The following is a 72,089-nucleotide window of genomic DNA, read 5'->3' as shown; positions in this document are numbered from 1 at the left end:
TGAAAAGATTTCATAAGTATAAAATAACAACAATAAATTATTTCATTTTATCATATAAATAACACTGGATCATTTTTTTAAGTATGATTTTTTTACATGCTCCACCAAACACATTTAATGAAATAATCTAATGCTAAAAACAGTATGTGCTGTTGCACCACCACACAGAGATGAGCAGGTCTGATGTATTTCTTTAACAAGTTGACTTTTTTCTATTGTATTGTATTAATTCATTTATTTTTGGTATTCTGAAATGTATTTTGATACTTTACCAAATGGTTGAGAGTCACTTCATGGTTAGAGGCCAGTATTAAAAAAAACTGGGGTCTGTTAAAAGGGACAAAAAAGGAAAATAACATTTCTTCCATTATCTTTTTTTCAGCGTGAGGGCATTAAATGGTTAAGAAAGTTTACACTCGGTAAAATAAAGATCACTTGTAATAGGCTGACTTACTGTATTGAGATCATCCATGAAAATGCGCTTTAACAAACAAACAAACAAACTCTGTCACTTTCACCGACTGCAGCATCTCTCCAAGGTCTCCAATCCTCCATCACACATAATGGCACATATATTTTTGATTACTGACCCCTTCATACCTTGTGAGTTCATATAATCAGAATCAACAATTTCCCTGCGACCATTTCCAAAGCCTTTATCCTGATTGTTTTGAAAAAAAAAAAAACAAACAAAACAAAACTGAGTTTACTACCACAGCTCATCCCTCGGGGGGGCATCATTGTCCAGAGTGGACCTCTGAAGAGCAGAGCAGATACAACATAATTGCTTGCAGTGCACAAGCTAATAATGTGCACTTTAACCAAATAAAAAAGCCAGGTAGTTTATTGAGCATGGAAAACAATTACAGCACCGCTTGCTGCTAGGTTGCCATATGCAGCGAATATGCTCTTTATTCACAGAAAGTGTATCTATTTTTCATTAAGTGCAGGCTTTCACTAGTTTATATAGTCATTACTCAGCATAAGCTCTTCTCGCTTGGAGTACACTAATGGAACATTTTAATGGTGTTAGTAAATCACAATGAAATTCTTCTAAATGTACTGTTTGTTTGCTACTGTATTTTCAGTGGATACAGAGTAAATAAGCCCGCTGCCAGGAACAGAACAAGAAAAACATCAACAGAGATGTAATATGAAAAACTATCAGACAGCCTGCATGATTTAGATGTGGAATAAACAATCATAAATATTATTTGATTCCTCTCTGGACACACAACAGACTGAGAAAACTCTGTTATGCCTTTGCATCAATTATTCATCAGTGCATGGAAGTAAATAATCCTATGTGACTTCTTTCAAGTGGGATTTGAAGAACATTACATTCAATAAGCCTATTATTTACAAACCCCAGTTCCAAAAAAAAGTTGTGATGTTGTGTAAAACATAAAAAAAGCAGAATTATTAGCAAATCCTCTTTGACCTCTCTTCAACTGGATACAGTACAAAGACAATTTATTTAATGTTCAAACACATAAATTTGATTTATTTTTCGTAAAAAGACACTTCTGATTTTGATGTCTGCAATGCTTTCCAAAAAAGTTGGCAACAAAAGACCAGAGAAGTTGTTGTATCTTCAAAAACGTGTTCGGAACATTCCACAGGTAAACAAGTCACCTGGTAACAGATGACAGCAGCATTATGCTGAAATGTTTATACAGGGTTTGGAGCAACATATGCTGCCCTGCAGACTAGGGATGTTCCTGCCAACTAATTTCCTTGTCAATTAAATGCAGAATTTAATCCAGGCTAGTCGACTCGTCTAACAGTAAATAAACATTCAGAATGCAGTTAAAATTGAGCACAATTTATTAATTGATAATCTCAAAGACTGAAAAAATACTGTGTGCACTAAGAGCCATTTGAAGCCGTCAATCACAGTCAACAATCGCCAGATCATATTTTCAGTGCTGCTGAAGTGTGTGTCACTGTGCAATACAAACATTACATATTAACCTACGAAACATGACAACAACTCACTAAATGCTTCACCTTTTCAGACCGAAGAGGGTCACAGTGTCAGCGGGTAAACAACCAGGGGCTGATGTTAGCCAGCCTGCTACACAGTGTGGCTAACATTAGCAGTGCTAGCAGCGGCAGCTGCTCTCCTTACAGGTTAATGTCCGTGTCTGTGCTGAATGTGGTCACATGTTGCTCCAGTTGAGTGCTTATATACCAGTGTATTCTGTCACAGTCTACATTCAATGTTATTTACAACTTCTAGATTAAACCACTGGCAAACCACTCTAATTTTATGAACTCTCATCTGTATAACTTTGCAGATAAAAACATCCTGGGTTATATGGGTCATCAGGGAATATGAGCTTACGGTGTACGGCGAGATGGTCCTGCCATCTGATGGGGCCGCAGCCCCAACTAGTGGCATGTGGCTGCATAAGACCTTAAAGGCAACAGTTAACTGGCATTGTGCATGAATAAAATATTGATAAAGTTTAATTGACTAATATTTCCAGTTCTGACTAGCGAGGGTGACAACGTTTGATCGTGTAGTCGACTAATCGCTCACATCCCTAATGCAGATATCTTTTTTTCAAGATGTCCCTGTTTATTTAAGCAAGACAAGGCTGTCTCCTGTCTCTTACCGAAAATGTATGGTGCATTTTGATGACAAAATCCAACAATGGACACCTCAGTCTGCTGAGTGTCTGAAGTCATATATCATTTCAAACTCAAAATTTGTGTTCCCAAACACTTGAATAATGCTAAAAGGTGATGTATCCCAGTGATAAACATGCTCCTGTCCCATAGGTTTTGGAAAGTCCTGCAGGCGCTGAATTCAGAATAAATAAATAAAGTTAATCAGTGTGAACATTAAATATCTTGTCTTTGTACTGTATTGAACTGAATGCAAATCATTGGCAGTATCTGTGATGGTATGAGGTGTGTTAGTGCCCATGGTAGCATGGTTAATTTACACACCTGAAGGCACTATTGATGCTTAAAGGTGCATGTGTTGGTTATATTTTGAGAGGAGGAGACAGGAAACAGCATTGTCCTTGAAAAATACACCAAAGTGCAACAAGTATTCATGTTGCAGTAAAATGTTCCCTGTCAGTGTTTTTATGTCTGTTGTTTCTGGATTAATATTATTGCATTAATGTCACTGCTGTTCACTGCTGTAGATGTTTAAGGTTGAGCTCATTTTAACGACCTCTATAGGCCTCTGTTGGCTGGTTTAATCTACAGCAATGCATCATGGTCTGTAAGACCATCAAATGTCTGTAGCATCAATGTCCTGTGAGAACCATGTATCTCTATAAAGTCAGAAAACAGCCTTTTTTCAGTTTTGAGGATTAGAAAGTACAGTGTTTGCCTCTGGGATGTAGTGTAGAAACATAAAGTTGAACTCTGAACTAATGCAAGCCTGACTTTCACCGATGATTGATTAAATATTGAATTTAAAATAAATTAACTGACTAATTACCAAGCATCAGACTCAAGCTAAGTGTTATGTTTTAATGTTTTCTATATTTTCTGTATTCTGAAATTTCTTTTCCATGTTAATGTCAACATTCTGTTCAATAAATATTGCTTTTGTTGTACCTCATTCTGTTCTGTATAGATCTTATTCTTTGACCGACAAATGGAGCAAACTGGGGAGTGAGGACTGTAGTGGAAGCACTGGGGTGTGGAAAATGGTTTACGTGGCTCTCTGGTCAGTTCAGAGGGCCCCTTAGCAGAGTTCTGCTTGGGGCCCCATGGAGATCTGGACCGGCTCTGTGTCTTGCAGGCATCAAAATCAGAATGAGTGTATATTTACGAAAGTACAGTACAGTTTTAACATTAATTCCTGTCTTTGTACTGTAATCAGGTGAACATAGGTTAAAAATAATTTGCACTTCTGTTTTTATTTATGTTTTACAGAGTATCCCAACATTTTTGGAATTGGAGTTTATATTTTTCAGGGATGCCTTTAACTTTATCTGGGTAATGCAGAGGACATAGGCTGATAAATGAGCGCTGTGCAGCTGGCTGAAGATCACGCCATGCATGCTTCCATACGCCGCCTTCTCCTCATATTGGCTTCACAACACTGTTGCAATGAGTAAATCATGGTTTCTGCTGGTATGTCTGTTTTTATAACATTTATCTTTCATCTGCTGGCCCATATGTCACCGAGGCCCCATTTTAAAATTGAGTAACAAAATCAATACTTCAATAAATCAAGAGATATTGCTTGGCGTACCTGGTGATTATTTCTTTCATGCAGCAGGGCTGGTCTCAGGTCAGCGTTTTATGGTCTGTCAAAGGCTCAGAGGACGGGCTGCACAGAATCATCTGTTATCGCGGTTGCATCTCAAAAATGCATTAAGGTCAGCATTCTTTCCTCATTAACTATGTTGACACTTTCCATTAGTCATCTTCAGATAAATTGATTTGGGAAACTGTCATAACTTGTCAAACTTGGGAAACATTTTATGTGCTGCAAGGCTCCAAAACCTGAAGTGTACAGAGCTACAAGCAACACATTTTTCTTCCCCAGCATACAGCTTATTACAACCCAAAGAAATTAAGAGTCTGCTGTGTCCAATCACTTGTAGAGCAATCGTGGCATGAGAGCAAAAAAAAAAAAAAAACTCAAACTCAGACAGAAATTGTGCGGAGCACAGACAATGCAGGAGAGTCAAAGTTGATCAAAGCGTGAGAGACATTACTTTGAAGTCACCCTTGAACTTTTTAAGGACCTTACTTCTCCGCACAGACTGGTTCTATGATGTTCTCTGGCAAATGTTCCTGTCAAATCCAATAGGAGTGCAAAGGACAAAAAAAAGCGATTGGTCAGGCAGGGTTTTCAGTTTGCAAGGATTAAAATTATCTCCCTGAGTCTCCCCATAGAATCTTTCTTACTGTTGTAGGGAAGGCGGTGCAACTATCTTGTTATTTTTGTGCAGGACTTGTTGGTGTGGTGACGAATCCTGCTGCCAGGGTTTTGACAAATGTCAATGGATCATACAGCCTTATTTTAGATATTTGATTCATTTTTGAAAACAACATATATGCAGCTGTAGGAGAGTACCAGTGACAGGCTGACCTTCATCATTGTGTGGTTAATGCTGTGAAACAGTTGCACTTTGGTTTGCTTTAATCAACAGGATCAGAGCTGTTTCTGATGCTGCTGGTGGAATCACAAACATTGTGTAGAATGGCTGTGCTCTGGCTAATCTGGTACAGACGTAATGCAATTTTAGCCATAATGGTTTAGTTGACTATTAGGAAGCAGCCCTGGTTACATTATATACACAACTTAAGTATGTACAAATTGACACAATGACACAGATTAAGTACCACAAGTCAGTCCAAGTTGTTGTTTTGCAAGTCACAAGTAAGTCTCAAGACTTTGCTTTCAAGTCCCAAGTAAAGACAGGCAAGTCCATATTCAAGTCCCAAGTTGAATCAAGTCCCTAATCTTTGAGTTCCAAGTCCGAAACAAGTCATAATGTAACAGCTTCATTGATTTCAAAATCACTTAGCTGTTAAGCTAACATTAGTTAGGCATTAGTTAACCGTTAAAATTACCCTTGACTTAGGGTTCTTTGTGACACTTCAAATGTTAAAAGAAGTTGGAAGTTTCTGGGTCTACATCTGTAGATTTTCAACCTGCATGTTTTTGTGTAGTTTTTGTATGAAAAAGAATTATCGTTGGTCATTTCATCCCAACTGGAACTCAGTAATGTTATGTTAGCTCGTGATGATTCACTGCTGTAACTTGTATGTAAGTATTTTCAAGTCAACGGGCTCAAGTCCGAGTGAAGTCGAGTTTTAAAGTCATCAAATTTTAGACTTGAGTGTGACTGAAGTCCAAGTCACGTAACTTGAGTCAACATGTATGTCATGTATGTTTTGCAAGTCAACTTGTGTATGTACGTTAAAATAACTGAATATTAATGAACAGCGGTCTCCTGGGTGAACATATGAGTGTGTTTCTCCTTCTGCCTTTGCGCCTATCATTACTACAGCCATTACAGTTCACCAACTAACAATAAACATAACATCTACAGCCTCAAATGAAAACCAGATGTCATTAGGCCGAATGAAATGGAATGAAACTAGAGCAGCAGAATGTCTCCCTTTAATGATTTGTCTTTCGATCTGCATGTACCTTGTTTTATGTGCCTCAAGTGTTTACTCTCATCTGACATCTGTAACATTTTGACATTATACTAATATACGATACATTTTAACATTTAGCCTATATCCCCAAACTGCATGGAGGAGCACCTCTGACCTGACACTTCTCTCTGACTCTCACATGCCCCCAGCATCCCTCGCTCCTCTTTTGGAACACTGTGTGTTAGCTTACATACAGATTAGCAGCAGTTTATTTGCCTCTTTGGTGCATAACACTTCAGTTATCACAGCCTCCGGTCTTCTGAACCTCACACTGACCTGTATCATTTATAGATGACCTGAGCTGTTTTCCAACGCAGGAAGCAGAACAACTTAATACTAATAGAATTAGTGCCAGTACTTGACAGAATTATTACCTAAAATGCCAAACCCTTACTTCTGAGTACCAGAGCATGAGATTTGCAGCTCCAGCATTTCAGACTAGATCCATCAATCGAAGGAATCGACAAAAGGAAGGCATGGAAGTGAAGAACTGCAGCCACCATCTACTGATCCTTACAGCATAATAATAAATAATAATGTCACTGTGAAAGTATAATTTTTACAGCAAATTCACATCTTAGCCTCTGTCAGGAATTTGACCTGTAATTGCCTAAATGACTGCCTAAGCTGTGCAGAGGAGGTGCCATGGATCTGTCATCCATGTTGAACCAGCAAGTTTGTGGAGCTTCCTTTATTTCCGGTTGATTCCACCAAGGCACCACGGCATGTCTGCGCCATGGTTCTGATCGGTCCTCTGCACAGCTGCAAGCCCCACCAGCAGCGTTTCAGAGGCATTTCAGCAGCGGAGCATTTTGCCTGCCTGATGGTGTTTACTTGTTCAGATTTTGTTGATTAAGTCTTTCCTTGCTCTTTGTGCATCTACTATGGATAAACAGGCTATGTGGTTTAATAATTTCTTTTCTTTTGTCTTTATGATTTTGAGTCTGCACAGGGTCTTTTATTTTGATTTGGATTCTCCCTGCCTTTTCTGTGTCTGGCTTCCTGACCGTTCAATCTGCTCTGTGCTAATTGACACAGCATCCGTCAAAAATAGACTTGGTGTGTATTTGAAGTGGAGCGGAATGGAAAGCCACTTCTGGGACATGCCGAGGGGTTGCTGGTGGAATCACAAGCATTGTGTAGAATGGCTGTGATCAGCTCCAGCTGATGTAGCAGAGCCATAACGTGACACGCCTGGTGGAATTACCCATTTTGGTCCCAGGCTACAGGAATTTTGGGAGGAGAAATCCTGGCTTGACCTCTGTCGGGTACTGATTTTTAGCCCAGATTATCCAGTAATGTGATAGGTCAAATCTGCACAGTTGTCTAAGGTGCTTATAAAGTTTAGCCACTACGACCTGAAAATGACCTGAAACACAGATGCTTCATCTAAACGCGTTATTGGACATGAGCCATGTTTTTTCTTCTGTGTCAGGTTGTTGGAATTGAAGTGAGCTGAACTGAATTTTGAGCTGATTTGGACTGAGAGTCGCTGAAGGTACGTTCCTAAAATGACTGTTAGGGAAGGTGAGGGATTGAGTGTTCATGAAGCTTATGTAGTGTTGGGGGACCATGGCTCTGAGATGTTGCCAAGCCATATTTCAGTTCCACCCAAAAAAATCCTGAATAGAAAACTGTTTTCAATCTTTCACGTTTTCAGCATCTATTCTCAAACATGTACAAAAAACTTCCCTTCTCCTTTAAACAGACTTTTTAAGTTTCAGCCATGGCTCATTCATCCTCAAACATGGTCACTTAAGAACTTCAGAACTTCAGAGCGGTGATAAGTTCTCTCTGAGCTCTGGAATGAGTGAATCCTCCATGCTTTCTTGACAGCCCATTTGCTTTCATGTGGCATCTGTGATTTTTTCTGACCAGCTAACCTGTCAGATGTCCCCATCTGGGAATCACATGACCTCACCTGAGGCAGGGAAATCAGAGCAAACAGTCATGTCTGGTAGGGATACCTGCTCCTCAGATGGACTCACTTCATCTTAATCAGAGAAAATACTCTACTTTCCTCCCTTTGTTCAGTCTTTTGGCCCCTGCCATGCTGTGTGCGTCCTGTCAGTTAAATTCCTCATTTAATATTTGATCTACTTTTATGATTGCACACAGTTCCTGTTGAGAATTTTGATCTTAGGTTAATCATTTATTCTCTCTTTGCACATATGAATCCACATATAAAAAAAATCTACAAAGAAATGAAAATAAAATAAATTTGCTCTGCTTCCAAACTCTTCGGTTTCTGAAGTGATTGAGTGAATGAACACAGTTAAGTGTATATTTTATGTTCCATTTTGGAAATCTTAGAGGGTTTTCACCTTCAGACATTCAAATAAAATGCCTGGAAAAATATCATACTATATAATAATAAGTAGGGGTGCTATAGATCACAACACTCACAGTTCTAATAGTATCAATGTTTTGAGTTACATTTTTCAGGTCAGAAATAAGTACTTCTCATACTGTACTGTGTTCTGGTAAACTATAGTAAATATAATCGATAATTACACACTGTACAGTATAATACACCACTACACTCTGTAGTCTCACTCAGTGTCCTGCCTACAGTACTATTTGATTGGTTAGTCACAAGTAATAACCGATCAACGCTGAAGGCTGTGTCAGACAGAGAAGAGACCGCAGCTGCTCAGTTGAGCTGAGAGGAGCTGTGTGTAGATGTTAAGACAACAGATATCACCAAAGTTACAATGAATACCACAATCTTATCATCTACATCTGTGGCGATGTCTATGCCAAGTTAACCAATTACAACTTACAACAGAAAATGTAAGAAATCAAGTTTGATGAAATCTTGACGTAGCATGGGATCATGAGAGTTTTGTCTTCATTGTTTAACAGCCACCATCGCAAGTGAATATAAGGTGACCAATTTATCATTAAAATATCCAGTGCTATTATGTGTGAAATAAAAAAGGGGACAATTACCATTTCATGTCTTCTGAACACAGGTACTTTGTACTGTATTAAAGTGTGGTACAGACTGACTGATAAAATTGGGTACTAGCTAAATAACTTTGTAAAATGTGACAGAAAATTGTAGTTTTGGTGAATGAAGCTATGTTAAAATGATCAAACTTCTTGGTTCTCTCTTTTTGTCTTCCCTCTCATACTTCTTTTACCTTTACTTTTCCACCTCATTCCTTTAAACTCTCCTTCTCTTTAATCTTAAACAATAGCACTCTCTTAAATAAAATACCTTGTTTACCAAAGTCCCATAGCTTGCCTCATTTTTGCATTATATCTCAAAAATGTTGCAATAATACATTTGCAGGCAAGAATAAGAGAGAAGGGTGATATATGAGGAGATTTCTTCATTATAACAAAGTTGTAAATCATAATTTTGATGTAGTTCCTTCTTTGAAGTTATAGCAACTAGTGAGTAGCAGGAAACACACCATTACCTTGAAAAAATGTCTTATTCTTCTGGGTTTGAAAACTGTTGAGTTGTGTACTCATCCCAAATGTTTACAACAACGGTAGCTCATCAGAATTTCATATGACTTGACTTGTGACTTGCTTGACCTGAGCAGTGACTTGCTTGACCTGAGCAATGATTTGACTTATCTTCCTTGACTTATAGTAGGGACTTGTTTTGCTTGACTCTCATCACAACTAACTTGGGACCTGCTTGAGACTTAAAAGGAAAAACTTAAGACCTGCTTGTGACTTGCACGTGTGATTTATTCCCACCTCTGCTCTACACTACTGTTATTTCTATAATGCTCGTCACGTCCTAACCATTTGTCTCCTAATCTATTCCTCTTCTTCTCCATGTCTGGTTCTCTGTTTCATACCGGCACTTAATCAGAGGAGACAGGTTAATCGTCAGTGGCCTGTGCTAACAGTAATAGCTTCACATACATGAAGAGCCATTGTAATGACTGCATCTTCATGCCTATTAGTTTTAGACATTTTACTAATAACCTTCCACTTGGAGCCGCTTGATCCTTTATACTTGATGCTTTGAGGGATTTGTACTGGTGTCACTGTATGTAAAGAAACTTTTAACACTCAGGAATGCAAAGAAATTCAGTAGCACCATTTTTTTTTTTTTATATGAAATTAAATGAGGTCAGGCTTAGTCATATCAAGCATGTACTGCGCTCATCTAGTGTGAATAGAGATGAAGTAAATAATGAAGTAAATCTGAGAGATGAGATGTATTAATGTCGCTTCATTGGGTTCATGCAGGTTCATTCATTTGATTGGATCAGAATACCGAGAGAGGGAAAAATGCAGCGTGAAAATAGTCACATGGCAGGTATTCCACTATTTACACCCATGCCTCCTAGTTTACCTGTAAAGAGCAACAAAGTCATGTGGCCAATGGGTGGGTGGATGGGTTAAGCACAAGGGGAGCCGAGTTTCAGGCTTGACCCAGGAGACCTACTGATAACAATTTGATGACTTATTTTTTTTTATTAATTTGTATTATTATTTTCAGTTTTCAGATGCACTTTAGTTGGATTTAGGTAACCAAAGTACTTGGTTAGGTTTAGGAAGTAAAACTTGGCTTTAGAAAAAGATCATGGTTCATCATGGCTAATTACATCCCGCGTGCAAATACCATCATTGGGTATGAGCACCTAGGTGCTTGTTCATGTCATGCCAGGCTATACACACCTGGGTGGCTATTTACATCCTAGGTGCAAATAGCATTGTTGGCTGTTGACACCTGGATACTTGTCTCTGTCACGCCAGGCTATTCATACCCAGTAAATAGCTACAATGGCAATTCCATCCCAGGGGCAAATAGCATTGGCAGCCACTGATACCTGGGTACAAATAGAATTTGGGAAAAGTAATGTTTGTTTGTGTCGACTCTCTTTGCTATTCAAGTAGACTCCATTTGTGTTTGGATTTTCCTTTCACATCTTAACTACGGTCATTAAGGCATCCGTTTTTCAAATCTTTTTGTAAGTTTTCCAATAGATATTTTTCAATAGACCAGCTGTATGTATTCATACTTTCTGAGATGAAATGAATGCTTGGCTGTGAGCAGCCGGAGTTACGGAGTCTAAGTGCAAAGTCTGATCTATCATGTAGAACATTTTCATGAAATGAAAGGCCTCTTAGAGCCAATTGGTTTGAAATTACACTGTAACTTACACGTCTGCCACCACACTTTACTCACATGTGAACAACAGAAGCCTGAACTTGCCACTTAAAAAAGAAAAGCTTCAAATGCAAAACCATCTACAAGGAGGGCACAAAGAATATGCTGGGGGTGAAATCTCATTTTTTATGATTTTACTAAATCTGACCAGGTACAGCATAGGAATTAGGCCTAAATAAAGACAAATGACCCTGTACACTTAAACCACATTATTACAGATCAGTCCTAAGTATGATAGAGGAGGTACGTGCAGGGGTGCAGGCGCTGCAATGAAACACAGTAGCAATTCTTTCTTAAGGTGCTTTCACACTTAACCTGCATGGTTCAGTTAAAACAAACCCTGATGTGTTTACCCAGGTATTACAGTTCAGTGAGGCTGGTGTGAGGGCTGTCAATCTAACCTTGGTGCAGATCAAACAACCCCGACCAAGACCGCTTGAAAAGGAGGGTCTCTCCTTTAACTCCACGTGGAAGCAGACAAACAAAATAGAACCCAATGGCATGAATCAGCAGGTAAAGATAAAAGTCACTGTTCATTTCAGTCATGATAATTGTTACTTTCAGTTACAAATTCAGGGGTCAAAGTGCCAAGAACCAAGAGAAAAAGTAACAAGGATATGATGTAATAGTCACAAGGATCATGAATAAAAGTACCAAGGATTGGGAGTAAAAGTACCAAGGATGTAGAGTAAAAATCACATGAATTGGGACTAACAGTGTCATGGATTGGGACTAAAAAGTACCAAAGATTGGGAGTAAAGATAAAAATGTAAAGATAAAAATCACTGTTCATATTTGTCATGGTAATTAGTTATTAGTTAGTATTAGTTAGTTGGTAATTAGTTATTTTTAGTCCCAAATTCAGGCATCCAAGAGCCAAGAATCTGGAGAAACAGTACGAAGGATCTGACATAATAGTACCAAGGATCATGAATAAAAGTACCAAAGATCGGGTGAAAAAGTCACATGAATTGGAACTAAAAATATCATGGATTGTGACTAAAAAGTACCAAGGATCAGGAGTATGACAATTTTTACTTTTACTCACAAATTGTTATGGGTGGAGCTTAGGTGGAGACAAAATAATTCCCCATTTTAGCTCAGGCTAACTAGCAAGTTTTGCTGGCCTGTGTACAGTCACACAGTCTCCAGGACCACTTTCCATCACTAATATAATGGTCTGCATGAGTGACGGGCTCTGCTCCATGACGCACTCAGTAGCACACCTACTGAGCCATGAGGAAGAGTGAGAGGAAGACAGCCTGTAGATCCAGACTATTTTCAGATCTAATAATGTGAATTAAGGATTTGTTTCAACCAAACCAGAATTGGTGATTATTTTTAATAGTGGAAAGACTGACGAAGATAGCATTAGTGAGTTTTATTTTGTTTCTTTCTGTTGAATTTGGCCCACGTCCTACCTATCAACACTGGGATGGCAGGATGACTTAACATGTATATGTAGCACCATCTATGATCTTTCTCTGCTACATCCTCCTATCTAACCCAACAGCAATAAAAGCGTAACTTATATGAAAGAACAGTAGTCGTTGTTGCCCTCTGGTGGTTGGTCAGTTATAGCTAGAAACTTTGCCAGTTAACAAGGTGCCATAGGATATGAACCACAACCCTTTTCCTTAATCTCCTGTCATTGCTATTCTGTCAGCTATCTAAAGAATAAAATGCACCTCAAAATAATAATTTATAAAAATCCAAATTCATATGTCACCTTGGTAGAACTAGGATATTGCACTCTGAGGTGCTCCAGTATGGCAGAGGATTCCTTGCTATAAGGTGTTTTTCGCCTCCACCTTTTCCATTTTTTTTTCTAATACTGGGACAACAGATCACAAATTATTATATACCTACAGATTGTATCATAATTTTGTTTTATGCGACACATACTGTTTATAGGTTTGTATCAGCTGCATAGCGTATGATATTGCATCATGTACTATAGTAAGTCATATTACATGCAAGATGATCTTGTAGTGCTGAAGCGAGGGGCCGTGCCAGTAAAACCATATATCATTTGCTAAACACAAAGAACCCCCAGTAGGGTCATTTATTAAATCATACAGCGCACAGGTTAAAGGTCTTGCTGGGTTGGTGTTGCAATGTGCTGCTTGTGCTGGAAGGATCCGAGCTGGGTGGAGGAAGTGCAGCTGCAGTGATGAAAGGGAAAAACACAATGAGGCAGGTGGCGCAGCCTCCCTGGTGGCCTCGGTCTTGCAGCATCAGACGCTGTGTATAGATGAAGAATAGAATACTGAAAAGAATGGAATGCAGATTCATTTTAGTATAACTTTGCAGCCAGGCTCACAAGAAGATCTAGTGTTATTTCAAAATTTTTGATGTAGTTGCTCCTACATGCTACATTGAAAGGAAGGGTGAGACGAGTGGTGTTGATTTGGTTGCAGTCTACAGCCTCACTACTAGATGTCACTTAATCCTACAAATTGGTTCTTCAAGACGCCTTTAAAGGGTTCTTGTTTTAAAATGCTCTAAGCCTTAAAATGACAGCCAGGTTCACAGTCCCAACTCTGCTATTGTGGAGCTACCATTAGCTTAATCAGTTAAAGTTATCAGATTTCATTATCAAATTTTTTGTCTTCAGTTGTATTTTCAGGTCAGCGGCTACAAATTAGAGATCTGCTTTTGCCTGCCTCTGTCTGAAGTCATGTTTCAAAAATTACCTCAAATGCTTTTGGTAAATCTGCCATGATTAATCACTATGAACTGCATGCGATGTGTGAGGGTATAAAGCTTTACAGGCATAGCAACAGTACTGACTGTGGGGCTGGTCTTGGCACATTCAATTGACCCTTCGTCATTTCTAGCTGACAACCGTGGATTTTGTCGGCTAATTTGATGACTCTAGCAAATTTGATAAGTGTAGTTAGCTAATGTAAGCAGATGGTAAACTGTACACTCCTGACTTTTTAATGTTTGCATATGGCAGATTTGGAATGAGAACCCTGTAAAAGAGTCTTAAAAGACCTAGGCTAAAGCCACATCCCAGCAAACATTGATTGGACAGTGAAATACACACATACGTGTATACAATAGATGACACAAATACTCTCATTAGGAATTAGGGATTAGGAAGAGCTCAACCCACATCCTTCTTCTCTTAATATTACAAGGGACAGCGATATGGGTTTAACACAATATAAACTAAATTAACTGAGATTTTCTTGATGTATAAAATTATTGACTGCCATATTTTTTCAGGCGCAAGGTCTGATGGGGCACATCAGATGAGGCATGACTTCACCTCTCTATTTAGCCCTTGGGAAGAAGCCGTGAGTTTGACAAAAGCAGTGGTATCTAACACAAGTGTGGCTGGAGATAAGGTTACTGCAGGTGGCAAGCTAGTTAGCCAGACATGCTAATGTTTGCAGCTCACATTAGAGCAAAGACAACGTTTAATCCATTCCTCATGCATTTGCTTCACCACTTCAACATGTAAGGAAACACAAAGCTTGACAGGCCTGTGGTGCATAGTTACAGTTGGCAGTCTGTGATTGGACAGTTGATGTTTAGAGAAGGAGCTTAGCGAAGGGTCAGTTGTATATACCATTTCAGTTGTCTGCTACTGGTGCCTGCTGGAGAAGTGAGTTTCATGGTTTTATATCATCTTTTTGTGTTTGTTATGATAATGATTCTTTCCTGTGACAGAAGGATAGGAGTCAAAGTGCTGTATGGCAAAGGTTTAGCTGGAATAATTCACTAAAAGGGAATAGCTGATAGATTCTCCCTCCACCAAAGTGGGCGATGATAGCATGGAGAAACCATGATTGCGGCACTGTAGAAATGCATTATGCAAATGTTACCATTTCCACTCCTTAAAGGTGCAGAGAATACTAAGACATAGACCGATCAGGCTATCAGCATCACCTTCGGCTCCTCGGTGAACAATATCCTCTGGTAGAGGAAAACAAACGAGTGCACATCATTGACAGTGGCATTGGGCCCATAGGAGCGGGTGGAGATAAGGAAGATGTTGAGGCAGGATGGCTGAGAGGCATTGTCTGAGAAAACAACTGAGTAACTGCTCAATACCCAAAGCCCAGATTCCCGGAGAGCGCCTAATAATGAATGTTCTCCTGATAATATTCTGCAGTGCTTACACTCATTTTATGAGAGCAAAGAGGTTTCATCAAATTACACTAGCCCGTATTATGCATGCAAAGCAACAAAGGTCTGATGACTAAACAAATGAAAGCTGGTGTGCAGTCTGCGGTCTCTCACGTCTCCCCCATAGATACACAGACATAAGCTTTCTTTCTTTTTTTTCTTCCCTTCTCCTGCTCTCACATTATCTGTTCTCTCAGATACACCTGTGCCCTCTGTCACTTTAACCGTTTTCATTGTTATTTCTCCCCGGTTCAGCATAGCCAGGGGACGTATTGTAGTGCTGCACCGGAGGCGTTTTAAAGTGGGTCGCTAACTTAATCAAGGTCAGAGCCTTCTAGTGTACTTGAGTCTGAAAATGATTGCTAGGAAAGTGTGTCTAAAGGCGTAGACAGGTTTCCAGTCCATCATAAAGCAGGCAAATACAAACATACTCTCTTATTCATCTCTGTGGGCTGTTTAAAGCAGTAATACTGCAGTAGCAGACATGAAATATAACTAGTGCAAAGTCAAACTACTGTTGATGCGAACAGCATATATATCAGCCATTCATCAAATAATATTCCTATCAGAAATCATGAAGAACAGTTCACCAGTCAGTGACACACCGTAGCCATGGTCCCCTGCGAATGAATGACACTGCTCCCCTCACCCTCCCTAACCGTCAATTACGAATTTACCTTCAGCAGCTCTCTCAGTCCAAATCCGCCCAGCAGTTCACTTCAGCTCACTTCAGTTCCAACAACCCAACACAGAAGAAAAAAAAAAAAAAAACACCCTGTCACCGTCCTCTGGCTCTGGTGGCTCAAACATGTCCGGACATGTCCAATAAAGTTGCTAGAACGGAGAGTCCATGTTTCAGGTCTTTTTCAGGTCGTATGGTGTTTGCTCTAAAACGCTGGGTGCGCCCGCTCTGCAGTCTTAGTCAGACAAAACTGCACATTTTTGCACAATTTTGAGGCTCAATTTTACATATTTCAAGATATCATCCAAATTTGGCTGGGTGATTAATAACATGTTTCTGTGGTGTGACAAAATCAGAAAACACTTTCATTATTTCCATGAACTCTAAGTTTAGCATTCATTTTATAGATGCGGGCAGGCTGTCTAATTAACAGAAACTATGTTGGGATGTTAAATGCTTTTTAATTTGTAAGATATTAATATGTAAATCAGCTGAAAAATGTAGACCGGATGTGAAATAAAGAAGCAGACAGGATGGTTGAGTCATAACAGAATACCTGGTGTTCCATAAAAGCCTTGGTCATTTCTCCACTCAGCATTCATAAGCACTTCACTACACTACCCTACATTTACACTTGGGCATACAAATACTAATGGCGAGTGAGTCAGAATCTCTCCACAATAAGTTAGTCAAAGCACTTTACTCCCTAGGAAGCCCTCTGCATGCATTTGCTAAAAATCTCTCCAATAGTGGAAACAGCAACTGAAATCACACTCGCTGATTGAAAACATTATTACACTCCTATCAACATCGTCCAGAAGTATTTTCTTCCGCTCTGTGTTTTATTTCAAGAAGAGAGACGGGCAAGAGGCCAGTCAAAGAAAGTAAAAGAAAAATATTACCACCTACAAAAACTCAAACTTTAGCACATCCAAGGACTCACAATGGTAAGCTTCTTGGCATATAAACAAACACTTCAAGAAAACTATGATGTTAATGGATTTTGGTTTGCCATGATTTAACTTTACCCACAGTTCAGTGTCTGCAATTTAAACGACCTGGAGCTGATGTTAGCCACACTGTGTAGCAGGCTGGCAGCTAACACTAAGAGTGCTAGCAGCAGCTGCTCTCCTTGCAGGTTAATGTCCGTGTCTGTGCTGAATATGGTCACATGTTAGACCAGTCGAGTGATTACCAGTTTATTCTGTCACAGTCTACACTCAATGTTATTTCTGTTTTCTAGGTTAAAACACTGGCAAGGAGTTGTTATCTGTCCAACTTTGCAGATAAACACATCTGATGTTGCTTGGACCACTGGGGTGTATGGCTACAGCCCCGACTAGTGGAGGGTGGCTGCATAACATCTTAGAGGCAACAGTTAACTGGCATTGTGCATGAATAAAATATTGTTAAATAGTTTAACTGACTAGACTTTTCAAAAACTTTGTTACTTTTTAACTGTTGATGTTTCAAACATTAACAATAACAGATATTCAATCGAAAGAGGTCTTAAGTCTAAATTACTGCCAACTTTTTTTCTCTGTTCTGGTCACAGTCACCTCCTCAAAACCTGTCCAGCCTATATATGAATATAAATAACTTGCCCACAACTCAATGGAGTGGCCAGATTCAAAGGTCTGGACCCAGGCTGCCTCTCAACATATCACAATTGAGATCAGAACCTTAGAAACCTGGACTGACACTCCAAAGCTCTCCGTGGATGTCTCGTTGTTTGGGAACTACCGTCCCCCTAATCTTCTTTTTCTCTTTTTTCCCTGGAGTGCAGCATGGGCATGCAAGAGAGCTGAATATTTTATGTTTGTGCTGTCAATGCTAAGATTTCTTTATTGCACTACCCTTGGGCCTACAGTAAATATTTTTGTTAAATTTTTTACAAGTGAAATTCAAAGTTGTGTTTTTAGGTACTGCATGTTAGATTTATAGTGTCAAATTCATTGCAGCTGGCTCCTTCTCCACCCACTACGACTGTTTCTCTCACGGTCAAACTTGCCCAGCACTGCTCGACACCAACCAGAGTCTTGTTTGTTACTTTCTCACTGCTGGAAAAAAAGTGATGTCATCTCTCTTTTGCTTACTAGCAGACTCTGAATGCTCCAAGATCCTGGCTAAGCAAACGAAACAGGGATTTATTTGTCTCATATTTGCCTTTCTTTGTTGGATAATAACATGCTGGGTATGGAATTAATCTGCAGATGGTCTATGGATGCCAAATGTCCATTAGCCTGAAACAGACTATGTAAGCCTTGTTTTTAGTCTGGCAGTTGTTGATGACTTGCAGCCCTTACCAGCCAGTTACTTTAATACAATAGGCCTTTTCAAAGTTTTTCAAGTCGTGAATCACCACCACCATAAGAGGTCCTTGAGCATACAGTCATACATGAGCATGAAGTAGTATTTAAGATTAGCTGTGGATAGTAGCTCTAGTCCTCCACAACCTACTACAAGATCTCCCGCAAGCTTATGCCTGACGGAGATGATAATGCTCACACGACAGAACTTGGCCAGCACTCTCTCATAATTTAAATTCAAAAGTGAGTCATCAAATTTTATACACACCTCCCATCTAGCGACCCCCGCTCCAACCAGCAGAAGGCCCTTCAGTGCCAAGAGTTGAATAAAGATAAGAGTCCTCTCTGCCAGCTGGTCCTGAAGCTCTGCCCACACACACCAGGGCTTCAGGACACACGCCAACCTGGCCCCACAAAATCACCTCAAAGCAAAAAGAAAATTATATCCACCAAATCAAATCAGAACACTGTTTGACCCTAAAGAGAGAGTACATATGTGGCAGAGTAGCTGGCCACTGTGACACCGTGATCACGATAAGGAAAATGCTGACGACTGAGTGGACGTGGCCTGGTCATAGAAACAGGCTGTCTCAGAAAGAACAGGCTCCCCAAGGAGGTCAGGGTGTTTTGACAAAAAAGAAATTGAGACAAAATCTTATTTCTTATTATACTGTGAGAAATAAAAGGATTTGAAATAAGCTTTCTTTGAAAAAATAACAAATATGTAGCCTCATTGTATCAACCTCATTCTCAGAAATGGCCCCACCTGTGTCACACATCTCTTCTTTAGTTGAATTAAAATAGCCCGGGAAGCAGCTTCTGGAATTCAGAATTAGGACATGGAAGTCATGTACAGAACATCGTGAGCTCGGAACTAACAGAAAAACTTCGAGATTACGATGTTGTGAACACAACATGAAGGGAGCATTCTTGTGGATTCATCTCACAAACATGGTAAACACGACCCCATTTGGCCGTGCCATTAACTCCGCTCTGTGGTGCTGATTGGCTAATCGTTGGTCCCTCTGCAGTGCTGATTGGTCGGTGATTGGTGATGATGCCGGACCAGAGAATCTGTCATTTGGCATTTCAAGGTCTGGACCTAGGCTGCGTATTAGTGTTATTGCAGTTGAGATTAGAACCTTAGAAACTTGGACTGACACTTCAAAGCTCTCTGTTGACGTCTGGTTGTTCAGGAACTACTGTCCCCCTAAACATCTTTGTCTCTTCTTTTCCTGGAGTGCAGCGTGGGAATGCAAGAGAGCTGAATATTTTATATTTGTGCTGTCAGTGCAAGATTTCTTTATTGCACTACCCTTGGGCCTACAGTAAATATTTTTGTTAAATTTTTTACAAGTGAAATTCAAAGTTGTGTTTGTAGGTATTGCATGTTAGAGTCATTGTCAAATTTTTACATGTCAGCTGGCTCCTTATCCTGTCTCTGTCACAGTCAAACTGCAAATGCTCCTTGAAGTATTTTATTTCACTCTGTCACTCCCTTTACAGATACAGTACACAGTATATAAATCCCCTTTAATTTCCTGCTCTCCTCTTCAAGTTCACAGCCCTTAGACCCGCGGGAAGCAATTAGAAATCGTAAGACATCACCTGATTGCTCTTTAATTAGCTCCCTGGAGCCCGTTCCTTGTTAAATGAGCCAATAGCTGATACAGTCCCCACTTGAGCCTTCAGTGGCCACTCTGCAGGACAATGGATGCCTCACTCACAGGTTGGCAGCATTTGTTTGTGATGTCTCATCTATATCACATGAGCCTAAGTGGTAGATTTAACCCTTCACGTCTCCCTAAGGAGATTCTCGCCCATGCATTCCCCAAGTGAATTGATTTAGATTGAATTAGCAGTGAGGAATGAGGAAATATTTAATGGTCCACTGTGCTGCCGTGGAACACTTTTCAGATTCCTTTTACATAGACAAATGTAAATCCTCTCCATAAATCCTTTAGTGGTTGAGCTAAAAGGCTTTCCAACTGATCAGGCAAGCAAGACAATTGAGTCAAGTGGTAGGAAGAATAATTGCACGATGCAGGTGAAAGCCAACAGTCTGAAAATGATAGATGGTGTTTCTCTCTTACTCCAAATGGTACTGAGAGCCTACGGTTCAGAAATTGCTAATGAACAGTAGGAAAGAGTGAGCGCTGCATCAATCTGGTTCTACCTCCAACCCTGTCATGTTAATCACTGCACTCACACTGATGTCTTCCTCTCACACCGTCCTCCAACTCGCTTTACAAAAGTTTGCAAATCTATTTCTGCTGTGCAATTCAATAGATCATAGAGTGGCGGCTGATTGAGATAGATGTGTTGAAGGATGAGAGGAAAAACTAATAAGCACCTCACCAGGGATACACTGGGAGAATCACAGACTATACATTTTTTTCCCACTTTTCTAAAAACTTATATAAGACATGTACTGTATCTGACACTGAGGCATCATGTCTCTCAAACATTTCCTTCATTATATATGGAAATTAACATCATCTCCACAGGTTTATTATATCATGCAAATACACTTGAATCAATAAATCAGGCTGTTTGAGTGTGTTCAAGATTCTTTATTTTTCCATGCCTCCTACCACATGGAGTTTCTCTTTTTTAATGAACAGATTTCCTTAAGACTTGTAAGGCCCCTGGGCTACCATTTACTGCCTGCACTATCTATATCATTTATGACCAACTTGACTGTGAAGATTCTCCAGGTCATGGCATTTGCCATCGTAGGAAACTTGACTTTGCTTGAGGTTCTTGAAGACAGCAATGTTTGCATTTTGGACACAGAAGACCAGAGTGAAAGAAGCCATCTTTGACCATCACTCAACAGAGGAGGTCTATGACATCACCTATCAGTCACATGCAATGCAGTTTTAACATCACTCCCCAGGCACTTTAATGCTTATCTAGATTTGGATTTGTGTGACCAAACCATTAGTAAGTTACAACTGAAGAAGCCTCTCAAAGGAGAGGTGAAACATCTGCAAGAAAGTAATGTCCAGGAGTCTGCAATGGATCCAAGCAAATTTTGATCAGTTTACAGCAATATGACATCAGTTTCTTGCCACAATTGATGTTGGTTTTGCTTTGTATTTGTGTCTGCAGCCACACTAGCTGCCTCCATGAGACTATACTTGAGACTTTCAAGTTTTGTAGCCTGGCATCACCAAACTAATAACCCCTGAGTTACGTTTTGATTTCCAAATTATCAACACATGCAAGCCTCTTACCTCTAAACTCAACTGTCCCTTCCCATGTCCTGCCCATTTTTGCTCTGCGCTCCAATGACAGTTGAGCATGATTGGTACCTTGGGTAACTTTCTCCTTAACTGCTTCCTGGATATACCATGTACTTGGCTTGTCTAGTTGTGATCTTTGTTGTATTACAGCTAAACAGTTCACTAAAATATATTTCTGAAAATATTTCAGGTGAGAAATAGAAACTGCAAACAGAAATTTGATAAATACTCAGCACTGCCTGGTTTGGCACTGGATATTAATAATAATAATTACAAAAAAGTATAGTAAAAGAAAATCTTCTGTTTTATACATGGTAACACCGGGAATCTTACATCATTCACCACTGTCCAGTACTACGACCTGGATCATGTCAGCCCATCAGCTCCCTGTCGCTTCCAATTAGTTCCCATCACTGTGCTGGACTCCCCGTCTGCTTTTCCTCTCATACAACATGGATCTTGTCTTCCTGTTATTTTTTTTATTAGAGTGTGAACAGACTGAGGCACGAACAGCTGGTATTTCTGCAAGTCCCCTGTGGAAAAAAATGAGTCTGAAGCGAGTGGCAGGATGGCGGAGTCGTCCGCCTGTTGAATGTCAGCATACCTGCAGTTGATCAATAATTGGGTCCGTGTGATAATTATATTAAGACTGAAAATTAAATTAGGGAGTTAAGAGAGCTGTGGATGTCAGTCGAACTCTTTAAAGCTAATTAACCGCTGGTGTCTGAACCTTCCAATCAGTAAAATAATCCACTGGCATACAGTCTATTATGGGCTAGATTAATTGGTTCACTGACGTCCAGAGGCATGAAAGCTCCTGGAGAAATTCACTCACTGAAATCGAGATTTGCAGTTTAAACTCCGCTTCCAAGGAAGATGAGTTGTTCTCTCCTGTCACTTCTAATTTGGGATGCATTTGTACATGAATCAAAAGGACAGCATGCAGGTATCATCTCTCCATGTGGAAAATATTTTGACAGTCACACTGCCAAAATAAGTCCAGAATGTTAAAGTACACATGACAGGAGTCTTTTTATTCCTAAAGTGCTGAGAAATAATTACTAAAATCAGACACAATCACTCCAGGCATTATCATTTTCTTTAACCTCAAGGTGCTGTACCTGCTACTCTTCAAAAAGCACTGTAATTACCTGTCTATCTCTTGTGCTGTCAATCATTTAAACATTTTAATTAAGCTTCTGTTTGGTGTACGGTAGATGTCATGCAACAAAAATGAAGCTGAATAGTTTTCACATTCACAAAACCTCACATTTACTGGATAGCAGCAATGATTGTATTGTTCTGTTTAATTCTAGTGTGGCTTCATTTGTGATGAGAGAAGATGAAAGAATGGACACTTCTGGTTTTCAGAATCGCCTTTGTGGTCTGAAATGAGGGAACAGAATTGCCAATCTGTTGCTGACTGTGAGCCTGTTTATTAACCTAAAAATGACCTAACAAAGATGTTTTGTTCTGTCAGCTGAGTGTCCAGTCCAGTACCAGTTTTGTTGCAGTCATTAAGTACTTTAAAACTTCTCAAATAAGACGTGTTACTAAATAAAGTCAGCAATAGCATTTTTGTTATGTTACAATGAGATATTTGTATCTACAGAGGGCGTGGGTCCTCTTCCATGGAGACGGCCATGTTACAGTGTCTTATTTCTACGGTAGACCAGAACGGATAAAACCAAGCACTGGCTCTAGATGTGGTCTTTTTCAGGAATTTCATGGCCTCATTCATTTCATTTTATAGACTTGAGGGTGGCATCAATCTCCTCATCAGGGTTGCCAGGTCTGTGGGACAAAACCAGCCAAATGGCAGATCAAAACCAGTACAATAGCCAATAATACCAGTGCAGGTGGGTGAGCACTAAGGCATATTTTGTGTGTGTGTGTGTGTGTGTGTGTATGTATGCGGGCTTGACATTTTAGTTTGGTAGGAAATGGGTATAAAAAAAAATTGCAATATGGATTTTTATTTCTAAATTAATAGATAATTTTTATGCTAAATGGGTCTATCCAGCCAATGGACAAAATTCAACCCATGGCAACACGTCAGCCATAGGCCAGTTCCACGGGAAAACCACATACCTGGAAACCCTGCTTCTCAAAACTCTTACCAAGAAAGCAAATAAGTCCTAATAATTTCCCCAAATCTCAATCTCTTCCATGTTCCCAGAAAGTCTGCCAGTGCCCAGAGCTGTTCAATTCAATTTTTTTTTTTATGGATTGCAAAGTGTTCAGTTTCAGTTGCAAACTATTGCTGCTATAATCAATACTTTTTAGAAAAACAATCAAATTAAATGACAAGATATTTGTAAAAGGGGTCGGTGTTGTGATGAACCAACATGGAATTGAATATGCAGCATGCTTCATCCTTCCTTGATTTTTAAAAGCTCATTGCTGTAGCTCTACATCCTGCAACTTTGATGTTCTGGTTCACTCTTACTGCTCTCTAGAGTATTTTTCAGCTGCAGTGACAGAGTTGTAAAAAGTCACTGTACAAAACTGCCTACAGCATCAAAGACAGACACAGTTAGCAACTATCAGGTGAACACAGGGAAGCATGTAGTGCCTAAAGAGCCGGTGCTTGGTTGCATAAACCACTTTAAAATTTCAAACTATCTTGCCTTTGAGCAAAATATTTCTCTAAACTGAGTGGTTCACTTCACAGCATTGCATCATGCTTCTTAGGATGCTTCTTGTTTAAGTGTTTAGACTAAAGCTTCCATGGAAGATACTGTCAAAATATAGCATGTGTACTTCAGTTAGCATGGATACATTTCAGTCACATGATTCTTTAATGTTACTGTCACTAGACAGTGTTACTAAGAGAAAAGGGAGTCAAACTGGACAGATGATAAAAATGTTATTCCTCCTCCTCAAATAATGTGGACAACACAAGCACATAATTCAAAGTAAATTAAATGCAGCCACAGCAAATACGCATAAACAAAAATGAGGCAAGAAGCAACTGACAAAATCAGTGTCAGAAATCTGCTGTGAAATAAACCATAGATAAAGTAATGAAAAAAATAAAGAAAATTACTCTGACAGAATGAAATGAATCAACAAACACTGGTGATTTCAGTAAAGCCAGCATAAATATATGAGACAGAGTTATGTTAATGCTTGGCTAGCTAGCTACAAAGTTACTAATCAAAACATCAAATTTTTACAATGGTTATTGTCTTCCACAGGTTATTTTTACTGTTACAGGTCCCTTAGAGTTTTTTGAGGAAAATGGTTGCTAAGGACCCCAGGATGAGTTTATGTAACTCTTTTTGTTCTGTGTGAAAATTTAAGAGAAACTGTAGTCAAAGTGGTTTTATGCAACTGGGCGCAAATGTTTCCCTCAGGAGTTGGTAGAGACCAAAATAAATCAAAGCTAAAAGACATACAACATTGGACTTAGATTCATCAGGGGGACAAAAAAATGACTGCTGTTCCAGAAATGCTAGATTCATTAATAAGAAACTGTCTGCTCATGTTACGACAGCAAAGTTTGGCTAGGGGATGTGGGCTGTAACAGTAGTTTAAAAGTAACCTGTGGAAAAGGAAGAAGGGAAACTGAGACAAATGTTTGAACAAGGGTTCTTTTGATTGTGAGTTCAAATTAAATTAAGATCAACACAGCAGCTGGGGAATGTGAACTTTAAATACTCATCAAACAAGTGGATTCCACTTGAATACACTGAAAACAACTAGTGTTTTTGCCAGGGAGGCTAGCAAAACACGTGGGACACTACAGACAACTAGCATTCATGCTAGCCAGAGAGGCCAGCAAAACAAATGACATGCCAAACTGGCCAAATCAAACATTCTGCTAGCCACAAGGATCCAGCAAGCCACCACAGGACAAGACTGCAGACAAACAGCCCAATGGCTGTGTTCTGATGAGCTCTGCTGGCTTTTGAGCTGCCCTGATTACTAATTGAGCACACCTGAGCACACCTGAGCACACCTGCTGCCAATCACTCACCTGCAGTGTGCAAACATGGAGCGCAAGAAACACACATAACACTGCAGCACATAACATCTAACATGTTAACCATATCGACTTTAAAGGTGATATAAATCTACTGTAAGTGTTACATTATCATACATCACATGAGTCAGAATTTTATAGTTAGAACATAATGTTCTTTCTTGTCCATTAGTGTAAACTGTAAACATGTAGCTATGAGCAAGAGTATCTTTGATTGTGAAAATACACACAGAAGAAAATCATTTATAAATAGAGCTAAAATGAATTGTGAGAAAATATAAAGTGGTATATTTTCATACATACATTATATATATGCACTATCTCTCTCTCTCTCTCTCTCTCTCTCTCTCTCTCTCTCTCTCTCTCTCTCTCTCTCTCTCTGTCTATATATATATATATATATATATATATATTGCGATAATGTCATTATCATGAATTCTTTTGGCCTTGTAGTGAAAATATGATATTGTGACAGCCCTAATATGCTGTATAGTGTGTCTTGTAATGTTATTTTACAGCTCTAGATTCCATTTCATGGTTGATTTTCAATCAAAAACGAAAAAGAAAGTTATGAACAATCCCAGCTCTGTTTGAATGGGTGTCATCCCAATTTCTGGTGCTTGTTGAGCACCACGGAGATATTACAGAAGTGCAAGTTAGAAATGCAATTGTAAATGTAAAACCCTGTATTCTCTTGAGCTGCAGTGTAGTGTGAGATTAGGTAAACAAGACAGACTAAACCGGATGGCAGCAAAGGATGAGATTGGACTGTTAATGACCTGCTGATAGTGACTGCTGCTAGCAGAGGAAAAAGAGCTAATTACATTTCCCTCCGCCACAACGTGAAAGTGCATTATGACGGAAAAGAGGAAGATTGAAATATTAAGTAATGACACCTGATAACGCCGCCAGATTCCACAGCAAACTAATTATGAAAGTACGTGAGGAGGTCTCAAACTGCTCGGCTTGTCTCTCACACGACAGCAGCACCCTCGCACGGTTTACCCTGGACGTTCTGCATTTTCCCAATTCAGACTGTCCTCATGTGCCCGAGGTCACTTATTGCATTTCTGCGTCTCTTCTGGGAGAATCACAATGAGTCTGTTTGGTTTCTCATAATTTACCCAGACATACAATCAGCGGTATTTTACTTGAGTGTGTGTCTGCGCTTTGATGCTACAGTTTGTGGTGGTTCTTAATTACTGCTCTAATTTCTCATAACCCAGATAAAGGTCACATACTTACATGTCAGCCATGAAAAACAATAACATGAAGAAGTTTATTTTTTTCAATCATAACCCTGTTCTCCCTCTCTCATGACTTGACAATAATTTTAACCTTGGTGGCCCTTTATAACTGCTGTGATATTTTTTAAATAAAAGAAAAAAAAATATAATAAAAAATCAAAAGAAACATTATCTCTGCCTCATTGTGTACTTTTTTTGGTTTCAGTTACATTATTACAGAATGTGGCTGGAAATATTTCAGTGCATATCTCATAGATTTCACACTGAGTGCATGTGATTCTATAGAGTTGGGAGGGTTACTTTAAAAATGTATTCTGAAAGAATAATTACCTGTTAAAAAATGCAGCCACAGGTATCACAAAATTAAAGTAAAGTAACTCAATTACTTTCCTTTACTTCTGGAAATTGTTTTGCCTAATATAATGTTTTATGGTCAGTGTTAGGTTTAGTGTTTGTCCAGCTTTTCCTTTCCTTTCTTGTGCACAAATTCAGAATACAATGGAAAAAAATATTAATACCAGCAATAATTATAATTGTTTGGTGAAAATGTATTCTTTAAGGATTTATATATATGAAATATATGACATTTATGAAATAAACTTGCTCTGTACTAGAAAACACATTTATCCCAGGCAAGAATTCACAACTTCAAACAATTTAAAATTGTGTTAAAAGCCTTGAAAATCTAAAACTAACAGTACCTGTAACATAGGTATAACAATGTGCTACTATAATAATCTTTGTATGAAAATGTTGGCTTTTTAAAGTTGTGTCCCAGATTCCCAACAACTAAAAGGTTTTCTGTTTTTTGATAAATTCATCATAGCCCTTCTAAATCAAAGCTAAATAAGAGTTATGGTTTAAAAATGTGCATTTTGATTAGCATTAAGAGAACTTAGTAACAAAATAAAATGGCTATGCTGTGAAATAAAATACTTCATTTTGTCAAATCTGTAAGATGTCAACTCAGTCATCTGACATCTATGTATATTCATAAATTTCATCTCAAGGAGGTTGGCCTGTTACAGTTAAATAGCCAAGAGTTTGATCTTTTAAAATATATTTTCCTAGCATAATTGACAAGCAAAATTAGTCCATACACATGTGTACACCTAAGGAAACTGAAGTAGTTCTGCAGTGATTTTTTTTTTTTTGTCACATTGAATGTAAGCAGCAGCAACAAGATGATGATGATAATATGGTCTCATAAAAAGTTTGACATCTGGGGAACATTTTCAGTCAACTGTGACTTGAGTCTTGGTTGTTGCATCCTGTCAGCTCAGAACTGCTCCTCCCATCGATTGCACCATCGATCCTGAATGTTCTCTGTGTGAGCAAAAAAGTCTCTGATTTCCTGTTGTTCCCATTTCATCTGATACATTTTCCTGACTGGACATTAAGCCAGGAGCGCCCTTAAAACCAGGCAGGGTTAACGTGGCTCTTAACCCCGCTCTCCTCCTCCTGACACAAAGTGACCCTTGGCGGTCGTACAGCTGATCTGGTCGGCAGTTGATAGATGCCAACTGTAACTGTAACTGTAACATTAAATGTTTCTTTAAATGAAAAGATTTTCACAGCTGTAAGACCAAACTTGCACAAATGCAAAATTTCTAGTTTTGTCACAAGAAGACACGGTAAAGAACTGGGAACTGTAGCTGTGGTTTCACTGGAGACCAGAGTGTTGTAATGTCTGCACACTGTGCATGATAGTATACAGTATGATTCTTTATTTCAAAATGTATTTAGAAATTGTAATCCTGCACTGTAAAATTGGATTTTGCCTGTTTGTTATTTTGGCACAATATTCTGTATATATCAGTATGACAAAAGATTAAAATCCACATCTTAAGAAGTAAATTGGATGTTAATTGGATTTTCCTCATGTTTCTCTTTGAAAAAAAACTCACACATCATTTATAATCACTCTTTAAATCATTTTTAATTGATATATTTTAATCACGATTTGGTACTTAAGTTAAATGTGCGATCTGAAGTAGACTTTGACATTTAAACAGGTGCAAATGGAGTTTAATGGTTTTACAATCGTAAATTAAACGGACTAAGACAAAACTTTCAACTCAAATTAACGGAATTAACGTAAAATAGATTTTTTAAGTTTAAACAGCAGCTCTTAGAAGTTCAATTAATTAACACATTTAAATCAGCCAAACTAGGACAAACTTTTACACATCCACGATCATTTATTCAAGATAACATTAGGTGATTTTAAAAGAACAAAATTTATTTTTTAACTTAACTAATTTTAAGGGAGAGCTTCACCCACATTTTTTAAATTGAATCAACATTTTACAGTCTGCTAATAATGCCCATCTTCATTAAATCCAACTGTAATCACATTATGTCTGTTTTATCTGTAACTGTAATGGAATAATTACCTTTTTTGTGTGTCCAACTTACCTAACCCCATTATATGTATGTAATACTACTCAGATTCATATTCTGGGTCAGATTTGATGTATTTTTCATCTTCTCTCCCTCTTTGGGATTCAGTCTTCTCATAATATACAGCTCAGCTAAAGTTCTTTGTGTCACACTGACCCTACAGTCTGTGTCACGACATCCTTCTCCTTCAGACGAGTCTGGAGCTAAAGCTGAAGCTACAGCCAAAAGCTGCCACTTTGGGTTGTTCCCCCTTAAGGCATAATTACAAAAGAGGAAAAGTAGCCGTGGGTAGAAGGGCCGTGGGTTACGCTCAGCTCTGACCATCTGTTCCCTCTACAGGATGTTCTTGATCCATTATATCAGAGGGGGAAAATAATGGAGCCTGAGGGAGCACGTCTGGCCCTATCGGAGGGCAGGTCTGAGACGATGAGAAGGTTGTTGGTGTTACGCCGCTGTCTCCTGACTCTGCAGGATTCAGTTGACCTCTGCTTGGCATGGTGTGAGAATGCAGTCTTAAGCAAGAAACATATCCTCTCAAAAGACTTTCCTGGAGAGCATTGAGTGTTAGCGGTGATATGAGCAATGTGGACAGAAAGAAAAGTGAGCACATCCTGTCCTTGTGAGGGTCACGAGTTCTACTCCTTATATCAAATTAATTTCCATTACTCGCCACATTTGCATCCTCTCAGAATATTGGAACAAGAGAATGAGTGTAGAACACTGTGAGCCAATGGGACGAGAGCAGGGTCCATATACAACAGAAGAATCATTAGTGTGTGTTTTTGCAGCAGAGCCAAACAAACACATTTTTTATTACATCAGTCAATAATTGGCCTTTTTCAATCATCCAAGAACTGATTTCATGCTGCATGTGGTGCAAAGGACTTCTGTTCTGATCAGCAAGATGAAAAAAACATCACTTCCTTAATCTATCACTAAATTATAAAAGCAAAAAATATTACTTTAACAGTTAACATGTGAGTTCTGCCACTGAGGAGCCTGCTCACATTAAAACAATGAATTTATATAATAATATGCAGTGTGATGACATCTGAAGTGGTGTGGGATCATGGGAATTATCTTTCTATCCTTTATGCATGTTATTTTCTGACTTCCTACCGCACTCTGTGATCCATTCAGTGCATCCTGTGTTAGCAAGATACGCACCGTTACGTTGAATAAATTACATATTTCTCTGTGTTTGACCATTGCTGGAAACATTTTAGATAATGTAGTACACATCTTAATAATATAAATGACAAATGTCTAGCATTTTTTGACATTTCAAAGCAGACATACAGCTTTAACATTTCAGTTCATTCAATTTAACATTGCTTAGAATGAGAGGATAACAGTGCTGTAACTTCAAGACTGAGATGCTAAAACTATGTTAGCGCCTCTGTGAGGCTGTATTCAGGCAGAGCAGTGTTTTTAGCAAAATGCTAAATTACCATACTAATTGCTAACATTCTGATGATCAGGTATGTTGATATATGGGAATGTCATTTGTTTTCCACATAAACCTATGAGGTCATCACTTTCAAAGCATTGAATACAGTGTTCCTTCCCTCCTCATCAAACAGTGGTGCACCACCAAAGCATGGAAATTTTAACCACATAATTTAGGCTTAATGTTATCTATAACTAAATCATAATATACAATAATATATATATATATATATATATATATATATATATATATATATATATATATATATATATATATATATATATATACATATGTAGTATAGTGCAAAAAAATAACCTGATTTCAGATTATATTAGAATCTGTAACATAGGCCTATCATTTAATAGCCCTGGACTTAAGTAGATGTCAGCTTCTTTAATAGGCTAACGTCACCTGCACTTAGCAGCACCCAGGTAGGCATCATATAGCATAATATTTTTTTACAGTGCTTGAAGAAATATTTGGTTATGTTTTCTGTATTTTTTCATTCTGTAATGCTACTTAAACTCCTCAGTAATAAAACAAAAAAGAATATTTTGAAATCTGGTTAAATGAAGTCTTTAGGGGAAAAGGCTGCTAACGTAACCAAGACTGAATTAGAAAAGTGTTAGCTTTTCTGGAGTACACAGAAAATATAAATCAGAACATGATATAGAATGTAGTGCAAAAAAATTTAGATTTACAACAACAAAACAATAAGGAATGCGATTATGTCGACACAGAACTTTAATTTTGTGAAAATTAAATGATTTTCAACATTTGGTAAAAAGCAGAGGTTAAGTACTAACAAGATAATTTTACACCAGAACACTGCAGTTTAATTTTGGATTCTATAGGACAAGCCTTGAAATAAAAGGAACACATGAACAGCTCAGACACTGTGTTTCTTGACAGCTGCACAGAGAAAGTTGTGGCCTTGTCCAATTTGATTCTCCTCCATATTGTTGAATAATCCCCTCACTTGGACGCGTGTCTGAAGGGAAGGTCGCAGTGGGTATTTTAACTCTGGAGCCGTGCCCGGCTGTGGCGTTGTGGCCACTGGTGTGAGTCAGCATTCAGGCCTGGTGGTCGCTCAGATTATCCTCCTTCTGTGAAAGACTGAAGACTTTGGCCTTGGCCAATGACTCAGGAGCAGTCAGAGAAGATTTATTAAAGCAGGTTTGATGTGGTCGCTCCACTCTGGCCCAGCTTGTGTGGCATGAAATGGTCCAACACTCACCAAAATTGAAGCTTGTGTTTGATCCTGGCAACGGCCAATGGCAGTTAAGCTCAGAGACGAGACACAAGACTGAGCAAACTTCAGCTCATTTCACATGAGTGAACATTTCCAAGTCTGCTTGGTCCTCGCTACATAACTTGGTGCATAAACTGTGTTTGGAGAAATTCACCAGATATATAATATATACTGCTGGACTCCTGGATTATTTCACATTCAGTCAGAAGCCCATACTATGAGTGAAATATCATTACCATAGTAATTTAACTTAAAAGTTTTTATTCACATTACTAAATTGATTAATGATATAGTATATAAACAATTAATACATTGTTTATGACATACTATTGCACAATATAATGTAATATCATGGTACTTGTAAACATATATAAGGAGATTTTTAAGTGTTATAATGTATTTTGGCAGACTATGGCATTCATGTATGATCACCTGAAAATTAGAAACTGAATTTTGGTTATTTTCAGCTTGACATACACTGTATGATTTGGCCCTGTTTCTGACCTGATTTTTGAGCCGCACAACTGATTTTAGAATCTGACCGAATTCCGTCTTTGTCAGCCGTCATTTGCCGGGCACTACACAGGAGGGAGTGAGAACCAATTGACTGCTCCCGAATGGCAGTCGGACGGTTGGATGAGTTTCTAACATGTCAGAAATTTTGGTCGGCTGTCATCAGCCTCTCGCAGAGTTGAAGCAGAGCTAGGAGTCGATTCCTCAGCGTCAGAGCCTTTTTTTCATGCTTGTTTCACACTTTTGCACAGAGCGTCTCAGGTCGTGGCCTGATGATCAGACCATACACTGTGAGCACATAAATCATGAGCTCTCACTTTACATCACAGTTGATTGACTTGTACAGTGTGAGTTGGAATGAAACAACAACATCTCTTAAATGGTACAGTGTATAAGATGAGATATTCCTTTATTAGTCCTACAACGGGCAAATTTGCAATACCCAGCTTTAGAATGACCTATTTATAAGAAAGCCGGGCCTCTTCAATGGACACAACATGACACAACAGCTCCCCAAAACTGAAGCCAAAGCATCTTGATCGCCCCATGGTGGCTGGCTGCAGTATAGTTCATAAATCCCGCCCCCTCAATTTTAACAGACCGGATACAAGCCAAACTAAAACATCAAAGTAGATGTCAAATAAATTTTCCTTTAACATGGTTTCTGTCATAAATAAACAGAACTCCCTCTTCACAGCCAATCTCAAGGATCGGTCGCAGGAACATCTCAGATAATATTATTATATTATCTAGAATTAAATATGATTGTATCTGTAAATATCAGAACTAAGTGTGTAATCCCTCTAATGTGTGATGCTTGTATTGTCACCTTGTATGAACAGATTTTTAATAGCAACATTTTCTGTTTAGTCTCGAGTTCATCTTGCCCTGGTTAATAGAATGTGATGGAATGGGAATGTGTTTTGTTCCTCCTAAGTCTATTTCTCCAGAGACGAAATGATTAACTACTGATTTATTCCTGCAAGAGCAAGCTATTGATGAAAACAGATCCATTTCAGGCTGACAGCTGCCTCGCTATTGAAACATAGAGACAAAAACATTGTAAAGTTCAGCTAAACTTCTGATATCGAGCTGATCTTATTTTCCAATCGGCTACACAAGGTTTTTGCATTAATGGGATTCTGTTGGATGCATTAATAAAAAGATATTACTGTATGGATTACTGTCCCACCATGCGTCTCTGGGACCTGTAAGCCCAAATAAGAAATGATTTTCTCATATAGCCTGCAATAGTGTAGCTCTGATCATCCTTCCCATGTACAGTAGTTTTAAAATACTACAATATGATGTATATTTTTGGATCTATATATTGCCTGACGAGCACAGCAGTCTTATTCTGCTACTGCTTGCCAACAAGGGTGAAAACTAATGCCATCAGGGCTTATGGAAGCTCATAACTGGACTGGCGAGCCTCATAGGTTTCAAGCAATATAAAGTAATGTTTTTCGAATGCAATAAGCTAATTCTCACCAGTCCTCGCACACTGTGATGTGGAAAAAGGTTATTGATTTTGCAGAGGCATGCAGGCAAACTAAAACAAGGTCATTCAAAGTCCAACAGAATGACAAAAAGTATGAAGATGAAAATGCACAAAATTTTAGTTGCTTCTTATATTTAGATTGTATGATTTTAATTTGCTTTCCTGATATACAAGACTTAGACAGTGTCAAGCATGTCTTTACTGTAGTGTGAGTTGTCCAGCGCTGGTGCAAGACAATTATTAATAAGGGGGTGTAGGGTTTTCACAGGCGGGCACTCCTTTATGCAACCTCAATTCCAAAAAGGTTGGGGCACTCTATAAAACATGAACAAAACAGAATGCAATGTTTTGCAAATCCTTTTTGACCTATATTCAACTGAACAAAGCAACAATATTGCCAATTGCTGATTGATGGGCTGATGATCAGTTGTTTCAAAAATGTTAACATATCTTCCAGCTCTGTTCCCCACTGTGTTACATCACCTTTTCTTATCATAACAGTGAGTGTTTGGGAACTGAGGACACTAATTGTTAAAGTTTTGAAAGTGAGTGTATGACCTTAGGTGCTCAACAGTTTGGGGTCTCTGTTGTTGTATTTTGTGCTTCATAATGTGCCACACATTTTCATTGGGAGACAAGTCTGGACTGCAGGCAGGTCAGTCTAGTACCTCAACTGTTATACTATGAAGCCACGCTGTTGGAACATGTGCAGAATGTGTCTTGGTGTTGTCTTGCTGAAATAAGCAGGGACGTCTCTGAAAATGACGGCGTCTGGACGGCAACATATGTTGCTCCAGAACCCGTATGTACCTTTGAGCATTAATGGGTCACAAATGTGACAGTTACCCATGATGCCATGGGGAGTAACACCGTTCTCAAAGTGTTGGACTATTTATTTGCTGACATAGATTTTCACAAAGCGTTGAACCTCACTCCATCCTTGCTTGTGAACAACTGAGCCTTTCGAGGATGTGCCTTTACTACCCAATAAGAATCCTGTCACCAACATACAATTTATGATAGTCAGTTTGTTTTAGTGAAAGTCAGTTAAAAACAATTATTACCAAGTGCTGATAATTATTATTTGCAAGACTCAAGTAATTATAATTGCATATACTTTGTGAAAAATGCATATAAATATCTTAATTTACCCTTTAAAATTGAAATGTAATTTTCAGATAAATTTAATTAGTTTATTTAACAATGATGGTCGTAGGTGTAATGCATAATAAGTTCAACAGAATAATGATTGAGGGATTCACAGGTAAATTATCTTATAAACCTGCTGTCATATTTGACATATTTTGACATTTTCAACACAATTTTACTATTAAATAAAGTAAAAGCTAAACAATAATAGGTTGTTTCAATACTGTAAATTTATACTGGAATATTAGCAACAATATAGATGTTATTCTTGCCATAACTTTTTCAAAATTAGATTTCCCTTCCAAAAACATCTGTGTTACAGCAGCCATGTTGGATTTTGCGCTCACAGGCTGGCTGCTGCCGGCAGTTCACTGATAATCCACTAGAGGGCAGAAGACTCTTGTAGAAGTCTCAGAAACTCATGTATCAAATATGATATGATGAACAAATGGCGTGAAAACATCCAGGCCATCTGGTTACTAACCAACTCACCCCATCTGATATGTAACAGTTAATTAATGAAATATTAATCATTATGAATTTGTTAGCAAATTTTAATTATTTATCAATACATGATTATCATATTTAATGTTTAACATAATATAATGAATTCTGAAATGCTCATTTGCTCCCCTCTGCTTCCCATCCGCGATGCCGGCATCAGAGCTCTCATGAAAGAAATTTTCATAAACATCATGCATGACCTCTGTGGGCGAAATTAAAAGATGACACCACAGCAAAATAAAGTTTGATTGATGATTAATAGATGTAGTCAAAGCCGATGTCCTGAGGTGCACATCACCAAGAAGAGTTCCCCCAGCTGTTTGACTGACAGCGGGGGCCTTCATTAGCACACGAGACAAACACATCTCACGCCCCACATGCACCACTCCTGTAAGCCCACACGTACGCTTATTGCTAACGAAGCATGTTCTGTGTTTTAGCTGAGTATCTTTCCAGGCCTTCTACAGATGCACTGCATCTTGTGCTAAAGCAAATTAAGATGATCCTCTCTTATCCTCAAAGCTTTGTCACCTGGTCTTTTCCCCGTCATTATGACAGCTATGAGCTGTGGCCTCCCCTTAATGGGATTATCCCACATGTTCACTATAGGGGATGTGTAGGCTGCTGGGAATTATCCCGCCTGTGTACTCTGTGACCACATCTGTCTGCATCATCACTGCACAGGCTTCATCTGCTGATGAACTGCAGCAAAAAGAGAGTCCGCCGTCCTACATAATTCCCATAAATTCTTATATTTATTTACCTCAACTGCAGAGAGGATCAGGCCTTGTGCTTATATATAACCCAGACCTTTATTTACTAATGTTCACCATTTTATAATCTCTTGTTTTCTGATCTGCTCACCTTTAATTTACTGTCGATACAAACTCTACCCTCCCTTTTGTTTTGCTGTTGTCTTGATGAAATCAGCATAATGTACTTCAGTGCAGCAACACAATCATGTTATGCATGGCAAGTTCAACCTGTCAGGGAGCCCCACGGAAAAGAAAAGAGACACATGGTCCCTCCAAACCAGCTTCCACCCTCCGTTCATTGTGTGTGTGGTCTGTTGCCTCCATCATGGATCTATTAAAGGTATCGTGGTGTAGCCTCATTATGTTGCAAAGTTTACATTAGCATTATGTTTTGTTTGAGGATGTAGATGCATGTGTGCAAACAGGTTGCTGCATGGACCACATTTGTTAGGCATCAGTTAGGTTGCACACAATATATTTTGGGGAGAAACACTAAATATAAACAACTATTTTTGTTTACAACAAAACTCAACAGAATACCTTTAAGGCCCTTTTCCACCAACTTATTTTGGTTCTTGAACCGGTTCTGTTCAAAGTTCTAGGAACCTTAGTGCTATCCTGTGAACCAGCCCGACAATCTGGGGTAATCAAATTGTAATCAAAAATGATCACCAACAGAGGGCGCTGCACAATGCACAACAACTGTAGAAAGTGAAATGCTCACTTTGGTTCCCATGGAAGTTTTTTTTTTGTTCCACTTGTCAACCAACTTTTTGGATTCTGCACAAATTTATTTTTGGAAAAAATGCTCAGAGTAAATCAAAATTACGTCCAAGAACCAAACGGGTTGGTTCCATGTTGGTGGAAAAGGCCTAGAGCTGGATACAGTGCCACGCTCAGAATTTACGGCAGTTTGTCCCAGTGGCCACTTACAGTAAAGCAAATGAAGTATATTAACTTCAATCTAATGCATTCAAGGAGCTGTGTAGGATTTAGTGGCATCTGGTGGTGAAGTTGAGGATTGCAAATAACTTCCTCACCCTCCCTTCTAAGTTTGTAGGAGAAACTATGGTGACTGTGACACTCATGAAAATCAGTGTTTAGTTTGTCCAATTTTGGGCTACAGCAGAAACATGGTGGTGCAACACGGTGGCCTCAGTGGAAGAGGCCCTGCACCCTCTGTAGATACAACAAAATACCCTAAAATCTTACACAATGGACCTTTAAAGTTTAATAGTTGTAAAAATTTTGCACAGCCAAAAGAATTTTATTATATGCATGACATCATCCCAATGTTAAGTCTGAACTGAGTGGGATAAACTAATGTGCATGGGCACAACGTGGAAGCAAACCCGGAAGCTAGAAAACTTTTTTTGGCTCTTGTGATTTGCAAGCAATTTTAATTCAAGTGAATGAGTGATTTCTTTCTCTTCCTGCATAATACATCCATGGTTCGTATCAAGTAAAGTGCAAAAGGCCAGCCAGCACTCACTTTACACATGAATATCAGTTTATTAGTCATGGTAAGTACCGCTCAGTGTGTGAGAGCTGTTGTATAATGTCTTGTGCCTCTGGAGGGAACTGTCCAAAGTCTGAGAAAATAACTCGGATGATGATGTCCCTGATGAGCTGGAGTGTCCAAGTCTGCAACAGAAATCCTGTGTTACAAACTGGGGGTGGAGAGTTTAAAAGGCATGGGTATTTATCAGCTTGGTGTGGGCTATTGAAAGATGCAATGGAGTTGCATTATGGGAAATGTCATGGCAGCATTTGTGGAGCTTGACCCATAATTTGCACCAAAAGTCAGGACATCTAAGCCTTTGTGACTTTGATTTTGGCCAATTTTTTTAAAGCTTCTCTTGTGAGTCCATCAACTTAATGGAAGTGCAACACTCAGTCCTAAAGCACTGCTTTAAAGTTCCCATGAAACACCTCGCAAAGTGCTTACTGCTTACATGCTTCCAGTCAAAACAGTAGCCAGTAGCACTGCATGTCCATTGCTGAGTCATAGCAATCAGTGGCCAGCAACTTTAGAAATAAGCTATTGAACCATCAAAAAACTCTGCAAACAATCTTGGTACTGTATTCCCTGATGGTTTTGGGGATTGTGTTCATTCTTCTAATGGTGGTTGGAGGCTGTGTTCATCCTGTGTCCTGAAATGGCTCACCAACAACAGTTAGTGGTTAGCTACTTCAGCAACTAGTAAAACTATTTTTCCATCAGGAAACTCCTTAAACGACCTTGGCACTGTATGTCATAAACAGTATTAGAGTATTTTCAAATTATTTTTTCAGAAAGGTATTCTAAAGGTATTTCAGATTTGCTCTAAGAATATGTGCAAAAGACTCTTGTCATTGTTAGGCCAGATACTGTAAAGTATAGTGCAATACATAATAATGTAATGAAAACACTTAAACATCAATTTTGACTTAATGTGAACTTTAAATAATATTGCAGAACCGACCATGGTTCATTAGTGATAAAAACTTTCAAGTTATTAATTGTTTTTGTTTGTGTTTATTCAATTAACACATGCCTTTTGGAGCCCCTGAGGCAGCTGTCCACTTTCCATAGTTGGTGATCCAACCTGATACTCAAGTCTGCTGTTATTGGTGTGTTTATTTCACAGAAATAATGTTCCCACTCATTAATTCATTGCAGTTTATTAGACTTTGCTGGGTTTTTTTTTCAGGAAAACTCAAAACTTCTTGCACAGCGGCACAGATGTTTCACATTAAAAGCAATCCAGCAGCTCAAAGGGCATCGTCCCTCATTTTTCAAGTAAGCTGATGGATCTGATGTTGTGAAAATATACATCATGCTAAATTTACCATGAGACATCTTACCATAGGTAATTCAACCTCACCAAAATGTTTTTAACCCGTCTTTATGTGCTCATGTCGATCATGAATACTGACTTTTATTTGAGAATTTACAGTATGTGTTTATGGTGTTTGCTAAAGCCTATAAATATTTTAAACAGTCCTCTGTGACCTTCACTGATCTCTGTGTCATGCCAGAACGAATTCAAACAACACTGCAAAAATTCCTGCAACACAAATCTGGCAAACCTTGACACTGTGGGTGAAAGACACAAAGTAATTTGCTGTGTCATTGGTATTGATCAACAACCCCATCAACCCCTGTGGATATATTATGGTCATTTGCTGTAAGGGGGGCAGGAAAACTTGTGCTTGTTGCCCCTTTAATACACGTCCACCCAGCAGCTTATCATGTGAAATCACCTAAATATCCTGCAGCCTCACATCCGAGAACCACAGGACTGTTTCTTCAATCTCTGGAGGCCCGGGGCGTTGTTTGTATTCTCATCACACGGTGTTGAACCTTGTCTCTGTTGCAGGTGGAAAGTGGCACTGCTGTCTCCATTCCCTGTTATTTGGTATTCCAGTGGTCGTGCGGGCAGCTCGAGCTCGCCCGCAACTTCTCGTCTTTGGCGGCAGCGAAGGAGGTTTTAATGCCAGGGGATGGAACAGGCGATGACAGAATCTCCCCAATGACTCTTTATGGAGTCTTCCTGAAAAACAAAGTCAATAAGACTTGGGACGCCGAGCCACGGGTATTGATTATCTGCCTCTGACTATGAGGCGGGGGGGTTGAAGTGGCGAGGGGGGTGGGAGCGAGAGTGAGGCTCGGTCAGGGATGTGAAGAGAGGGAGCGAGTGAGAAAGGAGAAAACAGAGAGGCATGGAGGGAAGGAGGGAGGGAGGGTGTTTTGATGCTTGTGGAATTCGCAGACATCAGTGAGATGCAGGTGCTTGAGGGGGAAGCACGCTGCTGCTTTCAGTGATGATCGTGGGAGAAGCAGGAAGGAGGCGGGCGGCTACAAACCACAGCAACGTACAGAAAGAGCAAAAGACTGCATTCTAAAAATAATGTGGCAGCAATATACTGCACCCTTACATCTCGGTATCAGAGTATCACAGCCAGTTTAGTTTAGATTTGAGAGTTTGGACTTGTGAAATGTTCATACATATACTGTTGAAATTTCAAAACAGATTCAACCTTAACTTGGTTAATTTTTAGTTATATTTGTTATATTAGTTCTTACTCACTCCCACTTTTTTAAATACAGAAGCCCGGTCAGAGGCCCTGTGCTTCAGACTGTGATGTTGAAGGTACCCCTCCAACATTCTGCATATGCAGGCCTTTTCAAGCAAGTTGGCAATAATAAATATGCAATATATTGGTGTGCTTTCAAAATAAAATGTACAAAAACTTCTAGGTCAGTATAATGAAACTAACATGTTTATTTTAACCCAAACCCGTAATGTTTTCCTGAGTTAATTAACCTAACACAATTGTCATAAGTGAAAATATGTAACGTAACTTACATAAGGTAACGTAACGTACATAAAATGACATATGTAATGAAACTCATGTAGGTTGATATAAGTAATTTAACTTACATTCAAAACTCAACTTACTTACATACCTTAGATCATGGTTTGGGTTAATATAAACACATTAGTTAATGTACGTAATGTAATTCCATAAGTTAAATGCAATGTAACTTACGTTAGTTAACATGTAATGTAACTTACATAAATTTACATATGTAATGAAACTTATATGAGTTAACATGTAATGTAACTTACATTTGTCACATAATTTACTTCTTTATGGAAAGGAACATGGTTTGGATTAAAATCAGCACATTACTTTAATAAGTTAACGTAACTTGCGTGAACTAAGAACTATAATGTAACCTACATAATTTGGTGTATGTACAGAAACTTATGTAAGTTAACATATGTAAAGTAACTTACATACACTATGTAACTTACTCTTTGTAGGAAAAGATCATGCTTTGAGTTAAAATCAGCACATCAGTTTTTTAAGTTAACATGTGTAATGTAACTAACATTTGTTATGTAACTTACTTTTCTGAGAAAAAGAAGATGGTCTGATTTGAACCATGACTTAACTTACATGCATTAAGTTAAAATAAATTTTTTGATTGGTTTCACATGGAACACAAGCTCTGGTCTCCTATGTAGAGTAATTTTTCAAAAGTTTTGTTGAATAAATGACTGAGAACAGCCAGTTGCGTATTTAAAATGAGCAGTGATAGTTACTATAACTGACCAGATGGAAGCATCATGCATAAGAAAACTGAAGAAAATGTTGTGTCTTCAGGTGCAGTTCAACAAATGGCCACTAGGTGCTGCTCTGAAAGAGAAGCATATTTGTGCATCTGCAGCTAATTTCAACTCTGTGTCTTAGTGGAATGTTTTCAGGTGGTGGTTCGACTTTGCCCAAATATAGTTCTGAGATGACCCTCCAGAGCTTTGTGGGTGATGTCACATTCTCTCTGTCAGTGTCCAAAGAAACATACATGACGTACTCTGTCACTATGTCAGTGTCTGCCATCAGAAGAATATCCAGACTATCTGAGGGAACAAAATGACCAAAATTCCAAAACGACCTCCATTAGCATTATCTGATCTGATGCCCCAATCAGCAGGAAGGCATCATTTGTCATTACCCTCAAAAATAACTTGCCATTCATTAGATAGTGAAAAGGGCTGGGAAGTCAGCTTAGTTAAATCAAGCGGCAGCAGCATACAAGGCTGCAGGTATGACTACCATCACAGTGAAGCACTGTGGGAGACTTTAATTTGTCTTGTTTGTTTTGTTTGCACACTTCCCTTTCTAGTGTTTGCAGTCATGTGAAATATATTTTAATTAATCTGTAGTGTTCATTTACTTTTGGTACTCATGATATTTTGGCATAACAGTCGTGTGTTTTTTTGTTTGCTGAATTAAAATAGAGCGGAAACCACTCCCAACCAGCGCAAATGATTCAAGTCCAACTCAATCCCCGACAGAAAATCAATCAAATGGTGTTTTTTGTTAACAATTTGCCACACATATCGGACAACTTGTATTCACATTAATATGTCAACAAATAACGCTGACTGAGACAGAATGCAAACAGTGAGTCTCTGGGAGTACAGCTTGTCCTTTCAGTCATTTGCATTATAACAAGGTAACACTACTGTTTACTACTTCTCGGAGACAACAGTAGTTATTCGCAATGACCAGTTGATTACTATTGATTTTCTGGTGAGGACAGTCTTCAGTCAGCCCACACATTTGATTGGCAGGTGACGTCATGAAAGTGCAGTGCAGAAATATTACAGCTCAGGAAAGCAGAGGTCAGCCCCAACAGCACCGAATTTGCTCTGAAAATCAAGCACTGAAGGCAAAATGCAGATGTCTGAAATTTTTATTTTCCAAATCCCCAGATTTTGGAGGACATCTGTTGTAGCGTCAAAGGATAATAGAGGGGTCTTTCACCAAACTGGATCTAGGTAGGTCGCCCACTCTTGAGTTCCCCTGCAGTCAACACTGATGTTTAAGTGTTTTTATCACATATGTATCCAGCCAACAATGACCAGAAAAAAGTTGTATTGCAGATTTCAGAGTATGTCTTTTCCTGAAATATGATTAAAAACTGCTGATGACTCATACTGCAGTGTTTCTGGGGTCTGGGCCTCATTGTAAAAAAGCACAACTTTATTCACTGATTTGGGGAGGGTCGCCAGGTCCTCGTTTTCCCTGCAGAATTTGGCTAGTTTTGCAATGTTGCAGTGGGGTATCTATAATATCTATAAATACATATCCATAATTGAACGAAACCCAAATTCTACCAAACTGACTCCAGATCAGCATGCACAGAACAACCTGTCTCAAACACACCCCTGCCTATACCAGTTTTATTGGTCATTGGGCTGGTTTTGATCTGCCATTGGGTTACTTTTGTCACACAGACCTGGCAACCCTGGATTTAGGAGAAACTGGATCACATTTCATGGTGAAAATATTGCCAGATTTTCTCTGCTGTCCTCCAGCTGCTCAGCTTCAACTCTCATTTTTTTTTAATTACAGAGCTTTCCTGATGGACAGGTGGCTTTGGCTTACTTGTGGCTAACCATAACTATTGACTGCCACTAGCAAGGAACATAACCGGGCTCAGCAGCCTCCCAGTGAACACGGCCACCGTGATGAACACAGCCTCCAAGACTGACAGGGAAAAGGTTTTTTACTAAGTTTCCTGATGGATAGATAGCTTTACTTGTTGCTAAAGTAAGTTAGCTAACTGCCATTAGCTCAGTTAGTCAAAACTCAGCCCCAGGGTGCTGGGAGCCAAATACAGAAAGAAAACTACAACGGTACTGTAGCCTATTTCCTGTTATCGAGCTGCCATTCATTAATCTCAGAAGCGTTTTGGTCTTGGTCCTGGTCAGTGCCCCCTCCTAGCTGCTTGTGTACAGGAAACTTGTAGGAGTAACCGACGGCAGGAACTTTACATTCCTCTTGTTGATGTTTGCATACAGTCAGTATAGGTGGAGGAATTGTGGATCGGGCCCATATTACTCACTTTAGAATAAGCTATTTCATTTTATCTAGCTCTTTCTTTCTGTGTTCAATTTAAAGTTAAATTAAAATTTGTGTAGCTGCAGCAATTTGACCATTAATGTTTGGACCTTTTTTGATTTCTTTTAAGGGTTTGGTGCATAGTCAGCAGCTCACTGGTGTTTACCACCATTTTTCTTCTTTATTTCCTATGACTGGAAGCATTTTCTGAGCCGTGCTCACTACAAAAGAAAGAACCCTTTTACTGTGAAATATGGTGATCAGCAACTTCTTGTTGTAGGAAACAAAACAATGTTTGGATGCAAAAATGAAATAAAGTCAGTTTCAAGCAATTTCCTCCTAAGAAATCTGTCTTTTTCTATGAACTTTGGTAAAAACAGAATAAACACACTACAGTCTTTTTCTTAGAGCTTATGTTAAATTGTTATACCATTGCTAGAACACAGATTTTTTTTTGCACCAGTGCTGCACTGTGTTGTTTGCTGTCAATCTGCTGACAAAGCTGAGAAGAAATGGAAGTGACAGAGACAGAGTAATCCCTCGCAACATGTCACCTTACAGACATTATTGTCACGTGCATCGCTTCTTATTCAGGGTGCCTCTGTGAGCCAGGGCAGCAGGCAATTTAGTTTTGACACTGTCAAACTGTTATCCTTTTAGGTGATGAAATGACTGAATGTCAAGAAGTTCAATTGCATATGACGTGCATTGCAAAATGATTGGAGCGGGGGTGTAAAGCAGACACAGGAAGAAGAAAATAGACCCACATTTTACTTGAAATGATGAATACAATCCCCCTGATGCAACCTCACCAAACAGCAGGTTTTTATCTAAATCCAGATGACCAGCTGAACCCATTGTCTCTCCGCTGTGACAATATCTCACAGGCAGAGTGGCTGCTTGAGAGGTCAGCCTGTGATATCATAATTCAGAGAAAATGATAGGATAGTCAGTGATGTGCCAGCCCCCACATGGCTCCAATCCACCGGGAGTCAGAGAGGGCTCTGATTAAATAGCAGACTTCCTCTTGTCCCTGGAGATCTGATGGAGAGAAAAGAAAAAGAGTTTCCACTGCCCATGACGTGTGAAATAAGAGCCAGGTGAGATATAAAAGGTGAGCCGATGTGAAAAGAGACAATAGAGGGAAAAGGGGGTGATACTGGAGCACGACGAACCCCACAGGTTCGTTCGTGATTGATCTGCGGCGCTCGGTGGCAACTCGCCAAGTTCATATCTCAGCGTGACTTAATAAGTGTGAGACATCTCACACTGAAAGGTAAACCAAAGAACTCAGATGGAAGGAGAACAGTGGAGGCTGGCTGTACAGTCAAGGACCAAAGCAAGATGCTCTGTGTCTGTTGTGGCTCTTTGCGGGATGATAACTGTTTTGTCTTTCAACATAAATATTACACTATTCAAATCTATTATAGAGGGGTAATAAGTCTATAGGTAAATCTTTAAATGGCAATGATAAATCCATGTTCTGAGTTTTTCACATCACCCAAACGTGTTGTTATCCATCCAGTAAAATTTAAATGATTAAAAATCAAAAGTATATAAAATTAAGTCTCAAAATCAAGAAAAAAATGAGCAGTTTTCTCTGCTCTGAAACACTGGGGGTGTGTCTGCTTCACTAAAAAAGCAACATATTGGGTCTTATTTTAAAAGGATAGTTCACCCAAAAATGAAAATTCAGCCATTAGCCACCCACCTTCATGCTGGTTGAAGGTTGGATTTAGATTGTTAGTCCACAAAACACTGCAAGAAAACAGTGCTGCAGAATATCCCAAACAATGGAAGTGAATGGTGAGCAGTTTGCAAATGTAAAAATAAAAAACAGGGGGAGGCATTTCATGTTTTTTTTCCAGTTGATTTTTATGTTGTTTGGGAGATTCTGCAACACTGTTTTCCAGTGAAAATCCAGCAGTGTTTTGCAGAATAACACAATAGTCTGACACAAAGTCTGACTCGCAATCAGCATGAGGGTGAGACAGGTAGACCATGATCCAATTTTCATTTTTGGGTGAACTATCCCTTTAAGTTAGCTAATATGAGCCAAATGCTAGCAAACTAGCTAGTTAATGTTTGCACAATGCTAAGTAGCTAGCTAACTTATTTTTTGATGCTGTTTGAACTATGACACAAATTACACAGATGCCATTTGTCAGTTTAAAATATAATTTTCCAAGAGAAGAAAATTGTAATTTGTGGTAGGTTTGTTGTAGTTTTGTTCAGCTTTGTGTGAAACCGTTCAGTGAACAACATCTAAAATTATCTTTTAAATTGACAAGAGTCATAATCAAAAAATAATTTCTCTTTCTCCATTGACTGCTGTTCATATCTATAATTAGGTCCCGTGGTGGTCCACCGAGCGACTCCGCCTCTCTATAGCTCTGGAACTGATCATTTCATTCACATGTTCTTTATCATATCTGAGGTGAGATAGCTTGAGAACTGCTGTTTTGCTGGTCAAGAATGAACTTTGAAATTCAACTCAGCAGGGATGATGAGGCTATAATTCCATAATAATTGATGATAACTGTAATACATTAAGATAAAAAAAAATAAATCTTTTCATTTCAGCTGTGGTGAAGTTAATCATATTATTATTATCATCTAGGAATACTTGAGAAAAAGAACTTGGCACTTCCTTCTCAGCTGAGTGGTGGCTGGGGGCCCTTGACCTGGGTCAGTTCTACTTCATCCTGTGCTAGTCTGACCCTGATCCAGTTTAAGGTCTTACACAGGACACACCTATGCAAAGTCAAACTTGACAAACTCTTCTCATATTTTATGTCACTGGAAGGATCAGAAGCCTCCATCTCTTAATTCTTGGTTGAAAGACTTATTGTCCTTCTTATACTTAAAGTATAGTATAAGGGATCAAATTTAACAAAACTTGCAATCCTATTTTGTCCTGTTTCAATTGTATTCCTTCTTTGGAAGATTAGCTAAATATATTCATTTATTTTATGGAGTAAATGGAACAATTTTTATAGGTCTGGGTATGCGACTGGTCATGTAGCCCTACACACAAAACACCGAAAATTCCAGAACTTCTTTCAGTTCATGGTTTGTTTGTTGTTTAGTTGTTGTGCTTTCTTTACGCAAGCTTGGTTGTCACGTCGGAGAGGCGGGAGGGTCGGCTTGTGTTTTGTGCTTATGTGGTTGATAAAAACGTAAAAGTGGTTGACATGTCGTACTGTGGATATATGTTATATATTGACAACCTGATAAAGATACATGTGAAAAAAATATGTTAAATTAGCTACTGAATGGACCTTGAGGTGAGACCGTTATCTCAACTGGGTATTTCTGAAACCATGCAATGTATACGATCAACCAGCTAGGAGTTCCAAACGTGGCCATGTTAAACTGCTGCACAGGGAGCTTTTTAAACTTTTATGTCTGCAAACCTAATTTATAATGAATACAGTCTGTAGCAGATAATAAAAACAAAATGTCTCAAATGAATCTTTTCAAGGATGTTTCCGGAAAAAAAAAAAAACTTCTACAAATGTGTGGCTAGATATAGAATTGCTTTTCAACCTCCAGCCAGATGTGGAATATTCAATGAAACTGCTCGTCCCACACCACAGAATCATTTCTGCGTTTGCACTGGTAAGCATTTTCTTGTTGACATTCATTGAAAACCTTCACTCTTTGCTGTCCTTGCATCTCGGCTCCTGTGAGACCTGACCTTTCCGTAACAAGTTAAGTAACACACTCGGGAGTTTCACTATATAGCAAAAGCAATATATTTTTTTCCCCTCCCCGCTGCAACATTACCAGGCCCGGCTTAGAAAAGGGCTTTAGTGTGCGGTTCAATTTATTCTTATTTCATAAAGAGCAGTGGTGGGGGAGAGCCTCGGAAAAGAGAAAAACACTCACGCTGCTTGATCCGGGGTTTCAGCGCTGTGGGGATCATAAACACAGAAGCCGTGACACTTGGGAAAGAGGGTTTCCCCCTGCTTTTGTTTGATGCGTTCTTTCAGCACTGAGCAGTTCAGTCGATGAAATCCTGTAAACATTAAACCTTGAACATGCTCATGCACTGTTATTTTTTTTTTTTTAAATCCATTTGAGATGGAAATTGAAAAATGTATCTCTCCACTTATTACTGCTACACCCAGCAAGCATTTCATTCATGCACATTACATTTAGCCTACAGTTTACAAGATAACAGTGGACGATAGGTCTACCACTCTGACTTTGAAGCATTTTTGAAACAATAGGTCCTTGATTTCAAGCAGACATGCTGCTTTAGTTAACAGTATAGTTGTATAGTTCGGTTTTCTGAAATAGCAATTATGATGCTGTTCTAAGTCTGCAGCTTCTAAGTCTGCAGCTTTTGCAAATCTCAGGCAAAAAGTCAATTCCTCACCGATTCATAACCCATGTCACCGACATTGAGTTGGTTAGCCCTAGTATTACAAGTAGGATTAAATTGTAGTGTTTTGGTATCAATTTAATCGCTGATCTCGCCAGTCTGTCAGTGTGTGGTGCCTTGTCTACATCAGTGGTATTTGCAGTTGTCTGCAGGGTTTGAAATGAGCCATGGCCCAATAACTTGTGGCCACAAAAAGTTACTGTGACCACCAAAAATTTCATGTAGGTGGCCCCCTGTGGCCACCAGGTGCAGTGCTCGTTGTTTGTTAGCTAACGATAATAACCAACACAAAAGGGGGACACGGAAAAAACACAATGGCAAAAAAAATCTAGAAATGACTGGAAAAAAGGTGCTTAAGTGACTATAATATGACATGATAATCTAAGGACGCCAGTTTCTTTAACTAATCGATAATTTTTCATTGGACACAGTGCCTTTAGGAATCACCACATGGCAGTTTATGGGGAAAGTGGACAACACAAGCGTGAGTTCAGAAAGGCTGTGCCAAGTTGAAATAAAACTGCTTTTTCTGTAATGTTTTTACACAAGTTTATATTTGGGTCACCAAAAGTTTACTGTACCACCAAATTTAGGGACTTGGTGGCCCGCAGATCATCTATCCCTTTGTCTGATGAAGCAGATACACATCTATTTTAATCAGTCCAGCTGGGTGCATAATAACTTATGATCCAGAGTCTACTTCATTTTATGCACATAACTTGTGCTGTGAGCTTTCTTTTATCATAAGTTGTTGACATAATAATGCGCTGACTCTTAACCTTACAAATAATGCTTGGTTACAACTGGACTATAGGGAGCAAACTAGCTAGCCAGACACGCTAACATTTGCAGCTTACATTAGAGCAGATAAGTACAGTTTAAATCCATTCCTTGCACTTTTCCTATTGTGTTTTTGGTTTTGAAAAGCCTTGAAGCTTGACAGGCCTGCCTGGCAATCACTGTTTACTCAGACATAATCTCATTAAAGCTTAAAGGCACTACAGAAGATAAAAATGAACAAAAATCCAGTTGAATAAATTTAATTATGATCAAGATTCTGTATTTTTTCTTTTCATTTTGTACATCCCACCATTCCCATAATGCTGTTTACTTCCAGATTAATTTGGTAAACACACAGAGACAGACTAAGCCAGTGTTAGCTCATTGACTTTTAAATTCCTTGCTCATTAGTGATTCTTATTTGCCGTTTTGAGACCACTCCAGCTGCTTTATTGAAGAATCGATTGTTTTCTTCAACAGCCCCAAATATATGCTAATTTGTCATTGATTTTCTTAAACACCCCTCAGATGAATGTCTGGATTGACCTTTTGATAAATGACTTAGCTGGCAGAGCTAAGTAGCATCATTTAGGATATAGATTTAAACTGATCCTTCCAGGCCCTTTGTCATGTTTTTTGGGATGCCTGTAAATAGCACACACTCGCTGTAGCAGTTTCACGGGTAGCCCACAGTGTGCCAAAATAATACTTTCCCTTAGATTTGTCCCAGTTCTGTCAGGAAATGCTTTTATTTGAGTGCATAATGCCCACACAAGACTTTAAAATCCAGAAAGTGACCTGCTCTTTTTCAGTTTGGAGAAAAGTTGACTCGCTCATCTGTAATACCCCACTGTTTTATGCATAAGTGAGAACTGGTGGAAGGAGAATTTGCTTTATGGTCCTTTGTAGAACATAAAGACACCGTAAGGAAATCCACAACACCAAGCTATACGCTGCGGACCGCTGTGGGATAATGCTTCACACTAAAGGCACTCAATGTCCCGCCATCCCCTGTGGTTTCAGCCCTGCGCAGTTTTCCCAGCATGCACCATTAATGCTCGGTTGCTGGGGACCAGTGTCTGCGAGTTCCCGAGGAAAGGAGAGTAACGACAGATGTACAATGCACAATCTAATGTGAGTCATTAGCTCTGTCAATCAATAATTTAATACTAAACTTTAAGACTGAAAAAAAATCATGAACAGCTGGATTCCAAAGTTCAAGCGAAGTTTGTCGAAGAGACTGAAGAATAGATGTTTTTTTCATTTTTGATTCAAGTCTATGTAGACACATTGCAAATGTTGAATATATTAATATTAAACAATGTTAAAAATACAGAAACTTTTCTGATCTGCTGCTGCTATGGTTACAATTTGATTTGGTTTGCCTTTGGTACGAAACTGCTCAGCTAAGATAAGGAAAAGGTCGTGATCATGCTTAAAAGCACTGGTGGACTCAATCGCATGCCCCAGTGGTCCCATGTCTACAAAAAAAAAAAAAAAAAACATTCCAAAAGAGCATGATAACGTACATCATGACTTTCAGAGCACAGGTGCCCCACCGCATGCACCTGGTGCCCTTTTTAGTTTTTTCCACCCCTATCCTCAGACAGTCTGAGTTTGCCACTGCTTTAAAGGAACCAGTGTTTGACCATGAAACATGAACGGCGGTGTCTTGTATCTTAAGGTCACTAAGTAGCTTTGGCAGCAGTATGAATAGTCAGAATAGTAGTCAATAATAGTCAGGCGGGTCGAAATTTCATGGTGTTTACTTTGTGTTGCTGCTGGTGCGGTGAAGGCCTTCACACTCTTACTGCCTTTTCCCCTGAAAGACTCAGATGACCACTAGAGACCCTTGTCAGATACATGGCAATGTGTCAACAGGTAATTCTGGCATTTAAGAAAAGTTATTTTGCAGTCAGACCAGTTTCTTTCTTTCAATGGTGAATTGGTCCTCCCTCTTTTGATAAAGGATTGTACGTCAGAATAGCAGGAAAGCACAGAAAAGGACATTTTAGTATTTTTGCATTTGACCTACTATGATTTAGGACATACAAAATCTTTTTCTAAATAGTGTAGTGGTTCTGGTAGTGGAATGCACCCTGTGTGATTTCAAGTGTTTACAACAGAGCTCTATACAGTTTGTTACAACTTGTGGACTGTTAGCCAGCCGTGCTAGCTCCTGCATTTTTTGCTTACAGCCATGACCGTAACGATTCTGGGTAACAGAGAGGCTTTGGTGCAGAGAACCACACAGGAAATGAGGTAAAGTTCAAAAAGGCAAAGTCAGAAGGTCAGTCAGAAGATAGCAAATAAATCCAGGCAGGGAATAGGCAATAATCCAAAATTAAGTCAAAAACCATGGGAGCCAAGAACTCACAAGGATGGACAAGGACAAAAACAATCTGGTGTATACACAAGGTCAAGACAGTCCTGAATTCCGAAGAGTTATCCTGAATCCCTAATCCTGTCCTGTTTTTCCACTGTTATAGTAAATCATAGTATGTACATGGCAGGAACTGAAATGAAAGGAGAGTTATCAAATTAAAGTAGGAAATATAAAATGCAAAAACTGTTCCTCTGTGGGTGAGTCACTCACTGGTATCCTCAGTTTTACTTTCATTTTGGATGATTCCACACCTCACAATTTATGCCCATTTGGTGCTAATACAGGATGTAGTGTGTTCTTATGTAGCAAAGTGGAAAGCAAGATTGTAGAGGTTGGGGTCGTAGATGGACTTGTCAAGACTGACATTCATAGAGACCAGAACCACCATCCTGTCAAGGACTGACAGAAAGCTTCCTATTAACTGCAAACACAGTCCTTCCATACATTAACTAAGTTTTAGTTGCCCAACCTTCTAAGGGTCGCAGGCAAAACAAATAAAAAGTGCACCAGCTGCCACATGTGGGGCAAATTTTGTCCACTGGAAGAGAAGAAGGTACTTATAGTGACACATTTTGTCGACTGAACTCCCAGAAAGCACTTTATTATATTTTGTCTACTATAAAGGCAGCTTAGATGGCACTTTATAACATAGGGGCATCCTAGATGGCACTTTTGCAGCATTCTTTCTAACATGGGGCACAAGGTTCACCTTGAGTCCACCAGTGCTGTAAAAAAAGTTGAGACAACTGAAAACGTCAAGGAAACTTGCTATATTATTGCCATTTATAATCTTTATAATCTTTAGAGATAATTTACTTCTCTTCTTTAGATAAAAATCTTTGAGTTTTAGAAACTCAAAAAAAGGTCACTATGAGCTGTGGACCTTATTTGTCATTAATTGGGTGCCTGTAAATTAAAAGGTTTTAATTGAAAATATTAAAATATCAACCATTATTCACTTTCACTTAAATTGTTTTACTCAATCACTTTTGAAATACATTTTTAAAGGTTATCGAAAGAAAAGTTCAAAATTTAACAATTCTGTAGTTGCCATCCGCAATAATATTGTAGAAGAATTTTAGATTATTTCATATTCTCGTGTGTTCTTGTACTATACTTTAAGAACTAAATTGCTTCTTTTTTTTTCTTCACTGAAACATGTTTATTTCATTGTTTTTGTCGTTTATATTTTACATGATTTTTATCACAGGTACACTTTTTTTAAATTTAGTTTTTCCCCAGAGAAAAGCCACAAAGTATGTCAAGTGAATATTGTAATCATTGTATTGCTAATTTAAGGCTGCTACAGGCTTATGTACCAGGAAAGTTATTACTGCCAATGCAGAAGAATAATATTATAAGTTGCATGCTCTTTGTGTTATGTGTGAATGAAAAATGAGTTCCAAAAAAAGAACTAATCTGTCTATTGTCATCCACTCTTCAGTTCCTCATTTAAGACCTTTTCCAGGTCTCCAGATGTGAGTGGTGATGTACATGTTGTAGAATCATCTGCATATATTACATTTAAACACATTATAATCAATTAAAATTAATGGCAAACCATTCATAGAAATTGAAAACAAAAGTTGTGTGAAACATCTCCCTTGAGGGACACCACACTTTACTGCTCTTACCTCAGAATAATGCTGTTAAAATATATTGTGTATTTCCTGTTAATATAACTTTCAGTCCATGCAGCAGACTTTTCAAAGTCGTAACAATTCATCATATTCAATAACAACTTATGGTCACAAAACTCTTTTTCTCAATTTCTTTCATTTTGTCATCAGTCATGTAGTTGAGACTCTGATGTTGACATTTATCACCCCTATCAAAGAATCATTATGGTAATCATGTGCTTAAGTCAAGAAAAATCTTGATTATTGTTCTTTTTTAAGAGATAAAGGTTGAATGTCCCGGATATTTGACTGCCTTCCATCCAGTTGCCTGCTTGATTAAACTGCAGCCTTGGGTGACCCTGAACTCTAATTAGCAGGTATGAGAAATGAATGAATAAGCATGTCAGGAGGTCCTCTTTGTTAAAGTGCAATTATGTGCCCTTGACGTCAATAATGACTCAACTGAAACAAAGTAAGCTTTCCACGGCCAGTCTCAGCAGGAGTTTAAATCTTGTAATTCCAGTCCAGGTTATGTCCTGTTTTTTTGACTTATCCCTTGTGTTTGTCAGCAGATTCCACAGGTAGTCCAGAGGGATTTCAGTCGTGGCTGCAGGGTATGTTTGCAGAAGGTACAGTCAGCTTTACTCTGACCAGAGCTGCATGTCTGTCTGGTAGAGACTCTCTCTGTCTGACTGGTGGTGGGTTTATACTGGATATAAATAGGTCCAGGTCTGGGGAGTAATGGATTGCATTTAATGCTATTACATAATCAGGATACAAAAAAGTTAAATGTAATCCATTACAGTTACAGAAAAAGATAACCCACTGAAGAATGAAATGAGGCTTTGTTGGTATGAGCAAGCTAAGAAAAACAATGTATATTTGTGGTTAATCTTGTTAACCCTCCTCTCTGCAGAGCTGACCTGATAGGCCAGTTTGAACTGGCAAGGCGGGCTTTCATGCTATAATAGTGAGAGCACCGAGAGAGAGAGTGGACTGGTTTAAGAAGAGCAGCACCAGATTTGTTCTAAGCTGAATATTGAGAAGAAAAGTATATTGTTAAGTATTATTATTATTTTTTTTTTCTTTTTTGGAGACTGACAATAAGAGCTTGCCTAAGTTTTGCAGTATAACTCCCTGCCAGCATCATGTTTTTGTCCAGTCTCATCATGGTTCCCTGCACCTCACCGTGCAACAGTTATCTACACAGAAATCCAGTTACAGCTAGCTAACCTGTCAGTACTACCAGTACTACTACTACTTATGGCAGTTTACTTGAAGTTTGAATGTTTAGTGTGATCAGCTACTTAACAAAGTACATTTAAATGTTCATAATTACCACTATTAATCTAAATGTACATTTGTGCATAACAAAACAAGGGATATCTGGACAATCAATTAAAAAGCCAAACAATACACATTACACATTATATCAGGATAAACTATCGCAACATATTTGGTATTGTAATCCTTGATGAGGTTAAGGATTACATTTTTTAACAGGTAATTAGTAATTGTATCAGACTACACTGTTAAAATAAACCCTGACAGGCCAGGCAGTTACAGAGCTGTTCTTCATTTTGTGTCTAAAAGTTGTGCTTGCAGGCGCCAGAAAAATCGCCCCATGAGTGTTCTGGAAAATCACACCTTTTTGTATGCTGAATGCTCTATTTTTGGATTGATTATTCGTGTACACCCCTGTGAAACACTTCTGCATGTGCAAGACTTCTCTAATGCTACATCTGAACTGCTGAGAGTAAAAAATAGGGTGAGTTTTCTTATGTGAATTTCTAAAAAAAAACAAAAAAAACAGCCATTACACGTAATATGTCTTGACATCAGAAAATATCACAGCACTAATTAGTCATATGTACTGAATAGATAGCTGCTGTAGCTAATTGTTGCAGGTTAATGATCCAAGGAACAACACTAAAACTCAGCCATATGGAGCTGCAGTGTGTGGTAATATCCTTATGTTATTATTTCTTTGCCACACTGAGAAACTGTGATATTGCATCTTGTAATATTTTTCATTAGTGTTTATGTTGTTGTATGCTGGATGGATCATTAGCTATTGTTTGGGTGTCTGTCATTACCTCTCAGCACTGCTTGCCTGAAAGATCCATCTTCAGGAAATATAGATACATTAAACACTTAACTTTAGTTAGAATTTATCTTAATGTGTCTGATTTGAAGAATTAAGAAAAACAGACGTTGCAATGTTCTCTCATGTTCTCTGCCTCAAATAGAGAACAGTAACAGTGAATTTGAGATAAAACTGTTTCTATTTTTCAGTCTGGGCAAACTGAGTGATAGAAAGGTTATAATGACTTCATTTTGTGTCTGTAAGGGAGATTATTTTACCCCAAAACACCAGTGGCATACACCATAAGCATAATACTGCAGGACACAAAAAAACATGTGTTATGATCGATTTTTCATTTTAGCTAGTTTTTAAAGAAATACAATTAATCTCTGTTCTGTCATATAAAAACAAGTCTACAGTTTTCAATATGTGTTTTAAAGGTAACTTAACCACACCAAAGAATGTAAATTCCACAAGAGTTAAAACTTAGGAAAACAGTTTGCTACTTTGCTAAGATAGATTAGCGTACTGTGTAGTACTGAGTACTGTTTTTCTTGTTTCATGATTTCATTTAGCTACTGCCTCATTTAGTTGTTTATTATAAAAGAAATATCAAGATGTTGATTCATCAAAATTGATATTTTTCAATTACAGTGAGCGTTTAGAGGAAAAAAACAAACAAACTAAAAGCCTAGGTTAATTGCAGTTAGTTGCAGTGCTTTGCCTTTGATTCATGGCCCCTCCCCTTTTTTGGTGAAAGCAGAATCTCTAACTTGACTGGCGGTAAATGCAAACTCTGATGTCATCGCCAATTTAATAGCATGAAACAAGAGTACAGTCTTGCTTTTTAGCTACTAGGGGCCCAAATCCTATGGCCACCCTTACAAGAAAGACATTTATTCAAGTGCGCTATTAGGATACTTCTTTTTAAACTTTTATGTACTTATGTACTATAAAATTATACTATGCTTGTCTTATATTAACAAGTATACAGAAAAGTTAAAATACATTTGGCTCACACTTGTACTTAAACTTTCTGTTGAAGGCAAGAATACTTAAATATATCTCGATCAAAAGATTAAGTATACTTGGCTTGTAGTGGTGCTAACTTTTTTGATATCGTAGCCTATTTAAATACTTATTTTAAAAAATATATATATACATATTGGCTTATTTGAGGTTGTATTCCGCAATACCAATTTTTTGGAAAAATTTGATTTATAAAGAACATGATGTTCTTAATCCTGAGTCTCGTTAAATTTTCTGTGTAAAACAGAAAACTTACAAGTATACTTGTTGTATAAGAACTATTTAACTAGTCGCTTAGCGAGAGTATACTTGAAAGTATACGTTCATAAACTAAAAAATGAACGAGAAGTATATAACTAGAAAATTAACAGTAAAACTATGTTCACTTGTAGTGTAGTTCACAGTATAGTTGCAGAACAAAGTAAAACTTAAAGGTGACTACTCTTATAATTAAAGTATACTTATAAGAATCATAAGAAATATTAAATTAGTACACTAACCAGGATACCAGTAGTACAATGATATTAGTATACTTACTACATAAATTTGAGAACTTGAACTTTACTTAAATATACTTAATATAATGAACTTTAAGTACACATCTTTGATCTACATCATTCTATACCAATAAAATTAAAGAAATAGGGGTAGATGAGTATCTTTTCAATCTGCCTTTATCAAAGTGTACAAAGCTGACAGCTACCTTACTGAATCCCCAGGTAATGTATTTCTGACATCCGTCACTTTTTATGGCATAAAGAAACTTTATTTTACTGTTTGGTAGTCTGTCCATTGTGATATTACTGTAATCTAATTACATATCTGGCGGAACAGATCCCCTGTCTCTGTTTTGACAGCCATTTGTGCTTATTCTGCGACCTTTTACTACGAGCTGAGAGAAGTAGAAACCAGGTTGTTGTTCTAGCTCCACTTAATGTGTTACTTTATGTTTACAAGGTTCATTATTAGGAGGCAGGTCAGCTCAATTTATTTGAAATTATCAACACTAAAATCCCCTCAAGCTCCAGACAGTCTTTTAAGCAGACAGACTGTTAAACTAAACACCATTCTAGAAGCAGGTGTTTAATGATGAGGATGGTTTTTTTTCCTCAGTAAAAACTTCAGCTCCACCATCTGAGATTCTTTTCTGGTTTGTTTTGATCTACAGGCACAATGGGCATACGTCATTTACTCAGTGACATCACTGTCTTCCACAGAAGTGCACGTATTGACTCCATTCCCACACCATTTTGATCCTGCCTGCCTGCCTGAAGCAACAGAGCTCCTCCTTTACCATCCTTTGCTCTTTGCTGAAGTAAAGAAAATCATAAGCTGTTTTTTTCATTGCTTGACAAGCAAAATGTGATACAGCAGGTTCTTTCCAGCTAGCTTTCCCTTGATGTTGACTCTCTTGCATTATCAGTTTAGTTAGCTGTTTCTCTGCGTACGACAGAGTACAACTGCGTGGTTTCTTCCATTTTATATACTGTCTCTAGTTTTTTTTAGAGCTGCCACCTTTAATTGAATAAAACTGATCATTAATGGATTATTTAATTAATCACCAACTACTTTGATAATTTATTATTCAGTTTGACTATTTTTTTAAAAGAAAAAAGTCAAAATTCTCCAGATTCCAGCTTCTTAAGTGTGAGTATTTTTTTGTTTTTTTTAACTCCTCTGTGGCAGTGAAATGAATATCTTTGGGTTACGAGTAAAACAAGACATTTGAGGACATCATCTTAGGCTCTGGCTTTTCTGACATTTTAGACCAAGCAGCCATTAATCCATTAATCAAGAAAACAATCAACTGATTAATTGACTTCAAATATAATTGTTAGTTGCACCCTACTTTTATGGTAAATATAGATTTCAACACGTCAGATTCTGGTCTTGACTCAGTTTGGAACAAATTTACACAGCATGTACAATTGCTGCATTTGTGGAACATTGTATTGATAAAGCCTGATTATCAACAATACCATGAAATAGAGTTATAAAAGAGAGGAGAATTGTGTGGAAAATATAAAAGAGAGTACACAGTCTAAATTTGTCTCATGTCACCTGAACACACTGGTTCAAATTCATTTTCTTGCTTATTTTCCTGTTTGGGAAATTGTGACCAAACTAAATCTGAACAGTTGCTGGCAAACACAGTGGATCTAACCAGAGGATGACTGCTTACCTGGCAGACAGGCCTGAGAAAACATCATTTCAGTTAATACAATTTCTGGATGCAGCTTATTTCCTGGACCATTTACGACTTGAAAGTGTGCCATAAAATATTCATAATGCTTGTTGTTGAGAAAGAAAATCTCTCTTCTCAATTACAGAGGCAATTTTTATGCATGAGATTTGCAAACAAGTTTACCACATCTACCTGCTACAGCTTGGATGCAATGATTTAGTCCCATTCATCATCCCAACCAGCTGGATGACACGTAGGTGGATGCAGGCGTGTTGGTGACCAGAGTCACCGGTTCAAGGTTACATAGGCTTCCTTTGCTCTATTTACTGAGTGACATTTACACAGTGTTTTACAAAGGGGTGAGCTGAGGTGAGCTGCTGAGATGCATCACGCCGAGCTTCAGATGTCACACTGAGCTACATTATACTGGGCTCACTGTTTGAGGTACAGCTCAGACATAAATCAATACATAACATTACTTTCTCCTTTCAAATAAAGCCTCGGATAATGTTTATTTTTCAAGGTCCAACTTCTGATTTGGCAGATGTGTCTCTTTCTATGGTATTTTATTAGGATGGCAAGGGTTAGGTGGCTAAATCAGGCTGATATTGACTGAAAATTATGTAATCAGTTCACAATATAATATAGTATTATATAATGTACACTCGCCAGCCCCTCGGGTACACCTTGCTAGTACTGTGTTGGACCTGCTTTTGCCTTTGCTTTTGGTCCGTATTGACATGATAGCATCACACATTTGCTGCAGATTTGTCGGTTGCACATCCATGCTGCCAATCTCCCGTTCCACCACATCCCAAAGGTTCTCTATTAGATTGAGATCTGGTGACTGTGGAGGCCACTGGAGTACAGTGAACTACATGCATTGAGTTGCTGCCATGTGATTGGCTGATGAGATATTTGCATTAGCAAGCAGTTGAACATGTGTATCTAATAAAGTGGCCAGTGAGTGTACAATGTAATAGTCGTATATAGTCACCGAGGGTGCTGACATCACTGGGAGAGAGACCAGGCTGGAGCTCTTTGTGGTTTAGGTAACTTAGCCAAATTTTATTACAGAAGATTTGGCTGCCTTCTCTTTCAAGACCGCCACAGCTTCTCCCTCCTTCTCTTATGTTCACTTTCTCGGAGTGTGTGAGAAAGAGGACAGAAGGGGTGGCAGCCAGTAACGGTAACAGAAAGTTCACGTGAGAAACGAGTTGGGCATTTGGTTGCATTCAAAGCAGGAAGTTTTATTACTCGTTTTTATTAAATCACTGAGTGGGCTGACCCTCTCACCCCCTGCACCGCTGCTCATGGTCTCTAATCCGCCAACCAGCTGTTGTTCTTGGTCCCCAGGGTGAGACTTGATACAGAGGCTTTGAGGTCATTGAGAATCAGACAAGCTACAATGCTTTTAAAAACTAATTTTCTATCAAAAACCTTTTGTTTTTCTTTTGTGCTCATTCATGTATCTATTCCTAAAGATTTGTATCCATTGTATTTTGCACTGAACCTGTTTGTGTGTTTGTGTCTGTTTGTGTGTCTGTTAAGTCTTTTGTAAACAGCTGATCAACTTAAGCAGGACTCATCATCACTTGTCAGTGTCAGAGTCTAATGTTGCACTTGTAAGGGTCTTACATATTGTTCTGTTAACTAAAAATGACTTTAGACGTAACTTGAAAAAAAAAAAGAGGTATCAAAGTCATTATTCAGGGTAGTCACTTTCAGAATGTTATTATACGTATAGGGTTATCATTATTCATGCATTAAGCAGCATTTTAATATTGCAGCTGGTCGGCATGAAGTGAATTTCAAAGGCCCTGAAAACATATTTTCTCAGTCAGCTCATTACAAAGAGCAACGGGGGACCAATGAGCACATTTTCTACCAGAGATAGAACTGTGTCAGTTATTTCACATGAGAAATTTCCATTCTTCGTTGTCCTATACTTTCTAGCTCTTTTTCTCAGGTTTTTTTTCCCTTACAGTTTTTTAAAACCCTTGTTTAGTTAGAACACAGCAGTAGAGAGATGACGTGGAATGACAGGAGAGATAAAATCAGATTAATATGAATTACATGATACACTACAAGGTAGCAAAAAACATCACATTAATTTTCACTGTATTGATCGATAGATATTTATCACAATGTATAATTGTGTAAAAGCTGTGACCTTCTATCACATCACATTCCTAAGACAGTAAACATTTCAATCTCTTTCAATGTTCTAAGACAAAACTGGTTTTACATCTCAAATGTTGGCGGTGGAAATCTGAATAAAAGCTGAAGTGCAAATGTAAACATTCACACTCTCCTTTCCGATCGTTTTTCATATGGGGTTACGGCGGCAAAAGAGGACACTACTGATTGCTGTTTCGGTACAGCTGTGAAGCAACATCTGTTGGTGGACTTGCTGCAGTTTTGGCCCGGATTTTCATGCTCTCGGTGTCGTCGTTGGGATGCCACCTTTTCAAATGATGGTAAAAGGTTTGTCGCGTTTCTCGTCCTGGTTGGCACAAACCGACAACATATTTTGCAGACCGTCTCTGTCTGTGCGTCATCACCTTTCAAGTGGCCAGACTGCCTCCAAATTAATTTTGAATCCACAATTTTGTCGTTTTTGAGGATAACATGAGTTCTGCTTCACCTTCACCATCGCTTTGCTCCTCACTTCCACTCATTTTTCCCCTCTTTTAGTAATGTCCACGCTGCTTTCAATTTCTCTTCACCTCAGCACAGCGACTTTGCATCTAGCTAGGTCTATTCATATCAAGTAAATATGACCATAGTAGTCATTGACATACATTTTATTGCAATCCCGCTTTGAGATCGTTTTATCACCTAGACCTGCTACAAAGGACTGAAACTGGAGGCACTGTGGTTACATGGGCAGCCACTTAAAGGCCCAGTTCACCCCAAAATCAAAAATACATATTTTGATATAAAACTGTCCCTGTAAATTCTTTGACACACACTTGCCAACCTTCCCAATTTTCCGAGGACTCCAGTTTTCTCATTGCCCTCCCCCTATTTCCTTGCAGGGTCACAATTCTCCTGTATGTCTCCCGTTATCTAAAGAATTTTTACACCTTTTGGTCTTTTCCAACTTGTTTCTGCATGTAGAATGTAAACCCTATAGCACACAGCAATACAGCTGCACCAAACCAGACTTCTTAAGAAGTTTCCTAAGAAATGTTTTTAAGGAAAAGGGCCTGCATTTTATAAAATGGTCAGCTTCCTCTTTGGGGCAGGGGTAACAAAAATAAATGAATAAAAGAAAGCTGATTAATTTTAGTTTATGCAAGTCCATGTTGACGGTGGGGCATATCTTTCTGAATACTTTCCTGAGAATTAAAAGTAAAATAATGTTGCAGTGTATGTTGCATATTTTGTTATTTTCATTATTTAGAAGGCATCAGAATGCAGGAAACAGAGTCTCTGAAACTCATTTTTTTTTTAAATTGAAATCCTCCCTATTTTTGAGGTCTCAAGGTTGGCAAGTATGCTTAGACAACTAGAACAGCCCATAATATTATCCCCTGGCACTGGTGCCGGGCAAGTAAATTATAGTGGGTTATCATTAGGAGTTTTTTCACTGTAGAAATGATTAATATGAAAAAAAGTCCCGATGTCTAATCTTGTTGCCACAATACAAACATCTTAATCTAATTCAACTAATCAAACTGTCAGAGAAGAGATGCAGGGGGTCTTTGCTCAGCAGCTCAGATCTGTGGGATACCGGTTATGTTTGAGGAAAAGGGCTGTTTAAGAATCGCATTCAAAAGGAAACACATGAAATTAAAAAAGAAAGATGGTTTTGGCTTTTCCACGCTGCCTGGCAGGAATTAAATTTTGACTTTTGCTTCATCCTGCTCCGGGTAAATTTAGTAAACACAAATATTTGTGAGCGTCTCTTTAGTCAGACTGTTACAATCAGCTGTCAGGTGAATGATGCATTAGGAAAGTATTTACAGGTTGAGTTGGCAGGTGTACAACTGCAATATGCAAAAGATAAAGTTCAAAACCTTATACACAAAGAGACTTTAACGTATTGAAATGTGTGTTTGCTGATATGACTATTTGACAGGGAGATTTATGTTTTAGTTTTGTGAAGATAAGAGTTTTGCTCACTCCTAGTTTGTAGTCTGTTCTAGCTGGTATTGACATGCTCACTGGACGGAGCTATCGACAGCAGGCAGAGGTGATTTCAGAGCCAAATCTCCCATCACACATAAGCTGAACAAAGGGTCAAAAATACTGCAGTAGTCCTTGAGCTTGGACATACTCATAGTAAGAAAAGATGAGAAGTTGGAGGTGGTGAAAGAAAAATCAATTGAGGTGGAGAGGTGTTGATGCAATACAAGGCCCACGGTGATTGGATATTTGAAGACTGAACGTCTCCCTGCAGGGAAAATTTAGCTCAGGAGCATCGCAGGAGGGATAGTCTATCAATCTCTGGTATGAATCTCTTCCCCTGATTATGAAAACTCACAAGGCTGAGATTTCATATCATTTCATATAGGTCTGATATAATAAAACAGTAGGTAACAAAGAACCTGACAGTTACATAAACTCCAGGTTATTTATGTCAAAATGGTTGTGATACACAGCGAGTAATGTTTGAGGGAAATGGTGGTGGACATTTTCATTTGATGCTCCTTATTTGCTACACATATTGACAACTATAACTTATAGTTCCTGGTTACTTTGCAGATTACAGCCCATTCTTACTTCTGACGCATCTCGTATGGCAGTTAAGACCCCACACATGACCATGATTGTTCAAATTATCTGAACTTTGACCTTGTTTGCAACTGACCTTTCAAATCACAACCAATTTTGCGTTGAATTTATTTTGAATGTCTATGCAGTGGACGCATTCTAATTATTGCCTACTCACATAGTTTTTGTGCATTTATTTGAAAGTCTACCAGATATTTTATATTTATTATTGCTAACTTACATAGCAATTGTGCCTTTATTTTAAAGGTCTTCCTGAATATTGCATATTTGTTATTGCCAACTTCTGTAGTTTTTGTGCCTTTATGTTGACAGTATACCCGGATGTGCCACAAATTACACATGACCTTTATTTTAAAGTCTACCAGGCATTTTTATATTAATTATTGCTAACTTATACAATTTTTTGCCTTTAATTTGAAAGTCTAATTGAATGTTGTATATTTCTTTTTGATAACTTACATAATTTTTCTGCCTTTATTTTGAAGGTCTTCTTGAATGTATTGCTAGCTACATTTAGTGCGAAACCAGTCAGCGAGCTACATCTCTCTCAATATACATCACCAACACCAACAACACTGTTCCTCATTCTTACCCATTTTATCAGGCAAATCCATATGCTTTTATCAGCCGGGTTGCAAAAGAACGAGCAAGACCTGTTGTTTGGGTGACCACATCCCAGTACAAAAACACATGTGTCGTAGCTTCAACAGCTAATATTAGTCTTTAAGGTGAAAGTCTTGATGTAGTTCAATGCAGCTGAAAGAAAATGTGTCAGTCAGAAATAAAGAGTAACTGTCTGAGCTGTGTCTGCCTTGGTTTTGTGCTGGTTTGTCATGTGATGTTACATAATTGCTTGCTGAATGTATGTTCCTTAAAAGTTTTAAGTAACATCATTAAATGTTGTTTTGTTATCACCAATTGCGCCATACCTCTGACATGAAATAAAAACCAGATGTGGCTCAGGGAGCCAATAGGACTACACTACCACCTCTGAAGGACATTCACACTGACTGACTACAAAAGAAAGCCTGTTGTATCATTAAAGACCCGTCCCACCCTGGACACTGTCTGTTTTCCTCCCTCAGACTAAAAAACAACCTCTCTCCAAGAACTGTAGACACTGTTTACCCCCCACTGACAAAGACTGACAAAGACTGACTGCTGAGAGGAATAATCCCTCTGAATAATACACACACACACACACAATGGTGTAGTGAGTCAGCACCAGGCCCTCATGCAGTTTTATCAAACTGGGCTCTGCCCATCACAACTGGACATATTATAATGTCAGTGCATGAATGAAGTGAAAGCATGCAGCTTTAAAAAAACCAACAGTGAAATGTACCTCTATGATACAGAGAAGGAGTCCTAATAGCAAGACTGTATAGAACTGTAGTATGTTTCCAAATTAAGTTTAAATAAGAATTAATGGGTGATTTTGTGTTCAAAAATTTACATAGATGTAAGAAGAAAAAGAAGTATATGTAAAGTCTAGTTTGTGTTTTTGAATTATTTATTGTATTGTATTTATTTGGTGAATGATAGCAAGTATGTGACACCATGAACTAAGTGTCTTAACTGAATAAGCACTATAGATACTTTCCATGCGCCCTGAGGGCTTTTACCTGTTGATAAGTGGCAGCAATAGATACTAATATTATCAACTAAAGATTCAGACTGATTTACATAGTAAAGTAGTGGAGGTTTGTGCGCTCAGACCCTAATGCAGCTGCGTTTTCTGCATATTTGGTAGTTCTGCCTGTGCGCACACCCACTATATCCTGCTACATAACTGTGCAGCTCTCTTTGTCTAATTTTTAATGCCTGCATATATTTTGATCTTTTTGAACTTGTATCTTGCACACTGCACACTGAGGAGCTGCTAAACAGATTTTCATTGTTCTGAGCACAGTGACAATAAAGATCTTTTGTATTCTATTCTATTTACACATCCAAAAGACAGGAACAATATTAGCATTCATTGGGAGCTGTGTATCTGACCACCTGGTAAATGTAAATCTATAATCAGTCTCGTTTAAGCTCTTTTGGTCTTCACTCACTCCTAAGGGAAATATCTGGCTGTTTAGCAGCTAAATATGCCACTATGTTCAGTTGCTAGTTGCAGACTGTCTGTCTGCTGTTTGATGCTGTGCAGGTAGTGTACAGCTGGTTTATCAGAGCTTTTTTTCACTGAAAACAGCTGCCTGCTGCTGCTGGAAACGGGCAGGGTTGCCAGGTCTGCTTTCCCCCCTCAGAATTGGGCTACTTTTGAAGTGCTGCTGCAGGTTGGATTTTCTGTCCGATGGTTGGTTAGACCTATTTTGCATGCAAATTACATGAACAATATCTATAAAATCCATATTCTAAAATGGATATTTTAATTGAAATCATTTCTAATAATGAGACAGATCCAAAATGGGATCTGTCTCATGCATGCACACACACACACACACACACACACACATGCAAACGTCCACAGAGCTATATTTTATTTATTATATGGTATCTAATCATGCAAGGCTAAGAAACTTAAAACTTAATTTTGAGTTTTAATTTCTGATATTGGGCTGGCTTTGATCTGGCTTTGAGACGGAGTTAATGACAGCAGTGAGACTGAATCAAAACAGTGAAGTTGTGAGCAGTAAAACCAAAACAACAAGCTGAAAGATGCTAAAATGCTGCAGCAGTCTCCGTGGCATGTTTCACTGACATGCACGAAAATTGGTACACACATGTATGACACCGCAAGAAAGTCTCTAGGAAGTCGGCCATTTTGAATTTCGTGGTCATTTTTGGTGTTTTCTGCTCGTTGTATTTTAATTCATCATAACGACTTCAAATTGCTTCATACCACCTAGATCAAAACTTATCAAAAGATTTAGCCACTGTTAAAATTTTCATGTCTTGCCATGAAACACGAAATTACTAAAACTTTGGTGTAAATGGTCCCACCCTGAACACATCTGCGTGACTATCGGGAGTCATACTCATAGCGCCACCTAGTGGAAACAGGAAGTGTCATTCCTTCCTGCGGTATCCGAAACACGTGCAAATTCAGCATCTGGTGACATGGTCGTGGTTGCAGCACAACTCGACAGGCATTGGGGGGTGACACCTTATCAACCAAAAGTGTCCTTCTTTGACAATCTTAGGATGAGACTCAGCAATCAACTATCTTTCTGGTGCAAGTGACAAAAACAGATTTTTGTTATTGTAGATTTAAATGATCTGAGTCTGTCTTTCACTACTGATTCTTATATGAGTAAACATGACTAAAACTACTGCAATATTATTTGTTCATAATGCAAGACATGAATACATCAGGATTGGAATTACATTATCAGTTAAAGACGTGTGACACTCTTATGAAGAAATACCATAAATGACACTTAATGTAATAATGTAGTGATGTGATTGCATTTTCCAGCCATCCAGAGGAGCATTTTATTGCATTCTGACACATTATTACACTATCCAGCAGGTATCACTTAATTGCTTGTTACAGGGCGAGAGAAGGAGTGACAGTGGATGAGACACTTATTAAGACTGAGTGAGCAGAATCCACTTCTGAGACGTGACTAAATAAACTCTGTCAGCCGGCTCAAATTTCACTCTCCAATCTTGCCGGAAAACTTTTCTCCAGCCAGACAACTTTGTCTCAGAGATAAACAAACCCCACACCCGGGCAGCCTTTCCCGCAGACATTATTAATAATGAGGTTATTAATATAGGATTCTGGGAATAAAGAATCTCTGTGAAAACGGCGATGAGGCTGCAGGAGCAGACGACAGATAAGGTTTGCTTTCAGAGAGCTTTCTGTAATGGACACCCACTTTTATGGGGAATATGAGAGTCCCCCGCATGCAAACTTTTTGTCATGACCTCCAATATAGTCTGCTTTCCCCGTATAAAAAGACAAAATACACTGCTGCAGGCTGTGCTCAGGCATAAAAGATGATGGATAGACGCACTGCGGGGCTGCTACTGTGCAAATGCTGCATGAAAGCAACTGCAGAAAACAACTTCAGAAGCTCTTAAAAGGGGTCATCGCCCTGCAAAACAAAACTTTGTTGTAGTTTTTGGAATAAAATAGTGACAGTGAAGGTCAGAGATAAGACGGTAGTAAGATAATTAGTGTTGATGTCCCCCGTTGGCTGCACAGCCAATGACAACAAATCTACTCTTTTTCTGTATACATCAAATATCTGTTATTAAAGAAGTACTTATTATGATTTACTCAAGCAGACGGGATATCAAACCAGTCAGTTCAACTGACGGCACTGAATCTGAATGTGTTGGCACGTGTGCAAGACTCCTGTCAAATCATGCACTTCATGCCAAATAAAAAGACTCAGGGTGTGCTTTCTCTTTAACCTAGCAAGGCTGAAAACATGAAATTCGTTACCATGTTTAATTCAGTCTAACAGCCTCCAGGTATGGCAACGTGGGTCTGTCTGGAGGTCGGGCAGTTCACCACTTTGTTCAGATAGAAATATCTCAACAATTATTGGATGAATTGCCATACAATAATCGCCAGAGGATCGACTGGATTGGTTTGACTTCGTTTGACTTGGCACATTGAGAGTTTTTTTGTGTTATAAATGCATGTATGTGTGTATTTTTATGCGTGTATATACAAGCCAATTCCAAAAAAATTGGGAGGCTGTGAAAAATGCACATGAAAACGAAATGCAATGAATGGAAAATGACCTCTATTCAGTTGAAAAAAGTACAAAGACAAGACATTTAATGCTGAGATTGATAAACGTTATTGTTTTTTTTGTTTGTTTTTTTTGTTTTTTTAAATATACACTCATTCTGAATTTGATGATGGCAACACATTTCAACAAAGTTGGGACAGTGGCAGAAAAAGTCAGGGAAAGTTGTGGAAAAAACATCCAGGATAATTAGTGACAGGTAATAGTCTTATGGTTGGGTATGAAAGCCACATCCTCGAAAGACTCCGTAGTCCAAAAACAGGGATGGGGTGAGGGTCAAAACTTTGTGAAAAACTACCAAAACAGTCCAACTGTTTAAAAAAGCTTTTGGTTTGGAGAATCTGGAGAAATCTTTGCACATAAGGGGAAAGGCTGAAAATCAGCATTGAATCAGCAATGTGATCTTTGATCCCTCAGCTGGCACTGCATTGAAAACCCACGATTGTATAAAAGGATATTACTGAGTCTGTTTGGGAACACTTTGGAAAACATTGTTCATCACTGCATCTACAAATGCATGTTAAGACTCTGCCATGCAGGGCAAAAGCCATATACCAACAACATCCAGAAACACTGCAGACTTCTGAGCCCAAACTCATCTGAGATGGACTGATGCAAAGTGGAAAAATGTGCTTGGGTCTGAAGAGTATACATTTAAAATTGTTTGTGTAAATCATGGATGTCATGTCCTTCAGACTAAGAAGGAAAAGGACCATCCAAACGGAGACAGAGACCCCGGACTACTGAGTGCCTGCAATCATAATCAAGAATGGGAAAGAATGACTCAATACTTCAACAGTTAGTGTCCTCAGTTCCCAAATGCTTACTCAGTGTTGTTAACATCCCAGCTTTTTTGGAATTGGGGTTGTATTGATATATGTGTGTGCTTTTAGCATGTTTGCATGCTGATGTATGAAGCTCAAAGCAACTACAGCTCCACTGAGTGGCTAGTATGGCTGTAGGCTCTTAGGAGGGGTATTTAGGCCCTTTTTAGGTGCTGCACCATCAAATTGCACTTGCCCTTACTTACTAAGGGACTGCACTGAAGTATGTACTCGCAAAATGGAAGATGGCACTGCTGAAAACTGGTTCCATGTAATACATTTTTAAGTATTTTCTATTCAGAGAAGCAAAATCTGGGAAGAGAGAACGGAAATTTATAGAAACAACCTTTTCACCTGATTTATCGCCTCACACAGGTCACTGTGGCAGACAAAAGTGAATCTGAAATGTAAAGTAAAGGTGTTAAAGCTGTGGTGGGCAGCTTATTTTACATAATAACCTTTAAGCATATTGAAATTCAAGTTGTCTCAGAGAAAAGTAAACTCCTGCACCCGCTCTTGGCTCTGTTCGAAGCTTTAGCAAATGTAGCCGTGACAGGAGACTTTGGCCAATCACAGGTCTGTAAGATAGTTGATTGTTGAGTGGCTCAGTCCGAGCTGATGACCTGGGAATAGGACTCAATAATCAACTGGTTTTCTCTGGTTTACTGCACCCTTAAATCTGCTGCTTTGTTTTGTCAGACACACACTGAGAGAGAGAGACACACAAAGGGCCTTTTTTCTGAAAACATCCCCTACCCTGTTGATCCATCCACTCCCCCTCCATTTGCACATTGGAATGGCATTGTTTCCCAGTGTTTCTTGTGTCACAATTCAGGAATTGTGTCTGGAATTGGGTCTCAACCCAAATGCAGACACTGGAGACAGTTGGGAGAAGTTCAGTAATTTTTAATGAACAAAAACAAAACACAATAAAACTTTCTTAAGCTGATGAGACACTAAAATCAAAGTTCAGGAAAATCCAGATCCAAAAACCATGCAAGAAAAAGAAACACAAAGCAAAAGGACCACAAGAAAACATTGGGAGTTCAGACAAACTGATGAGGACAAACTGGCAACTAAGAAGGGAAAGACACAGGATTAAATAAACTAGGGAGTGGGAGGACAACAAGACACAGGTGAATGCAGTCAACAACAGGTGAAAATAATCAGTGATCAAAAAGAGCGGGAAAACAGACAAAGACAGGAAGTAAAACCAAAAAGGACAAACAAGGGAGAAAAACCCAAACCATAACGTCTTGCACGTATAAAGGTAAGGAAATCTGCAAATAGAGCAAACTTCATGTTGATGCAAAACCACGGTTACTGAAAGTGATGACAGTTCATGTTTCTGTTTCTTTGTCCCCAAGCTCAGCCATGGATTTACACCCCACACCCTAATCAAGGGTGCTTCATTCAGCAGTGACGGGACAACAAATCTGAGTTCACTGTGTTATGGAGTGGGAGTGGGGAGGGGCTGGTTTGAGACTCACTAAAAAGGCTTTGCCCATAAATGGAATGGGACCTTGATTAGTATCATTGGTAACACCTGTTCACTGTGTAGGATTCACAGGTATTTATTTGCAGAATATGTCAGAAATTGAATATAATATTCATTCAAGTATGTTTTCATTAGCGTATAAGAAGAATTGTAGTGTTTGAGTTAGCATGTGATTTTTAACAGAGGGAAGACCGCCATGTTGCACCCAACTTGTCACATACTGTTGTTTGTGGCTGTGTCTAACAGGTACCTTAAGAGGGAGAAAGTGCACACATGGAGGAGGTTGGCCGGATGGATGGCTCAAAAAACAAAAACAAAACAAAAAAACAACAAAGGACTTTCACCCAGGAGACCAGGGTTATTACATCCCATGTGAAACCAATGTATGAAGTTATTCAAAGTTGTGCATCAATATGTGCATCATGTGACTTACATCAACATCTCATACAGCCGTGGATGGGTTTACATTGAAGTCACTTGAAAAGCCTGGTGCGTCTCTTTCAGCTGTCGCCGAGGGGTGGTGTCAAATCATCAGTATGTGACAAGTCTGGAATGAGAATAGGCTGTGCACTGCCATGTTTCTACAGAAGCTCAGAACAGACAAATCAAGCTTTGGTTCATATGGTCCTTCATGTTTTTCATTATTTTGTCAGTCACCATAGTTTTTCTGACACACTTGGAAGGGGAGGGTGAAGGGAAGCTACAAATGCACACACCTGTCCTTCCAGTAGGACATCATATTTTTTTTCTTATCTCTTTACAGAAACAATCTAGTCCTTGTCAAATGAGTTTAAAACTGGGCTTCCTCTTGTGCAATGAATGCAGTTCCAAAGTGGTCTTCTCCTCAAACAATATCATGGGACCTAACTTCAGAAAAATATGAACTGTAGTCAGTAGCAAGAGACAAATAATTTTTTGATCCCTTTTGAATTATGTCATGAATCACACGCACAATGTCTGTCAGTTAATTTAACAAGTCAAGAAAGTCACAGTTTGTTGTAAAAACTGTGACGATATGTAATTAGAAAGACTGCACATCCAGAAGCTGCATCAGTGACATCATGATGTTCTCCTTCCAAAAGCTAACATTAGCCGCTGAAGCTGGATAATTTTACATCTTTAGACTTTATAAATGTAAAAATTTAAAACAAAATCTAATGCACTGGTTGGTAATTTGCAACAGGCTTCGTTAACATCCACCTTTTGTGCAAACTGATGTGGTTGTCAATATAGCCATCACACAGAGAAGCATTTTCATCCTCTTATCTTAAATTTGTCTTACTTTTTTATATACAAACAGCTTATATGAACATGCCACGCCAAATTCAAACGCTCATAACTTTTTAAATTATCAACGTGTGCATATCTGAGAAGCACATGCATGAGACTTGTAAATTAGCATAATTAATGCTCCAGTAATACCATAAAAGGGTAGGCTTCCTGTCCCATATGTCAGGAAGTGTTCATTCATGAAAATGGCATCAAAGAGTAAAAAGAATAAATTAAGGAGTTTGGAGTTTGAAGTCCTCCTTTCAGAAATCCGTGACGGAAAATCATTTTGGCAGACCTGTGAAAGCAAAGAAACAGGAAAAGTGACTGCTGTTAATGGCGTGTCACCCGAGGGTCAGACTGTCACTGAACTAAAAGAGAAATGCCTTGATATGAAAATGGCTTAAAAGAAAGAAAATACCTCGTCAAAGCAAAGCGATTGATGACTGCATCACGAGGAGGGGGTCAAGGGGAAAGTTTCATCACAGGGACAAAAGACAGAATAAGTAAGGATGTCTGCTTGGACAGACCTAATAAACCTGTGTGTGCAGATATATGGCCAATGCACCTGACAGCAGTAATAATAGATCACTGAATTATGTGTAATTGTGGTCAAACAAGATAATTTCAACACAATTATGAAGTACAATTTACTTTTCAAACTCAAACTGTCTTCAGTCTAATGAAATATAAAGTCATTAGTGAAAAACTTTGGTTTAGATACCAG

This window comes from Lutjanus erythropterus, chromosome 18 (genome assembly GCF_056507025.1).
Source record: "Lutjanus erythropterus isolate fLutEry1 chromosome 18, fLutEry1.hap2, whole genome shotgun sequence".
NCBI lineage: Eukaryota > Metazoa > Chordata > Actinopteri > Lutjaniformes > Lutjanidae > Lutjanus > Lutjanus erythropterus.
The sequence above is the reverse complement of the archived record's forward strand: the minus strand, read 5'-3'. Positions refer to the sequence as shown.